Source organism: Cricetulus griseus (assembly GCF_003668045.3).
Source record: "Cricetulus griseus strain 17A/GY chromosome 1 unlocalized genomic scaffold, alternate assembly CriGri-PICRH-1.0 chr1_0, whole genome shotgun sequence".
Taxonomy (NCBI): domain Eukaryota; kingdom Metazoa; phylum Chordata; class Mammalia; order Rodentia; family Cricetidae; genus Cricetulus; species Cricetulus griseus.
The window spans coordinates 233,958,042-234,028,369 of NW_023276806.1; the positions used below are offsets into that span (position 1 = coordinate 233,958,042).

The window sequence follows — 70,328 nt, forward strand, 5'->3', positions numbered from 1 at the left end:
TATTTGTAGTAGCTGGTCAGAGGACAGACAACCTTAGGGAGTTGGTTCTCTCATTCCACCATGTGGGTCCCCTTGGGTCCTGGGGATCAACCTCAGGTCCTCAGGTACCTTTACCCACTGAGCCATCTTAGTGAACCTAACTTTTAAATGATTTGTGTGTGTGTACATGTCGGTGTTTTTGCAGGCATGTGTGTGCCATGAATGGAGGTCAGAGGCGAGCCACACACCGGCCACACTTTTACATCACAAGGCCAACAATCCTGTCATAGGTCTCTTTTCCTGTCTATCTACTTATTTGTAAATTGCAGTGCTGGGTGAGACCCGGGACCTTGTATAAGCCAGGCATGTGCTCTGCCACTGAGCCACTGTATTCTGTCCCTAATGTCCCTTTCAATTGAACAGAGCAGGCTCTGATGGAACAACAGAGCAAGGTCACTGGCTTGGAGATTAAAAGGGGACTGATTGGAAGAGCCCACTCGCTGTCAGCTGGCCTTGGTCCACAGAGGCACCCGGGATGAGGAAAGCACAGAGACACTGAAGTGTCTGACTCTGTCAGCTCCAGGGTGGCTGTTATCAGAGATGATAAGGGTCAGGGAGACAGAGGCTTTGTGAGGCTTTGTGTGGAAGCCAAATTCTGCAAACAAGATTGCAGACTCTCCTGGAACTAGAGCTGAGGTGTGATCTAAGGAGGGGAGCATGTGGGCTGTCCTGGGTTGGGCTGCTCCCCGTGCCTCTTATATTCCTTGTATTCGAGGAGTTCAGGAAAGAAACTGAAACTGAAATGGCCAGGTGGCTGCTCACACCTTTAATCCCAGCAGAGGCAGGTGAATCTTTGTGAGTTTGAGGCCAGCCTGGTCTACAGAGCGAGTTCCAGGACAGCCTCCAAAGATACCAAGAAAACCAACCACAAAAAAGTCATTAGTTCACCAGGTTAGACTGGGGTGGAATCATTGTAAAAACAAACAAACGCAGGTGGATCTCTGTGAGTTCGAGGCCAGCCTGGTCTCCAGAACGAGTGCCAGGATAGGCTCCAAAGCTACACAGAAACCTTGTCTCGAAAAACCAACCAACCAACCAACCAACCAACCAACAAACAAACAACAAAAACCATTGAAAAGGGCCCTCTAAGCCGGGCGTTGGTGGCGCACGCCTTTAATCCCAGCACTTGGGAGGCAGAGGCAAGCGAACTCTGTGAGTTCGAGGCCAGCCTGGTCTCCAGAGCGAGTGCCAGGATAGGCTCCAAAGCTACACAGAGAAACCCTGTCTCGAAAGAAAACAAAACAAACAAACAAAAACAAAACAAAACAAAAAAAAGAGCCCTCTATGATTAAGGGGGAAGGTTTTTATTGGAGAGAAAAGAGAGAGAACCCCCAGAGGCTGGGGTAGTCTTCTGTGGCTATCTCTCAGGGAGCAGGGAGAAGGGAAGGGAGAGAAGACAGGCAATTGCTGGGACTGTGGGGCAAAGACAGCAAAAGGATGGGGAGTCCTGACAGTTACAGGGGTTATGCTGTGGCAGGAAGGGCGCGGAAAGTAGAGTGGTACTGTTGGAAGCTTGAGTTACTAGGAACTAGAATCTCTCCCTCTGGAGACTGAGGGCTGTAGGCGTGGATAAGAAAGTCATGGCTTTAAACTGGCAAACAGGAGCCACTTTGCATGGTTTCTCAGCAGGTAATTCAATTTTGGACCAAATCTGTGTGTCTGAGCTTTTGGAGGGAGATGACAACCTTGGTGAACCTGACACACCTGTGGTGTGCTGTTAAGGGTTATGCAGACTCTCCTGGAAATAGAGCTGAGGTGTGATCTAAGGAGGGGAACACGTGGGCTTCCGGGATTGGAACTCGGGTCTTCACACCTGCAACACTCATGATTTACTTACTCACCCAGCCTTCTGCTAATCCCACACCCAAACCTTATCTCCCACACTTTTTCTTTTGAGACTGGATCTCTTGTGGTCCAAGGCTAGCTTTGAACTCCTGATCCTCCCGCCTCCGCCTCCCACATTCTGGGATTGCAGGCATGTGCCACCATGTCCAGCTACGGTGGTCTGCTTGTGACATGTGGCGTTCACTCCTGTGCCCACTCTAGGGAGGCGTCATAATTGCTTCCTCACTGTGGACTGAGGGCAGCTGGTGTAGGAACAGCTGTAATTGTTTCTCTAGGGTGTCTCTGGAGTCTGCATAAGGATTTCCCGAGGGCCCAGGCAGCGTCCTGGGGAATGCACTGTTTGCCCACAGTGGTTGTAACCATTCCCATACCTGCCAGGAGTTTCCTGTGCGTCAATGCTTGTTTTCCAGACTCATCTAGATGAGCGGTGCTTCCTCCCCACCCTGGCTGGAGAAGGATCCACTCCATGACAGTTTGCACTCACTAGCTGTTGAGTGATGGGTGCCATGGTGGCAGTCAGTACTCAGTGGTACTTTACAGTCAGTTCTGAAGCAAGCAACTTTGGGCAGCCCAGCAAAGACCGCTGCGGACAGCAGGCTGTTTGAAGTGGGGGCCCAGGTACCTCTGGGATATGGAAATGGAAAGGGAAGTCAGTTTGTGTCCCCTTGTGGTGGTTTGAAAGAAAATGATCCCTAAAGGAAGCGGCTCTAGGGGGCGGGCTTTGAGGTCTCTTATATGCTCAAGCCATGCACAGTGAGACAGACCACTTCCTGTTGCCTGCCTATCAAATATCAGAATCTCTGTTCCATTTCCAGCACCATGTCTGCCTGCATGCCACCATGTCATACCATGGTGACAATGGACTAAATCTCTCTCTCTCTCTCTTTCTCTCTCTCTCTCTCTCTCTCTCTCTCTCTCTCTCTCTCTCTCTTTCCGAGACAGGGTTTCTCTGTGTAGTTTTGGTGCTTATCCTGGCACTCACTCTGGAGACCAGGCTGGTCTCGAACTCACAGAGATCCGCCTGCCTCTGTCTCCTGAGTGCTGGGATTAAAGGCGTGCGCCACCAACGCCTGGCTGGACTAAATCTCTTACACTATAAGCTGCCCTAATTAAATGTTTTTTCCTTTATAAGAGTTTCCGTGGTGGGGGCTGGAGAGATGGCTCAGAGCTTAAGAGCGCTGGCTGCTCTTCCAGAGTTCAATTCCCAGCAACCACATGGTGGCTCACAGCCATCTGTAATGAGATCTGGTGTCCTCTTCTGGCCTGCAGGGATACATGCCGGCAGAACAGAAAACTGAATACATAATAAATAAATCTTTAAAAAAAAAAAAAAGAGTTGCTGTGGTCATGGTGTCTCTTCACAGCAATAGACACCCTGACGAAGACCTATCCATTTCCTGTCATGTCCCCTGGTACGGCTTCTTCCTCTTTGAAAAAAATAACTGATACTTGATTCTCTGGCAGTAGACAAGATAAATTTTTTTCTCCACTGCTTTGCTTTTCCTGAGAGCGGTTCTCACTGCCAGAAAGGTTACAGCATCATCCCTCTTTTATACCTCAAAGAGGGTGAGCAACTTGGTCAAAGTCACACAGCTTGTAAGAGGCAGGGCTGGGACTTGAAGTCTGATTCTAGAGCCCTGTGCACCATTTCCCTCCCTCTCTCCACCAGTTTTGATTATTTGTCCTTTTTCCACCTTAATGAGTTCTCTCCGTCAGTCCTAATGTCCTGAATCCTGTTGGGTTCTTCCCAGGGCCCTTCCTCCCTCACACCCTGGCTGCCCATTCAGGTCCTGCTTCTGGATGCTTTTGGGGAAGGGGCATGTGGCAGTCCCCTCTGTGCCCGGCACACAGTAGGGCAGCAGGTGTTCACCTGGGTGAGCTGGGCATGCTCTTTCCTACACCTTTTCATTTCTTCTTGAGGGGACTCAGATGTATTTGGCTGGCAGTGTTTACCTGTCGCGTGTGTGGCCCAGGTCTCCCTCAGCACCATGTCTCGGACAGAGACCCAGTGCAGCCAATGGTGCAGTCCTCTAATCCCAGCACTGGGGAGGCAGAGGCCAGAGGGTCCGAAATTCAAGGTCAACCTTTGCTACATAGCAAGTTTGAGGCCAGCCTGGAGTGGATGAAGCCTTGTTTCAGGAAAACCAAATGAAACACCTCTTTATGGTGCCCTCAGATGCCAGGGATGCAGAGAGCTCACTCCCACTGCCAAGATGAGCGGCTGAGGCTTGTGATGCCCTGGTTTGCCTTTGGTTGTATTTTTGGCCTTTATAGGCCTCCTATGCCATGGAAGAAACCCAGGACCTCTGACTCCATGCTGGTCTAAACCCCTGTGACCACACTGCCTCCCAGTGGCAGCCTAAAGGCAGCTAGGCGAGGGAGGGTAATTCCACACACAGATACGCCAAGGGTTGTTTGTTTGCTTGCAAAGACCAGAAAGCTGAGAAGACAGAGGCTAGGGTCTGGAGGGATCACCCCTGCAGTTGTCTGAGCTCATCTGTTTCTCAGAAGCCAGCAGGCAGAAGCCACCACCCCTGGCTTCACGAGGTGCCTGTGGCCTTCTGTGGCTCAGGCTCTCCTGGCAGGACTATCTAGTTGAATGCTTCAGAGATGGCAGGAGGTCCTCTCTCATAAAAAGCCAGCTGTCCCTTGCCAGCTCAGTGCCTTGGGTGGCAGCTTTGAGGCCTGTGGGAAAGGAAGACGATCCCAACACTCCAGCCTTATAACGATCAAGTCTACTCTTCACGACAATGGCTCTCTGCCCTTGTGATCTTTTTCTTTTATTTGCATTTTTATTATGTGTGTGGTGTTTTGTCTGTGGGGACATCTGTGCACCACATGTGTGCCTGCTGCTCACAGAAGCCAGAAGAGGGCGGCAGATCCCTTGGAGCGGGAGTTCAGATGATTGTGAGCTGCCGAGTTTGCGCTGGGAGCCAAACCCAACTTCTCTGCAAGATCAAGAGACCCCCAAGCCATCTCTTCAGTGCCCTGACCCCATGGTGTTGTTCTTATAAGACTCTCCCCAAATGTAAACTGGAACTATGGTGTTGAAGATGTCTCCAGCTGAGCCATCTTAGAGGCACAGGGCGTTTGCCGTTAGAATACCGTGTGTGGTATTGCATATTGAACCTAGGGCCTTTCAGATTTTGAGAGGCAGGTATATTTGTTTTAAAACCAAAAATTGGGGTGGGGGTGGGGGAGGGGTGGGAGTGGGGGTGGAGAGACGGTTCATTGGTTAAGAATAGTTCATGTGCTAGTCTTTCAGAGGACGGATGTTCAGTTCCCAGCATCCTTGTGGTGGCTCACAACCACCATAACTCCAGTGCTAGGGATCTGATGCCTTTTTCCCACCGCCACAGCCAGCAGACACACATATAGTGCACAAACTACACTCAGGTGAGATGCTCACACACATAAAAATTTCAAAATCTAAAATAAAAAATTGTTTAAAATTATGTAAAAAATTTTTTTTGAGATAGGGTTTCATTATGTAGCCTTGACTATCCTGGACCATGCTCTATAGATGAGGTTATCCTGGAACTCACAGAACTCTGATTGCCTCTGCCTTCTGAGTGCTGGGATTAGAGGTGTGTTCTGTTATACCCAGCTTTAAATTACCGGCTTTTTGAGAGCCATCGAGATGGCTCAGAGGGTAAACACATTTTCCATCAAGCCTGAGAACCTGAGTTCAATCCTGGAACCCACATGGTGGAAGGGAAGGACCAGCGCCTTCAGGTTGTCCTCAGACCTTCGAAGGCAAGGTGGCATGTGTGTCCCCACCCTACACAAAATGAATAAGTAAATAAACGTAGCTTTTGTTTTGTTTTTCATGACAGGGTTTCCCTTGTCACAGTCCAGGCTGTCTTGGAACCTGCTTGTAGATCAGGCTGGCCTCAAACTCCTAGAGATCTGTTTGCTTCTGTCTCCTGATGCTGGCACTAAAGGCGTTGCACCACCATGTCCAGTTAAAAAAAAACTTTCCCCCCCCAAGACAGGGTTTCTCTGTGCAGTCCTGTCTTGGAACTTGCTCTGTAGACCAAGCTGGCCTCGAACTCAGAGATTCACCTGCCTCTGCCTCCAAAGTGATGGGATTAACAGGCCTGTGCCACTACCACCCAGCTAAAAATATTTTATTTTTAATTCACTTTTATTTTATGAGTATGGCTGTTTTGCCGGCATGTATGGCTTGTAAGATGTGCATGCAGTACCCCTAGAGGCCAGAAGAGGCCACCAGATCCCTTGAAACTGGAGTTGCAGCCGGTTTAAGTGCCCATGTTGGTGCTGGAACTCAAACCCAGGTCCTCTGCGAGAGAAGCCAGTGATTTTTTTTTTTAAACTGCTGAGCTGTCTTTCTAGCCCCCAGATATTAAAATGAACAAGTCTTCCTTCATCCAGTTTTCTCAGCTGTGCCCCAGTTTCTTGGTTTGCCAAAGGTACCCTGCCTCTCCCTACCCTCAAGCTGAGAACCAGGCATTGTCTACCTGTGAATCACTTCGCTCATCCAACCGGTCCCACGCCCAGGGCTCTCTGTGGCAATAGCTTTGCTGACTAGTTGTCACTCAGCCTGGCCACCCTGTCTGCCTGGATCACCAGCCTTGACCTCACCTCCCTTCCGCAGCTCGCCAGCTGCAGGGCCCTCCAAGCCCTGCTGTGCGCGCCCCAGGTCACGTGCTTCCTGGTGCACACGGAGGTCAGGTCACGTGTTTCTCGTCCACACGAGGTCACGTGTTTCGCTTCTGCCCTTGGCTCTCTCTTCCTCAGACTCCAGGCTACATCTGCCTTGGACTTTATTGCCTTCTCATAATGACAGGAATGCCACCTGCCAGGCACTCACAGCCATTATCTGTGGCCTTTATAACTCCCTTCAGCCGGGCAATCACTGCTTGTTTTGCAAACAGGGAAAATAGCAAATGCTTTGTGTGGATCACACTGTGTAAATAGCAGAGCTGAGAGTCAACTGGTCGGTGTGATTCCAAGACCCCCTCCTGTGCCTCTGAGCCCATCAGGCCTCCCTTCCCAAGGAAGCCATAGCTGTCCCCTGCCCTGCATCCTCCCCGTCTCCCCACACCATCTCCAGCTTCTCTGACTCCGGCTCACACTGCTCCCCTCCCTCTTAGCTCCCCCGGAGGCCATCTAGCCTTGCACAATTTAGTTGTTAATTACTGTGTCTTGGATGGGTCTCTGGTTATTTCACATTTGCCTGTCAGACTCCCAGGAAACCTGTTAGTGTCTGGTTTGGGGAAGTTGGGGGGAGGGCAATTCTCCTTATCCCCTTTGCCAAAAGTCATTGACTCTGTCCCGTCACACCCCCACCCCAGCCTCTCTAGCTTGTTCCAGTGGTTGCATCCTCCAATGCATGTGAGCGCACACACCTAATCAAAGCTGCCCCCCAAATCTGACAATTGGATGTCTGAAGACATCTGTTTAAGATCAGACACCAGACCACTCCCTCCTTAGTGGACATTACCCTTCCTGTGTCATTCCAGCTTGGATGATGGAGCTCCTAGGACCAGGGAAGACCTGATGTCACCACCTCCAGAGAGGCTGGGGAGGAGGGAGATGGGGAGGAGGATGGGGAGGAGGGGGATGAGGAGGAGGAGGGGGGAGGAGGGAGATGAGGAGAAAGGAGGGAGATGAGGAGGAGGATGGGGAGGAGGGAGATGAGGAGGATGGGGGAGGAGGGAGATGAGGAGGAGGCTGGGGGAGGAGGGAGATGAGGAGGATGGGGAGGAGGGAGATGAGGAGGAGGATGGGGAGGACGGAGATGAGGAGGATGGGGAGGAGGGAGATGAGGAGGAGGGGGGAGGAGGGAGATGAGGAGGAGGATGGGGAGGAGGGAGATGAGGAGGATGGGGGAGGAGGGAGATGAGGAGGAGGCTGGGGGAGGAGGGAGATGAGGAGGATGGGGAGGAGGGAGATGAGGAGGAGGATGGGGAGGATGGAGATGAGGAGGAGGGGAAGGAGGGAGATGAGGAGGAGGATGAGGGAGGAGGGAGAAGGGGAGTAGGGGAAGCTTTTGTTGCCTTAGTGATCTGCAGCGCCATTTTGGGGCTGTGAGGAAAATTGCCCCTTCCCAGGAGACAGGCTGGGTAGCCCTAGAGCTAATCCTGGCCCCCAAGCCCCTCTCACATCAATCATTAACCAAGAAAATGCCCCAAGGACTTGCTCACAGGCCAATCTGATGGAGGCTAACCCTCAGACACTGGGTGTCAAGTTGACAAAATACTAAGCAGCCATTTCCAGCCTCCTGCCCACCTCTCACACCATCTCTCTGTCCATGGTGGACCCCATGACCCCCCCCCAACCTGCTTATCTATGTGATCATCTTGGGATGACCCAGCTTTCTGCTCCCCTCCTTCCTGTTATTCTTTTGTTTAAGCTGCAGCTGCTGATATAAAGAAAGGAACAATGGATAAACAACCCACGTGGAGTTTATTTACCAGAAAAGGGGGGAGAGGGGGATGGGTAGTCAGCCAACCCAAGAGGAGCCAAAAGGAAGAGAGAGAGGGATGGGCGGCAGGACCTTTTAAAGGGGAGGTTGGTATGCACACTGGGGTTTTGCACCTCACAGGTTGCAATGCATGGCGGGTGAGTGCCCCGTTGTTAGGGGGCGGGGTCAGGGTCAGGGTCATCCAGGTGTATTGTTCTTACACTTCCTATACACTTAAGAGAGGACACACTGACTGGAGAGATGGCTCAGTGCTTGATGCTCTCCGGGAGGACCCGGATTCAGGTCCCAGCACCTACATGGCTGCTTTGTATTTCCTCAACTTGACACACGTGGGGAAGAGGGAGCCCAGCCCACTGTGCAGAGTCCCACCCCTGGGAGCTTGGTCATGGGTTACATAGGAAGCAAGCCAGTCAGCAGCTCTCCACGCTGTCTGTTTCAGTCAGACGCGATGACTTTCCTTCACAATGCTCCATAAGCTGGAAACTGAAATACGCCCCCCGCCCCTCGCCAGCCGCAGTTGCTTTAGGTCATGGTGTTATCACAGCAATAGAAAGCAAACTAGGGCAAACCCCCAGAGCCAAACTTCTCCTCTGCTACAGTTTTGCCCAGAGCCAATCCTAACGTAAGTATAAACAGAGAGGCGCTTATGTAAGAATATTTCCAGTCTGGGGAGGGGGGTGGGGCACAGGTGGAAGTTACTCCTCCCCTTTGAAAGTCGGGGTTTAGGGGGACACAGGGGCCCCCGGGGGGTTTGGCTTGTAACTCTGTCTCGGCAGCAGCCTGTCAGTGAGAGAGGCACAGGGCGAGGCCCTGGCAGAGATTTTGCAACTGGATGCTGAGGGCTGAGAGGCACCGCCTCCGCCTCCGTAGGGAGCAGGGAAGGCACCCCTCCTGTTGCACTCAGGATGGGTGGAGAGAGCTGAGGAACCTGTGCCCGACATGAGTTAATTAGGCGTTGAAGCCAGCATGGGGTCTGTAGGACCAGGACCCTGTTCATAACTCTGAGGGCCCTGTACCTTTTACTCAGGCCCGGAGTCCCTTATCAGTCTTTCAGGGTGCCTCATAGCCAAGCTAAACAGGCCCAGGCAGTGGCCAGGCGAACCACCCGTGGGTGCCTGGCTGGGCCAGTGGAGTCGCCTCATTCCAGGTTCTCGGCTGGCAGGGAAGGAGACACTGAGCCAAGGCAGACCAGTGCGGGTGCCTCCCCCTCTGGGAGGCCAGAGGACCCGAAGATGGAAGAGCAGGTGTTCAAGGGGGACCCAGACACCCCTCATTCCATCTCCTTCTCTGGGAGCGGGTTCCTTTCCTACTACCAGGCTGGGGTCGTGGATGCTCTGCGAGACCTGGCCCCGAGGATGCTGGACACAGCCCATCGCTTTGCAGGGACTTCAGCTGGCGCAGTGATCGCAGCCTTGGTCACCTGTGGGATTGAAATGGGTAAGTCTGGGGCCTCTGACGGGGGCTGCTGGAGGGACTCCTCTGAACAGAACTTTCCGACCTTGGAATGGCTTTGGGAGACAAAGCCAGGTCTATCAGATAGGACATGAGATGTTCAGTAGATTGTGGTCGGCCTCGAGGCATACCAGAGAACCCAGTGGTGAGCAGAGACCTTCCAGGGTGCCCTCACCTGTGAGCTGCCCTGTGCCCCAAGCCAGAACACACTCACACACTCACACTCACACTCACACTCTCAAACAGACTCACACACACATACACGTACTCACACGCGCACACACTCTCACACACACATTCCTCCTTCTCCTCCCTCAGTCCTGCCATGGGTGAGGCTTGTTTTAAAACGCAAACACCCAGGGGAGGGCAGTTCTTCTCATCTTCCTAGTGTGGAGGGATTCCCACCAGAAAGATGAAAGTCCTGAGGTTTGAAGAGCGGCTGGAGAAGCCAGGGACAGAAGCCGGACGCAGTTTCACCTCTGCCCTGCTTTTGTCAGGGGCTTCAGTGCTATGCTGCTATGAGCAACAGGGTCACCAGTGTAGCGCACTGGCTGGACCGCCCCTGTCTGCTCAGTGCCAGGCTGAGATGCAGGCCCTTGTGGAGCTGAACTTCTAGGACATTTTACAAAGGAAAGATAGGGATGTCTCTCCTGTCGTGATGGGAAGGGACAGGGGTCTGTGAACAAAGCAGCCGGCTGGGGGTGAAAGGAAAAAAGGGGACTGTGTTCAAAAGATGTTCAGGGAGGCCATGCTGAGGAGGTGGCGTCCAAGTGGGGGTTGCCTAAAGTAAAGTGACATGAGAGAAAAAACCTTTCTGGGCGTCGGGGTGATGGATCTGAGGTGAACCCAGTGAGGGGAGGTCAGAGGCAGCGGTTGAGCGGTCAGGTGACCTGAGACTTCAGTGGCCAGCTCCACTTGGTGCTCACATGTGTGAGTCCTAGCCCTGGCGCTCCATTCTGTAGGAAAATAGCCAGTTGCTGAGCATCCTACGCCTCTGTTTCCTCCATCAACGTAATCACCGTGATGCCCTGACCTGGGGTTGTCAAGGGAGCAACTGTGCTGACAGGAGTGAACTGCTTGGTGATTGGGGCCTGGAAATGCTGGAAACTGCCAGCTATCTAGCCTGGGGATTTCAATCATCCCCAGCTGCTGGGCAGCTTGGGTTGGAGATAGAAACCAGGTAGGGGATGAGTGTAAGGGTGAGAGACTGGGTTTAGAATGTGCTGGAAGGTAGAGCTGATGAGACCAGCTGGTGTCAGCATTAGACTTCTGGGGAGGCAGCACCCAGTGCCCTGCTGCCTGGGCCTCTGCCCAGGAGGGGAGGGGAGGGGCTCTGAGGGCATAGCTCACTAAGCCCCGTGTGTACAAGGCGCTTCTTTCTTTCTAAGAGTTTGTAAGAAACAGTGGGAAAATAGAGTTAAAAGTCTTACCCATCTGCAGCCAGTCCCCATCCACTCTCTTCCTCCCCAAGCCGGGGCAAAGAGAAGAGCAAAGATCTTAGGCACGGGGCCCCCTGTGGGTATACTCTCAATGCCTTCCCACCTAGGGAGGAGGATGTCAGACCTTCAGAAAGGGGCCTGGGGTCAGAGTTGGGTTCTCCAAGCGTTGCAGACTCCCTGCCCTGGAGACAGTGCTCCCTGGGAGGAGGCGGCCCCGTTTGTTTTTTTAACTGGTCTCCATACCCCCCTCCCTTTGGTTTATTTTAGACCGGGTATTACGTAGCACAGGCTGGCCTTGGACTCTGTGCAGCCGAGGATGACCCTAACTTCTGCTGATCCCTGCCTTCTCCCCCAGGGGTTACAGGCATGCATTACCATGCCCATTTTGTAGTGCTGGGAATTGAACCCAGGGTTTTGCACATGCTAGGCAAGCACTCTATTCAGTGAGCCACAAGCCAGCCTCAGTCCCTGCTGCCTTTATAGCATGTTCTCGAAAGATATCATCCCAGTGAGTTTATGGCGAGACTATAGAATCAATTCAGTTTATTCAGTTGGGGAAATAAGAAGTCTGCTTAGCCAGCCTGAGGCCACCGGGAATGGAAGGAGGTAGTGAAGAAGCCTCTGTGAGGGATCAAGGCAGGGTGTAAGCGGGGGTCAGGCGTGCCCACCAATCCAGCTCAGCTCTGTGATTTCCTGATAAGCAGAATGTCCTTTGTACCAGACTCCATTCTGAGTGTTAACATATTAACTCATCCAGACCTCACAACCCCTGCTGAGGTGAAAACTATTATCTCTCAAGACACAAAGGAGGAAACTGAGTCACAGGACACTTAGACAGCTTGCCTGAAGTAATACAAACAGTGCTTGGGAAGGTGCAACCTGAACCTAGTCTGGCCAGAGTGGGCACTTTAATGCTTTAAACCATGTCACTGCTGAGTAGAGTGGACTCCCCTGGACGCTGCTCCCATGGTGGCATGCTGTTCCTGCAGACGCTGCTCCTGTGGTGGCATGCTGTTCCTGCAGACGCTGCTCCTGTGGTGGCATGCTGTTCCCGCAGACGCTGCTCCCGTGGTGGAATGCTGTTCCCGCAGACGCTGCTCCCGTGGATGTGTGCCAGTGTGTGCTGCTCCTGTGGGTGCTGTCTCTGTGACTGAGGGTTAACAATGAGGGGAGGAGAGCTTTTACACAGACCTCCTGATGCTGTGAGAGGATGGTCTAGAAAATATCCTGGGCCTGGGCATAATGGCACCCAGCTTTAATCCTAGCACATGGGAGGCAGAGGCAGGCAGATCTATGTAGAGTTCTAGGACCAGCTTGGCCAATGTAGAGAGACCATGTATTAAAACAAAACGAGCAAAGCACCAAAAACAAAATTTTGTAAAGAAAGAAGAGCATTTTATGTGCAGAAGGACAAGTGAGTGATTAGGGTGCTGACCCGTTATCGGAAGCTCAGTGGGGGCCTGGACCCCAGTCCCCATGTGCCATGGACGCCAGACCCCATGTGCCATGGATGCCAGACCCCTGCTCATTGCTTTGCTGACGGACTCCCCAAGTCCTGCGGTTGTCAGCAGTGCCGCAGTGAGCAGGCTGGCTGTGTCTGGCATGCCCATAATGCCTGCAAGCCCTTCTAGGCTCAAGATGAGCCTGTCATGGGCTCTTACGTGCCGTGCTAGAGGATTCGCTTGAGTGACTGTATAGTCTAATCCCTAGAAACATACAGGAGAGAGAGACAGAGAGAGAGAGAGAGAGAGAGAGAGAGAGAGAGAGAGAGAGAGAGAGAGTCTGTCTGTCTGTCTGTCTGCTCCCACATGTGGAGGCCAGAGAACAGCCTTGGGTGCTACACTCAGAAACATTGTCTTCCTCCACTGAGTTAGTCTCTCAGTGGCCTGGAACTCACCAATTAGCCTAGACTGCCTGGCCAAGGAGTACCAGGAATCCTCCTGCCTCTGCCTCTCCAGTCATGAATTTCAAGCATACACACACACACACACACACACACACACACACACACGCGCTCACACATGTGCCAACATGGCCTGCATTTTCAAGACATCTTTTAAAGTGATGTATTTATTTTTATTTTTATGTGTGTGAGAGTTTGGCCTGCATGTATGTCTGTGCTCCATGTGCCTGTCTGTTGCCCATGGAGTTGCTTCCCTCCTCCTCCTCCTCCTCCTCCTCCTCCTCCTCCTCCTCCTCCTCCTCCCTCCTTCTTCTCCTCCTCCTCCTCCTCTCCTCCCTCCTCCTCCTCTCCTCCTCTCCTCCTCCTCTTCCTCCTCCTCCTCCTCCTCCTCCTCCTCCTCCTCCTCCTCCCTTCCTCTCCCCTCCTCCTCCTTTTTCCTTCAAACTGTGCCTCAGTTATTCTCAACCTCTTTCCTCAATCCAACATGAAAAGAGGAGATTTCATCTAAAACTATACCTTCCCTTGATAAATACAACCCATCTCTGTGCTCATTATGCCCTGCAATAAAGACACCCAGTGTCATTTATCAGCTTTATTGATTTAAGAGCTTTGTTTTGACTTTGTCTCACCCTGTAGACCAGGCTAGCCTGGAGCTCATGGTGATTCTCCTGCCTCAGCCTCCTGTACTAGATTTATTTCTAAGGTTCCTATGGTTTTTACTGCTGGGAGGGGATTCCCTTTCCCACGGCATTTCCCGGTGACTCAGCAGTGACATCGGAGGGTCTGAGTGTTTTCCCTGCTGCTCTTGATCTCAGGGATTTGGCAGGCATCCTTAGTAGCTATAAAAGTGCATTTATTATCTCGTATTTTATGTGTGATCACTCTGTGTATACAACTGGAGACCTGTCGCTTTTTGAAATTACTTTTTTTGTTTGTTTGTTTTCTGAGACAGGGTTTCTCTGTGTAGCCCTGGCTGTTCTGGAACTCACTCTTTAAACTAAGCTGGGTTCAAACTCACAGAGATCCGCCTGCCTCTGCCTCCCAAGTGCTGGGATTAAAGGCGTGCGCCACCACCATCTAGCTTGAAATTACTTTTATTACATTTATTTATTGTGCGTAGCATATATGTGCCTGCCTAAATGAGTGTGTGTCCATGTGCACGTGCCCAAGTGCCAGGCTGGGCATGTGGTCAGAGGACAGCTCTCAGGGGTCGGTTCTCTCCTATGTCATGTAGGTCCTATGCCATGTCCTTAATAGCTTGGGCCTTGGAGCCCTAACTAGGGGCATCAAGGGAATGAAGAAATGACAGACATTCAAAGACAGAAGAGGCTAGGGTGGTGGTGGCTGGCTTTCTGATGCAGAAACAGCAGCACCTTGGAAGCTCAGAGTGTTTGTTATATAAAGTTGAACATGGAGCCAGGGTAATTGCATACAGATAAACCAGGAGGCAGGGTAATTGCATACAGATGAACCAGGAGGCGGGTTATTACATACAGATAAACCAGGAGACAGGTTATTACATACAGATAGATAAATCAGGAGGCAGGGTTATTACATACAGATAAACTAGGAGACAGGTTATTACATACAGATAGATAAACCAGGAGGTGGGTTATTACATACAGATAAACCAGGAGGCATGTTGTTATATACAGAGGGGCAGAGAGGCAAGTTAGGTTAATTGTGTCTCTGCAAGGAGGCAGTCTTCAGGCTGGAAATGCCAGGGGGAGAAGGCCATGGTGGACATTTTTTGCACACACTAGTGACATCCACAAACAGACTAGAGAAGGCTTTGCATCTCCTGTGAGGCTGAGGCATTGGGTCCTTGACATGGCGGTTCCCAGGCCAACAGCACACATTTAGTGCTCTATTCCCTTAGTGCTTCCTCTGCTCCCCACAGTCTTGGGGATCAAACTTGGGCCATCAGGCTTGGCAGCAAGCGCCCTTACCTGCTGAGCCAGCCCATTGGTGCCCTGCCTTTTTTTTTTTTTTTTTTTTTTTTAAAGCAAATTCTTAAGCCCAGCCACACTTCTCTCCTCATAGTTGCTTCCATCCAGGGCTTCTCTGACCAGACACCGCTTCATGACAGGGAAAGTGGGGTTGCAGAGGTCCACCCTATGATGGGGGTTTGCCTCACCCTGTATGAAGAGATCGCAAAAGCACTTAACACCCTGCCTGGTTGTCATCGGAGATGACATCACCATTCACGATTCAGTTTATTTGAGGAGAGGCAGTCTCCATGACAACCAGTGGGGTTCCAGATTTTCTGATGTGGCCAGAAGTGGGGCATATTCTCACAGAGCCGAATTCCCTGTATTTTGAAAATAGTTTCTTTATAGTGTATTTTAAATTTCATTTATTCATCCCTTTATGTGTGTGTGTGTGTGTGTGTGTGTGTGTGTGTGTGTGTGTGTGCATGCGTGGGTGTGTGGCGTGTGGGTGTGTGGCGGGAGGTAGGGGGTTGGAGGTGCACCATGGCATCCTGTGGAGGTCAGAGGACAGCCACGTGGGTTCCAGGGATCAAACTCAGGTCTTCAGGCTTAGCCCCAAGCACCTTCACTCATGGAATCCCATCTCGCCAACCCCCCAAAAATTTATTTTTAAAAGTTTATTTGTATTTTATGTACATTGGTGTTTTGCCTGCGTGAGTGTGTCTGCGTGAGGGTGTTGGATCCCCTGGAACAGGAGTTCCACACAATAGTGAGCCACCATGTGGGTGCTGGGAATTGAACCTGGGTCCTCTGGAAGAGCAGGCATTGCTCTCTCCAGCCCCCACTCTCCCTGCAAATAATTTCTTTTTCTTATCAAAGTATAAAGATTTAGTGGTCTGGCAGCCCCAGCCCCTCCAGCTGCTACAACAGAGAGAAATCTCCACCCGAAAGGCCGTGGCCAGCCTCCCTCCTACTGTCTGAGCTTCTTTTCTGTCTTTCTCACTCTCCAGTCTGGCCTCCATGTAGCCAAGGCTAGCCTTGAACTCATGTTCCTCCTGTCTGCACCTCCAAGTTCTGAGACCACAGTTTCACCACGCCTGGCTTTCCTCTTTGTAGTTCTAACATGAAAGGAAATGGCACCTGGGTCCTAGAAAGACAGTGAGGCCAGCTCTTCCAGTCAGGACTGCCTGAGGGAGCAGCCGGTGCTTCCGAGGTGAGTGGGAGCAGGCCAGCAGAGACAGGCTGGGCAGGACAGAGTGACAAAGTGGAGGAACCTGTGTGTCCAGAAGATGGGTGTCACAGGCCACCTGACATCACAGCTTCACTTCACAGGGGCCTTTCAGGCGGGAACAGTCAAGCTGAGGAAAGTCGGCTGAGGGGGAGGCCCAAGCAGGGGCCACCCAGCTGGTGTCCCCCGAGTTACTGAGCACGTGGACTGAGGTGACCTATGACTGACATGGGTCAAAACCACAGTAAGAAAGATGAGATGGGCTGGAGAGGTGACTCAGGCGGTAAGGTGTGCCCTGATGACCAGAGTTCTACCTCCAGAAGGACGCGGTAGAAGGAGAGACCCCGAGGAGGAGTCCAGTGACCCTCCCCCGCCAACTTTGTAAAAGGAAGAAAGGCGTGTTGGTGTTCTGACCCAGTTTCTGCAAAGAAAAAGTAAGAGAAAAGCTTGGCATGGTGTGGCACACCTATAGTCCCAGGATTGGAGGCAGGAGCATCGGGAGCTCAAGGGTAGCCTCTGCTCCCTAGTGCATTTGAAGCCAGCCTGGCTTTGGGGGACTGTTGTGGGGTGTTCACCAGAGAAGACTGCTCGGACATGGGTTTAGGCCAATAACAGAAGCTAGCTGGGGACTACACTGGGTGTTTGGGATCCCAGTGTAGCCCTGGGCCTTTCTCAGGGTCAGCTTCTAAGCACAAAAACCATGTCCTGGGTTGAAATACTTCAGTTAACAAGAACAGTTAGCCAGAAAGCAGAAGCTAAAAAGCAAGGCTAGTGCATTTAAAGATTTTTCCCAGAACTCTGGACTTTGATGGATTAGGCTTTTGTTTTAGTTTTGGCCGATGGTTGCTCTAAGTATGGAGTTTGACAGCATGAATGATACTAATATCATGAAGTCAGTTGTGCTAAGGTCTGGTACCCTGTTACATCAGTCTCAAAAAAAAAAAAAAAATCCCTGCAGTAGCACAGGCTGTATTCACACCTCTCTCTCTCTCTCTCTCTCTCTCTCTCTCTCTCTCTCTCTCTCTCTCTCTCTCTCTCTCTCTCTCTCTCTCTCTCTCATCTGTGAGCCACAATACAGAAGGCTGTTCAGGGCTAAGGCACTTTTCTTTAGCCCAGACTCAGGCCACCCCGCTTTGAGAAGCTGCCTGTGTGGCCCAAAGCCTCCAGCAGGTTTTTTGTTTGTTTGTTTGTTTGTTTGTTTGTTTTTTCTCCTTTTACCTTCCCCACACCAATAACAAACAAAGCCTTCAGCTTTATTGACATGTAGTTTACTTACTGTGCAGCTCACTGCACTGAACATTTGTTTGGTTAATCAGTTATTCGACAAGCCCCACAGTCAATGTCAGAACATTTAATTACCCCCCAAAGGAAGCTTCTCCTCAATCCCTCTGTTCCCCCAAGACCCCAGAGATCGCTGTTACCACTTTCATGTCTTCAAATGAGCACATTTAACATAATATGATTGTTCACATTTAACATGAAAGGAGACATGCAAATGTATGTACTAATTTACATCCAGCGTCTTTCCCTCAGCATGGTGTGACATGACCAGTTGTGTGTGTGTGTGTGTGTGTGTGTGTGTGTGTGTGTGTGTGTGTGTGTGTGTGTGTGTGTGTGTGTGTGTGTGTGTGTGTGTGTGTGTGTGTGGTGTGTGTGTGTGTGTGTGTGTGTGTGTGGTGTGTGTGTGGTGTGTGTGTGTGTGTGTGTGTGTGTGTGTGTGTGTGTGTGTGTGTGTGTGTGTGTGTGTGTGTGTGTGTGTGTGTGTGTGTGTGTGTGTGTGTGTGTGTGTGTGTGTGTGTGTCTGTGGTGTGTGTGTGGTGTGTGTGTGTGGTGTGTGTGTGTGTTTTAATGGTTGCATAGTATTCTACTGAGTAGATATAGCTAGCATTTCTACTTAGCCATTCACTTGATGACGGCCATATGGATTGTTTTTACTTTGACTATGGTGAAGAGCACATCTGTGAACATTCCTGTCCATTTAAAGAAGAGTTTTAACATGGAAGATTGAGCTCCTTATATAGGATGATGTTACAAACCCCCAAATCCTCGCTATTTAATTGCAGCAATGGCCAAGGGCATGGCCTCAGCCCTCACATTGCTTTGTTACTGTTGAAGGCTTTTAGGGCTGGAGATGCGGCTCAGGCAGTAGACTGCTTACCCCACAGGCAGGAGGTGAGTTCGATCCCCAGCACAGCATGACCAGGCACTCAGTTCTTGCTGCCCCTGGCCTGCTCTCAGATAGGTGACAGCAGAGCCGAGAATCCCCATGGAATGCTGATCAGGGTCACAGCAGTTTGCCAGCCCCGAGAACAGGAGCTGCAGAAGTCCCTGCAGTTGGGGGACTCACTCCAGGGCTCGCTTTCATGTGGCTTTTCTACGTGGAGTTTAGCAAGAAGGGAAAAGGCTTCAGGCCAAAGCTGGTGTAACCCCAAGATCCACTCACTCTCCATCCCGCTCCACTCTGGTCCCAGATGTCATCTTTCTGTGAGAGAGTGGAAGAGACTCAGCCTCCCTGTTGGCATGGTGCCCTCTTGGAGTCAGAGCTCTTGAGCCATCTGGAAACCCAGGAGGATGTTGGGAGAACTGTACTGATTGGAGGTGGCACAAGAGGCCTGCTCTACAGCTCGGGTTCTAAGTCCCCGAAGGTCTGTGTGGCATTCTCAATAAACCCCAAGCCCGTTCCCAAGAGTCCAAAAGCACCATCAAGGTACACGCAGGTGTCATCTCCTGCCATGGCCATGTCCACACTGCATCTAGTCAGAAGAGGAGCCAGGCACACCCCTTCACTCTGGAGTGGGACTTGGGGGTGACACATATCTCCTTAGCCTTCATCTATGGGTCAGAACTTAGTCACATAGCCTTGCCTGCTAGCAAAGGAGGCTGGGAAATGTGGGCTTGCTTTCAGGAGACCCCACATGTAGTCAAGGAATGGAAATCCACAGCTGAGGGACAGGAGATGATGGGAGCAGTCTCTGGCAATGATGGTTTCTGGGTGTCATAAAATGACAGGGTGTTTGTCTAGAGTGCAGAGGGCCAACCCCAGCACCACCAAAATGAAAAAGAATAGGGAAACTGTCCCCTGCCTGAGACCAAGTCTGGGGCCAAAGAGCCAACAGTCATCAGGCTGTGTTGGCTGGGGAGGGACATCTGTGGTGTCCTGGGCTTTCGGAGGCCTGGGTAGTGCCTGCACTGAGCCCCACGCCTAGGCTGACCTGCTCTGCTCTCTGGAGATATGTTCTCCTGAGGTACAAACGCCGTCTTTCCCAGCTCCTCCTCTCCTCCCCTCTGCGATCTGCACACTGCCCTCACCCCTGCTCTGGCGCTACCCTAAGTCATTCCGTTCTGTCTCACACCAGCATAAGCTTTATATGGTGCACACTTTTTTGAGATTTATTTCATTTACTATGTATAGTATTCTGTCTGCGTGTTTGCCTGCAGACCAGAAGATGACACTAGATCTCATTATAGATGGTTGTGAGCCATCGTGTGGTTGCTGGGACTTGAACTCGGGACCTCTGAAAGAGTAGTCAATGTTCTTAATCTCTGAGCCGTCTCTCCAGCCCCCCAGTATAAGCTTTTTAAACAAAATTCTACTAAGCATGATTTTTAAGAATTGTGTGGTGTGTGTGTGTGTGTGTGTGTGTGTGTGTGTGTGTGTGTGTGTGTCAGAGGACAACATGTAGGCATCTCCTGCCACCATATGGGTCCTGGGTCCTGGACCTGCTAAACAGTCATGCTGCCCCAATGTAAGCTTTTAAACTCAGCTTTCTAGAAGAGGAAAGGGTCTGCACTGCGTGTTTTCACCACCCCGGAAGCGATGCTTTTGTCTTGCTTTGTCATAGTGCTGAACAGGTCAGAGCTTTTGCTTCTGCCTGAGCATGTCCACAGCAGAGCTGGAGGGTGTGTGTTCTCCTGTAAGGTCTAACCCTGCTCACATGCGGTGTGCGGATTGGAGCGTGTGTCCACCCCACACATCACCCACTCATCCATCTCCCCACCAACCGCTTAGCCACCTGTCCGTCCATCCGGCCATCCAATCAACTGCAACCTTCTCCCAGGCTGCAGTTCCTACCTGTAAAAACAGGCGATGGGGGCTGGGCTGGTGTTTGCGTATGAGGGCCTGCCTGTCAGTGCATACGTGTGCAGGGGCACATGCATCTGTGTGTGTGTGTGTGTGTGTGTGTGTGTGTGTGTGTGTGTGTGTCATACGTGTTCAGGGGCACATGCATCTGTGTGTGTGTGTGTCATATGTGTGCAGGGGCACATGCATCTGTGTATGTGTGTGTGTCATACGTGTGCAGGGGCACATGCATCTGGGGGGGGGCGGTGTTCAGAAGTCAACCTCAGATGTCTTTCCTCAAGAGCCATCCACCTGGTTTTTAAGTCTCTCACACAGAGAACTGGGGCTTTCCCGTGAGGGCTAACCAGCCGGCTAGTGAGCCTCAGGGACCTGGCTGAGCCCGCCCTGGCAGGCACTGGGCTTACATGTGTGCCCATCAGTACACTCAGCTTTTGGGCGGTTCTGGGGCCCAAACTGGGCGTCCCGTTGCTTCCTGCCATGCATGTCACCCCCTGATCCGTTCTCCCTGAAACTAGTATTTTTGACCCAGGATCTTAGAATCCTGCACACATTTCCAGGAATTTTGAGGGGTTTCCTGCCTAAGATGGCGCCAGGCAGTCTCACAGGCTTCAAGATCGATTGTCTTCAACCCTTGCCAGCCGCATGTTTAGTTGTTTCATATACTAAATTTCCACTTTAGATTTGCCTGGCATGAAGCTGCCTCTCTCTGGAAATTGGCCGAACCAGAGGGTCGCCCCCCCACCCCTGGCTCCCATCGGCATCAGTGTGGCTTTAAAGCAAGATGCCTTTTCAGTGTGTGTTGCATCAACCAGGGTCACCGCCCCTAGGGTCTAGCTGTCAGTATGAAGAGAAACAGACTAGAGATGGGAAGCCCTGTTTGGGTGAACTGCTTTCATTAAGACAATAACAGCAGTTATTATTAGAATGTGGTTAGGTATCGAGATAGACTCATGGGGAAACACAGCTGGGATTTCTGCCTGCAGTTTGGAGCCAGCCAGGAGTCTCAGGTTTGCAGGGATTCAGAGCCTTGCCGGGGCTTCACTGGGAATCTGCTCACCCATGCCTCCCCAGAGACCACCTCACCTCATCTTCCCCTGAGCAGTCATCTCAATAGAAGGGAGAGCTGGCTGGCCAACCGTGATTGGCTAGGATGGAGGCAGTTGCTAGGTTACCAGTCCACTGAGACTGGGTGCATGAGTATTTGTGTGCAAACCCATCCTCCACCCTGTATCCATCCCACACAGCAGGCCTAATTCTTGCACATCCCGGAACAGGATCCAGCCACTTAAAGGGCCTGCCTCCAGTGCCCCCGCCCCTCTGTGTGGGGGAATGAAGACAGGCCTAACCTTTAACTCTTTGGGTTGTCTTGAATAGCTACTTGTCTCCTTGGGCCTCAGTGTCCCTTCTTGATTTCTGGAGTTCACTAATTTGTTCATTATCCATTCAGTTAATAGTGTCTGTCTGGATTCCAGACACTGTATGGAATACTAAGGATTGATAAGACCTGTTCTCTCTTGGGAAGGTGATAAATATTTCCCACTTAATCAAATAACATACACATGCATCAAATTATCTCTTTTCTTCCCCATCAGTGATTTTTCTAGCCCCTGATTTTTTTTCAAACTGAGCCTCTAGCTCTCCCCCATAAAAAAAAACATGTTGCCAGATTGGCCCTGAACCTCGGCACACTGTGGGCACACCCCATGTTTTTACTGTGTCCATGTATTTTTTTATTTTATTTTAAATGTACTTGTTTTCACCTGTACGGGTGTTTTGTCTGCATGTGTGTCTGTGCACCACACGTGTGAAGCGCCCATGGAGGCCAGAAGGGGGAATCAGATCCCCTGGAACTGCAGTTCCAGGCAGTGTGAGCCACCTTGTGGGTGCTGGGAATTGAACCTGGGTCCTCTGGAAGAGCAGCCAGTGCTCTTAAGCACTGAGTCACCTCTCCAGCCCCTACTCTGTTACATCTATTAAGGATCTTGGGAAGGAGTACTGCCGTGTTCAGTGGAATCCTGGTCCCTGGCCATGTGCAATTCCTGGCAAATCCAATATTGAGTGCATACTGGATGCAGGGAGCTTCCAAATTATCTCATAACTCAATAAAGTAGTGTGTGTGTGTGTGTGTGTGTGTGTGTGTGTGTGTGTGTGTGAGACAATAAGTTCCAAGATAGCAGAACTACACTGAAAAACTCTGTCTTGAAACACCAAAACCAAAACCAAAACCAAAAAATAAATAAATAAATAAATAAAATTAAGGCTCCGAACCTAGCAGTGGTGGTGGTGTTTAATCCATTCTCTCCCTCTCCCTCTCCCTCTCCTTCCCCCTCCCCCTCCCCCTCCCTACCTCCCCCTCCCTGTCCCCCTCTCGCTTCTCTCACTGTCTGGGACAGTGTCTCACCATGTGAGTACAGCTGGAGAACAGCCCTCCTGCTTCTACCTCTTGAGCTCTGGGGTGACAGGCATGAGCCATCACATCTGCGGGTGCTCGATTCTCCACCACAGGAGACTTGTTCAACAGGGTTAATTTCCCTCTGTCTTCCCATCACCAAAAGGATAGAGAGAGTGAGAGAGGAGGGGCAGACAGTCTGTCCCGAGGACGGACTCTGAGCAGCAAGGAAGAATTTTGAACCAAACGTCAGGCTGAGAGAAACCAGACAGCCGCCCCCTCTGTCCCTGGCTGTGTGTCTGAGCGGCACACAGCTGATTCCCAGACGGAACCGTTTTCAGATGTAAAGACCTGGGAAATGTCAATACTATTTTCATTCTCTCCGCTGCTGTTCATCCCTGAGACACCCCTCCCTATTGGGTGGGTGGGCGTGGACTCAGAATGAATCTGTTCTAGTTCTGAAGCCACAGTTTAAAAAGCACTTTATGCTTGAGACATGCAGACCTTTGGCCTCGCATTCCCGCTTCTAGGAATTTGTCCTAAAGAGAAGAATCCAGGGCTTGGGCAGAGAACTTGGCGTGGGTTGTTCCTCCTGTTATATTTTAATCCATGTTTTAGGGGTGTTTACATGCATGTCTATGCACCATGTGCAAGCAATACCCACAGAGGTCAGCAGAGGGCGTTGGGTGCCCTGGAGTTACAGATGGTTGTGAGTCACTATGTGGGTGCTGGGAATTGAACCTGGGTCCTCTGGAAGAGCAGCCAGTGCTCTTAACCTCTGAGCCATCTCTCCAGTCCTGTAGCAGGCTATTCTCTAAAATTGTGTGTGTGTGTTGTGTGTGTTGTGTGTTGTGTGTTGTGTGAGTGTGGTGTGTGTGTGTGTGTGGTGTGTTTGTGTGTGTTTGAGTGAGAATCTGGTCCCCCATAGGCCCAGAAGTTTGAATACTTGGTCCCAGGTTGTTTGAACTGCTTGGGTAAGTTCAGGAGGTGTAACGGAGCCTTGCTGGAGGACCTGTATCATGGGGATAAGCTGTGAGGTTTCAAAAGCCTGAGCTCTGTCTCTGCTCTCTGCTCTGGCCCAGCCGCCATTCCTGCTGCTTGCTGCCACGTTTCCCTGTCATTGACAGACTGTCACCCCTCCACCCTGAGTCCAAGCAAAGCCTTCCTTTCATGTGTTGATTTCTCACAGCGCAGAAACGTAGCTAATACAGTGTATTAGTGTGTACACGCAGCCTCGGGCGGACGCCTTGTAGCAGTCAGTTCTCTCCTTCTACCTTGTGGATCATGAGAATAGAACTCAGGTTGCCAGGCTTGGTGGCAAGTGACTTTACATAACCATTGAGCCATCTCATGGACCCTTAAAGGCTTTCTTTTTTTTCTTTCATTTTTTTTTTTGCTTTGTTTTTGTTTTTCTGTTATTCAAGGTAAGGTTTCTCTGTATATCTCTAATCAGGCTAGCCTCGAACTCTGTGATCCATCTGCCTCTGCCTCCCAAGTGCTGGAATAAAAGGCGTGTGCCTCCACCAGCACCTGGTTACAGGCTATTTTTTTTTTAAGATTTTATTTATTTATTATGAATACAATCTATACAATCTTCTGCCTGCATGGCAGCAGAGGGCACCGGATCTCATTCAAGGTGGTTGTGACACCATGTGGTTGCTGGGAATTGAACTCAGGACCTTTGGAAGAACAGTCAGTGCTCTTAACCGCTGAGCCATCTCTCCAGCCCCCACAGGCTATTTTTTAAATTATAAATTAGTATTTAGACAGGCATGGTGACTCGGGTCTATAATTCTAGCACTGAAGAGATGGAGGCAGGAGAATCTAGAGTTCAAGACCATCATCGTGACTTCATAGTGAGTTCAAGGCCAGCCTGGGTTACATGAGACTCAGTCAAAAAAAAAAATAAAGAAAGAAAAGAAAAGAAAAGAAAAGAAATATGGGCTAACAATAGGGTTCAGTAGGTAAAGGTCTTGCTACAGAGTCTGGCAATCTGAGTTTAATTCCTGGAACTCACATAGTGAAAGGAGAAACTGACTCCAGGAAGTTATCCTTTGACCTCCACAAGCATTCTGTGGCACGTGTGTGCGCGCATACACACAATAAAAACAGGATTGTGGGGGGGTGGTTCTCTGGGTAAAATAAGCTTGCTGTGCAGGCTTGAGGAACCAGCCCTGGGGTGGAGGATCCTGGGGCTGTAAGGCCAGGGGGTGAGGTGCAGACCCTGAGCTCCAGGTTCCGTGAGATCATGGCCTCCACGTGCACATGCTAAGGGAGGGGCATCTGCACCCCCTATACACACACACTCACCCCCATACAAGTAAACAGTAAACAAGTAGGTGATCATTGGCAAGGCACATGCATCCATTAGGCTTACAAAGAAAGCTACCACTCCCCGTGAGGGCGAAAACAAAATAGATGCTCTAAGGAAATGGGCCCAACATCAATTTCTAGGCAGGGTGATTCTGAGACTTTCTTTTTCTTTCTGTTTCTCTGCATTTCTGTCTTGGTTTGGTTTGTCTGAGGCAGAGTTGTGCGGCCCAGGCTATCCTCAAACTCCTGATTCTCCTGCTCCCACCTTCTGAGTGCCAGGACAGCAATGGACTTGTGGCTACGTGCCGTCCCTTATCTGACTTGTTTAGTGTGTGTCCCCACATGAGCAAGTGTGTTTCCCGTGACAGGGCACATTTCCTTGTATCATCCCCAGGCACCTCCAGCTACTCCAGCTGCCCCAGCTACTCCAGCTACTCTAGCTATTCTCTAGACCTGTAGAACAAGCTGAGGCAGGGATGAAGGGGAGGTTAATGAGGTCAATGACCGCCCTTCAGCCTGTGAAGAGTTTAAAAACAGGACTGGAGAGATGACCAAGCAGTTAAGAAGAGCACTGGCTGCTCTTCCCGTTGCCCTCGGTTCGATTCCCAGTGCCCCCTTGGTGACTCACAACTACCTGTAACTCCAGGTCCAGGGGATCTATCGCCACTCTGACCTCTGAGTCAGAGGTCAGATTCTGCATGCATACATGACAAACAGTTCATCTGAGGATGGTGCATGCTGGGAAGTTAGGTGAAGGGGGGGTGGGGAGTTCAAGGTCATTATTGGCTGCATAGTGAAGTGAGTTTGAGGCCGGCCTGGGCTACGTGAAACCAATTCCCCAAAGCACATGTCTCCATTCTAAACTGTCTTCCGAGCGAGACATCAGTTCAGGGGCCTGAACTTGGTAACCACTTGCCAGGACCACCCTGCCAGCTCACCACCAGCCGCCTAGAGGGAAGATGCTGTTTGCTCATGTCTATGCATGCTAAGGTTGAAATCGGTAAAATTGCCAGGCTTCCCAGGAAGGAGCACGAGAGATTTGTGTTCACAGCGAAGTATGGGGTCCCTACTACTTAATGCAGATGTGGTCTGGGTATTAGGGATGGTTTGGAGTCGGGGAAAAGAAAAAACAACATTAATCTAACATTTCCTGCCTGTGTGACTTCAGGCAAGACACTTCCCCTGCCTCAGTTTCCGTATCTGTACAATGGTAATCCAGCACTAGTAACATGGTCTCCAGGATTAGGCCAGTAACATACTCTATGGACTATAAAATATGACAGGAATAAACTATCCTTTTGTTTTGTCTCCCAATTGTTGTGTGTGACTTTGGGTAAATCAGTTACCTTCTCTGTGTGTCTGCTATGGGTCGATCGCAAGGCACTCAGAATGCCAGACTCTCCGATCTGGAAAGCCTCGGCCCTTCCAGCCCACGCACACTGATCTTGTAGACAGAGGCACTTATGTAACCTCCACTGGCTGTCTTCCACGGCAGAGAGCTCATGACCACACAAGTCCCTGCTACATATTCATGATACTGACTGGAAACAAAATTTTCCATATGAGACATTTGTTTAAGGACTGGTGGCGTGGCTCGGAGGTCAAGTACAGGCTTGGCTTGTGCAAAGCCCTGAGTTTAATCCCTGGCACCAACAAAAAAGAATATTTGTGGGACGGGAGAGTTGACTCCTTGGTTAAGAGCACTTGCTGCTCTTGCAGAGGACATAAGTTCAGTTCCCAGCAGTCATGTCAGAAGGCTCCCAACTCCAGGGGATCCTAATGCCCTCTTCCAGTTTCTGTGGGCACACACACACACACACACACACGTGTGCACATGCATACATATGAATAAAAACCTGGTCATCAGAGAGGGACTATGGCTGAGTTGGCAGAGCTCGAGCCCAACATGCATGAAACCCTGGGTTCTCTCCCCAGCACAGCATAAACCAGCATGGTGGCACGGGCTGTAATCCCGGCACTATTGAGGGGACAGTAGAATCAAGAGTTTGAGGTCGTCCTCTGCTACTCAGTGAGGGTGAGGCCTGCCAAGCGTATGTGGCCTCTAAAGCATAGGAATCTCACGTGGGACTCTTGGAACACAGCCTGGTAGCAGACCCCAGACGTGGGCACAGGAGGCTGGGGAAACTGTTTGCAGGGAGAAACTGAAAGTTTCTGTTGTGTGGCCACACAGAAGCAGGAGCCCAGGTCCCTAGCTGTGGGGACCTGGGCTTCCTCCTTCATGGCTCTGTCCTGTCCACAATGGCGGGACCATTCCTGAGTCCCCATGGGCTTCTGGATCCCAGATGTTGTCATTGTGAGCTGTGGGGTGAAGAGGTGACGTCACTGAGACCCCCGTTGTTAGTCCTGCACTGCTGGCTGACGGTGTGCCTCCCCTGTTTCCCTCCGCAGAGGAATATCTCAGAGTGCTGAATATGGGCCTGGCGGAAGTGAAGAAGTCCTTCCTGGGGCCTCTGTCCCCATCCTGCAAGATGGTTCAGATGATGAGACAGTTTTTGTACAACGTGCTGCCCGAGGACTCCTACAAGTTCGCCACCGGGAAGCTGCATGTAAGCCTCACCAGAGTCACGGACGGAGAGAACGTGGTGGTTTCCGAGTACACGTCCAAGGAAGAGCTCATTGAGGCAAGGCCCTGGCTGTGCCACCCCTGGGGCACCTGGGCAGCTCCGAGCAGCTCCCTCCCAGCCTCCCCCCTTCTTCCCTTCTCTGCTTTCCTGGCCCTTTGCTTCCATCATGCCAGCATCTCTGCCAGGAGCAGAGGTGACACAGAGAGGCCCACAGCCAGCCAGAGCCTGCCACCAGCCCAGTGACTTCCCCACCATGTCCTCTTCCCCTGTCTTCACCCTGCAGGTACCTCTGGGCTGGATCTGGGGCTTCAGAAACCTAGTGGTACTGCCCCCCCTCCCAGAGTCCAGAGACCTCCAGACCTGGGTTGAGACCCAGTTTTAGAAAGGATAATGAACAGTACCCAGGCTCCGCCTCTGTCCCCAGGAGCCTTGACAGAGATTGAATTACCATCTGGGGCTGTAGCTCAGCTGCTAGTGTCTGCCTAGCTCGAAGGAGGCCCTGCGTCCCACCCCATACGTAAGCAGAGGTGGTGAAGGTCATGCACTGCACAGCCAGGCTGGAGCTAGCCTGAGCTACAGGAGACCCTGTCTAGAAAGGTGGGAGCTGTTTTAAGAATGCCTGTTGTTGCAGAGGACCCAAATTTAGTCATCAAATTCACATTGGGTGGCTCATCACCGTCTGTAACTCCAGCTCCAGGGGATGCAAGGATTCTGACGCTCTTTTCCGGCCTCATGGACACTCATACACAGGGCACAGACACACACACACACACATGCATATACACATACGCATAAATAGAAATAAATATTTTGTTTTGTTTTGTTTTTAAGACAGGGTTTCTCTGTGTAGCCTTGGCTGTCCTGGAACTCTGTAGACCAGGCTGTCAAACTCACAGAGATCCACCTGCCTCTGACTCCCGAGTGCTGGGATTAAAGGTATGCGCCATCCCCGCATGAAATAAGTATTTTTAAAAAGTTTTAATGGGGCTGAAGAGATGGCTCAGCAGTTAAGAGCACTGGCTGTCCTTCCAGAGGACCTGGGTTCAATTCCCAGAATCACATGGTGGCCCCCGACCATCTGTAACTCCATTTCCAGGGGATCTGACACCCTCTTCTGACCTCTACAGGCACCAGGCATGCAAGTTGCACCCAAATATAAATGTTGGTGAAACATTCTTACACATAAAATAAATCTTTAAAAATAAAAAGCCAGGCTGCCTTAGTGCATGCCTTTAATCCCAGCACTCGGGAGGCAGAGGCAGGAGGAGCTCTGTGAGTTTGAGGCCAGCCTGGTCTACAGAGTGAGTTCCAGACAGCCAGGGATACACAGAGAAACCCTGCCTCAAAAGAAAATTAAAAAAAATACATAAATAAATGGTTGAATTTTCCCTCCACAGTTTCCCACTTAGAAAAGTTCACCCCCACTGTGACATGGCCGAGCTCTCAGATATAGATTTTAGTGACCAGTCGTGACCACTGAAAGGATCCTGGCTTCGCTCAGCTTTCCTTCATGAGACTTTCCATCTGCTATTCCACTCTCGTCTCTCCCCTGCCTGTGCCTAGCTCCAGCCTCCCCTTCCCTGCCTGTGCCTGGGTTTGGGGTGAGCAAGCAGCAGGCCCCTTGGATGACTAGTTCTCCACTCTTGGAGGGGCTGCAGTCTCCCTCTCAGCCTCTCCTAACCCCCACTCCTACCATGACATCACAGACCACCACACCCAAACCAGGCCACATCTGTGAGCTATTCCATCTCACTTCCAGCCCAGTGTCCCCTGCCTGACCAGACTCCCGTCCCTTCATCCCACCCTGCCTGGTCTCCTCTGGGGCCTCAGCAGCCATGGCCACCTCCTTCACCTCTGCTATGCACACTCCCAAGGATGGCGGCTCAGCCTCCTTTGAGGCCAGGGCCTGGTCCAGAACAGCCTCGGGTTCATGGAAGGCTGATGGTCAGCAGAGGACCCTGGATATGTCAAGGCCACCACCTCTTTAGGACATTGGGTCCGACTAACCCAGTAGACCACCAAGGACCCTACTGAGGATTGCATAGGAACTGAACATAGACTCTGTTTCCCAGACCAATGCCCTTACTTTAAGGAACCGGGGACTGGTAGGGGTCAGGGGTCAGGGGCACCTGTGCGTCTCTGCCACCCACTCCAGGGCCTGTGGCATCTCAGCGCTGTCTCTCCACAGGCCCTGTATTGCAGCTGCTTTGTTCCTGTCTACTGTGGCCTCATCCCCCCAACATATCGGGGTGAGGTAAGTGACTGAATGAGCTGAGACCCTGGGACATTTTCTACTCAGAATTCCTAATGTAGATGGACACCTGGGCTTTTAAGGGGAGCCTCCTCTACTTGGTTCAGGGGCCTCTCTAGACCCACCTGCCTTGTAGAGGACCTAGCAAGTCACGGTTCCAAGGCTTGCCAGGTTCTCCCAGAAGTCAGTGTGCAGAATATAGGCCCCAGAACACAGGGACCTGAGACCCTGATTGAGGAGAATCTCAGGGCCTTCTGGGCCAGTGGCCACAGGCTTCCATGTGCCCATGGTTAGCTCCGAGGTTCTAAGATAGTGGGGACACTGCTTCAGCAGTCTGGGCAGGCCATGACTCTGCACCTCTGGCTGGCCTCAGGGTGACCAGTGAGTGACCAGTTTCCTGGCTGCAGACTGAGTAGTGGGGATGCAGCCCCTGGTCTAGACATTATGTCAGCAAGTCTTTTTCGGGCTCCCGTGGGATACAGAGGCTCCTGGGGAAAGTGAGACTGTGAGTGGTTACTGTACTGGTCATCTCTTCCTCACAGGTGAGGAAAACAACAGGAGCCACACCCCCACCCCAAAAGAAAGGGGCGGGAGATAGGTGCACTGTGAGGCTGTGGGAGAGGCCTGGTCTCCTGAGTTCAGGAGGATAGACATCACACAGAGGCCAGCTCCACCAGGACAGCAGAGGGAGAAGAACCCAGGGTCAGAGCATTAGATTAGAATCCCCGAGGCCACTGCAGACACAGCAAGGGACCTTGCTCCACACCACCCACCATTTATCTTGGGGACCTCAGCCTTAAGGCTGGTCCTAAACAGTCTTGTGTCCCTGGTACCCACCCCGTGGCCCCAGTTGCTCCAAGTCCTCTCTGGCTGAGCTCCTGTCCTCTTCCCTGCAGAGGTACATCGACGGTGGCTTCACGAGCATGCAGCCCTGTGCCTTCTGGAAAGACTCCATCACCATCTCCACCTTCAGCAGCCAGCAAGATATCTGTCCTCGAGATTGCCCCGCCATCTTCCATGACTTCCGAATGTTTAACTTCTCCTTCCAGTTCTCCTTGGAGAATATCACCCGAATGACACACGCGCTGTTTCCCCCAGACCTGGTGGTGAGGGACAGGAGGGTCAGGGTGCGATCTACAGTAGAAGGAACCCTTGGTTTTGTGTCTCCCCACTCAAAGGGTCCAGGGTTTTGCCGTGTTTAAAGGGTTGCTAAAAACAAGCAAACAGGGCTCAGTTGGTAGAGTGCTTGCCTAGCATGCTGGAAGCCCTGGGTGTGATCCCAGTGCTGTGTAAACAGAGCCCAGTGGTGCCCATCTGTAATCCCAGTCCTGGGGAGGTGGAGGTAGGTGGATTAGGAGTTTAAAGTCACCCTTAGCTATATAGGGAGTTTGAGGCTAACCTGAGCTACATGCTACCCTGTCTCAAAACAAACAAAATCCTGTGGCAGTCTGTGGGTCAGCAAAGACCAAATGTTCCCAATTCAGTCCTCCTCAGAAAGAGCTTTATGGAGGGACCCCTCACGGACCCCTCCCAACATCCTCTGCAAAGATACCATCACTATCCCCATTTGACAGGTGGAGAAAGTAAGGCCGTGAGGGATTGCAACTACATAGCGCTGGGACTTGAACCCAGACCCCAAACTCTCTCCTTCCTATGACCCCCAATATGTGGCCTCTGGGTCCCCAGAAATGCCCTACCCCACCATTTCCTACAGTCAGAGGTGGGAAGTCCAGCCTAGGGCTTGCTGACAAGGCCTTGGGGAGCTGGTGTCAGCATGTAGAGCATGGCTATGGTGGGGCAGTGACTCTCTTGGTGGCTGCAGCCTCGTTCATTTTCCTTTGTCACTACCTAGATCCTGCAGGGTTACTACTATCGGGGATATGATGATGCGGTCTCATACCTGCGGAGGCTGAGTGAGTAGCGGGAACCCAAGGAAGGGGAGGGTGGAAGGGAGGGCAAGGGGTGGGGATGGAGGAGACCCAGAAGCCTGCACTGCCCAAGGTAAGCCACTGTGGCTGCCAGTTGACCTATGAGACAGTGTTTAGGATATTTCTAAAACACGTATCTGTGAAATTAAAAATAAAGCCAGGGTTGGAAATGCAGCTCAGTTGGTGGAGTGTTTGCCTGGCACACCCAAAGCCCTGGGTGCAATCCCCAGCACTGCATAAGACAGGGGAGGTTTGTGAGCTGATGCTGGCACCCAGGAGAAGGCTGGAGGATCAGAAGTTCAAGGTCATCCTTGGCTGTATAGCTTCTTCCAGGCCAGCCTGGGCTGCTCAGCACCCTGGGTCAAGTAGATGTGACTAGTTACATTTGAGTGACATACTGATCAGCCAATCAAAAAGAAGAACCACTGTCCTTCAATGGTCTGGACTCCTCTAGTCCTTATCGGATGAATAGAGTAAGTACAGAGACTAAACGCTCAAAGGCCATGGTGTGGCAAGCATCATTGGGGAAAGAGACTAAAGACCTGTCTGTACTCAGGGTTAACTCCTTAGGGTGCAGTTTCATATGGAGGGAGTCCAGGGCCAAGGGCGCTTACCTAACGCTGGCCCAGCCTTTCTCCGTGTGATCTTTGGACTAGCTGTATAATTTTTGTTTGTTTGTTTTTGTTTTGTTTTTTGGTTTTTCGAGACAGGGTTTCTCTGTGTAGCTTTGGAGCCTATCATGGCACTCACTCTGAAGACCAGGCTGGCCTCGAACTCACAGAGATCTGCCTGCCTTTGCCTCCCAAGTGCTGGGATTAAAGGCGTGTGCCACCAACGCCTGGCTGATTTTTTTTCTTTTAAATCACAGTCTCCACGGATCTCTGTGAGTTCGAGGCCAGCCTGGTCTACAGAGTGAGTGCCAGGATAGGCTCCAAAGCCACAGAGAAACCCTGCCTCAAAAAAAACCTAATAAAGGGGCTGGAGAGATGGTTCAGAGGTTTAGAGCACTGACTACTCTTCCAGGGGTCCTGAGTTCAATCCCAGCAACCACATGGTGGCTCACAACCATCTGTTATGAGACCTGGTGCCCTCTTCTGGTGTGCAGATATACATGGAAGCAGAATGTTGTATACATAAAAAATCTTTAAAAAAACAAAAAAGAAAAACCAAATAATAAATAAATAAATAATCCCAGTATCATGGAACACTTGGCTTCATGCCTTTGAGTTCCAAGTGTTCCTTATTCTGACAAGGCTATACATCTCTGTGACTTGCCTTGGGCCACACGCCTTTAATCCCAGCAGAGGCAGGTGGATCTCTGTGAGTTTGAGGCCAGCCTGGTCTACAGAGTGAGTTCCAGGACAGCCAGGGCTGCACAGATAAACCCTGTCTCAAAAAAAAAAGTCTTGGAAAAAGAAATATTTGGGGGTGAAACTAAGGGTTGAACGATATTTTCTATAATATATACTAGAATGTACTAGAAACACATTCTTCAGATTTGCTTCCTGCCTTCTACAGCGCCCTTATCCTCTTTCCTTACTTTGTCATCCAGGCATCCAGGGACTTGAGAAAACAGAATGATGGGAGGGAGGGAGGAAGAAGAGGGAGAGGGAGAGACAGACAGAGACAGAGAGACTTGCACCCCTGTTTCCCCCAGAGCCTGGAACCTTTGGCCACCAGCTGGGCGCCCTCCACTCTCTCCTGGGTGCTGGTGTTTTTCAGGGACTTGAGGTCGGGAAGATCCTACGATTTGATACTTAGATTTTGGAGGCGACTCCGTTTCCTCACACCCCTCTGCACCTATCTACCTGCGAAGGTGCCTGTCCCCTCTTGCAAAGGAAGCCTTGTGATGTGCGAATCCTCCGCCAGGTGGCGCCAGCGCACACGCACGAGTCCCTTCCTCACGCAAGGTCTCTTGGATTTTTCTACTGGTACCGGATATGACCAGGAGCTCCCGCGAAATTCCTGCTGGTACCCAGAGCCATACTATGAGGCCCCACCCGCCACTAGGAAGAACCCAGATTGTTCTCTGCTTTGTTGCGGGGGTGGGGAGAAGCAGTCGTCACAGGCAGAATGGTGCCACCTGGACCCCACCCCTTTCTCTCCTCCCTCCCTTGCCAAAGCTCTCATCCACCCAGATACTCCTGCAGCTCCCTGACAGGAAGAGGCAGGAGCTGGAGGATGCCAGCCCGCACCCAGCTGTGGCCAGCACGCCCCCCCCCCCACTGCCTCAGACAAGGTCTTCCTACACACGCACCATTGCTCACCCCCAAGGTTTTCTGGAGAGGCAGGGACTGGGGCTGTTAGTGCTGGCCTAGCAAGCATAAAAACCCAGGTTTAATTTTCAGTACTTCATAGCCCTGGCAGTGTGGCACATGAGGTAATCCCAGAACTGGGGAGATAGGAGCAGAGGGCTCAGAAGTTCAGGGTCATCCTTGGTATGTAATAAGTTTGAGGCTAGACCAGCCTGGGCTACATGACACCTTGTCCCCAAAAAGAAAAGTTTCCTGGAGCCCTTTTATGATTCCTGCCTTCCCTCACTTCCCGATGGCCAAACCCCCCTTAATCTGTTCTCTATCATTACGGTCTTCTTGCCTCAGCTCTCCAGTGCTGGGACAGCACCGTGTGCCACCACGGCTGGCCATGTATCGTGTCTATGTACATTTTGCACACACCCTTATAATAGGCTATGAGCGCAACAAATCTGATGTGTTGTGGTTTCTCCTAGACGCTGCGTACCTTGACTCTCCGAGCAAGAGAGTGATTTTCCCGAGGGTGGAAGTATACTGCCAGATTGAGGTTGCCCTTGGCCATGAGCCCCCAGCTCTGTGGGGCCACCATGAAGATTCCTCACGACCCCATGAACAGGAGGCCCCCAAAGAGGACAGAAAGGACAGCCCGTCCCCAGCTTCCCCACCAGTGCAGACACCTGAATCCAGGGGTAAGGGGGTTGTGGGGTCACCACCGGGCTCGTCATCTGAGCAGTCATCGGCATCACCATCGGCCATGTCCCAGCTGGGCCCAGTAGTGAGGCCCGAGCTGGCCACTGACCCCAGTGACATTTGCCCAATAAATCTTCAAACTGCAAACCCCGAGCAAGGAGTGAAGGACGGCAGTCAACTGGACCTGGGTGCTGACGACGACCCTGGCACAAATAGCTTGCCACCCGTGTTGCACACCTGGCTGTCCTCTACAGACACACACAGCTCAGAGGCTGGATCCTCAGTGCCCGTGTCATCCCCCGAATCCCTTCATCACTTGGGACACACTCAGGCAGCCACAGCAGCCAGGACAGACCCCGGACTTCTGCCCTCAAGCCCTTCCACACCACCTGCCCTGTCACCTGTGGAGGAGCTGGGCCCGGAGCAGCCCACAGGTATGACTTCCTGCTCTGGCCCTCAGGCTAGCAGTTCGCTATATGGAACTCAGAAATACCAGTTGGTTGGATTAAAGGCATGTACCACCACTGACTGGCTAAAATAAAATAAATCTTTGGAGGAGGGGGTGACTTTTGGAGTCTGGGTGTCTCTGTGTAGCTTTGTAGACCAGGCTGGCCTCAAACTCACAGACATCGGTCTGCCTTTGCCTCCCGAGTGCTGGGACTAAAGGTGTGCGGTGCCACAGCTGTCTGGCATCTTTGCTCTTATTTGTTATTTGTAAAATGGCCCAGTGCCCCCTGCCTGCCACCCTCGTCACACCTGTGTGCTCACTCTGGCTGCAGGGCCTCCAGCCTCTTCACAGCTGACAAGCTGGGCAGCACCGGACACCAGGAAGCCAGCCCCCCACAAGCCTCTGGTGTAAGTGTCTCCTCCCTCAGGGCATGTTCCTGCCTTTGCTCAGGGGAGGCCCCAGCTAAGAGATGTTTCAGCCCTTCTGGCTGCCTGGACACTACCCAGCTCGTCTAGTCCAGGGCAGCGGTTCACCCTTGGCGCCCTCTTCTTTCCCGAAGTGAGGCGCTATGTGGAACACGCCTGTTATGGGAGTGACGCTATCCCTCTGTGCCCTCCTGCACACACCGGGTGCACCCTGTTCTAGGGCAATGGGAGCCTGTGCACTCCTGGTCCGGGGTCTTATTTTGGGTGAAGCCACAGTTGGAAAGGCCCTAACAGGAACATCGTCCCAACCTGTGGTAGGCCCTGGTGGTGTGGTGAACTCTCAGATCTCTTTTGAAGTTGGCATGGTGGTGCACGGCTTTAACCCAGCACTGTGACCGTGAAGTGAATGTAAAGGGCTGAGCACAGGCGAGCCTGTATTCATTGCCTGCTGCTCTCCACCATGGGTGCCAGGAGACCAGCTGTTTCACCTTCAGGCCCTCTTCACTTCCTCTCAGTGATAGACGGTAACCTGGAATTGTAGCCAAATAAAACCTTCCTGCCTTAGGTTGCCTTTGTCAGGGTGTTTACCACACCAGCAGGAACCGCAGGAAGAGAGAATGCCTCAGTTGTCTGGGTTGTGTAACCCACACTCTCCATTATCTCTGCAGGCACCACAGGCCTGGAGATCTGTAGTTTTTTTTTTTTTTTTTTTTTTTTTTGTTTTTTGAGACAGGGTTTCTCTGTGGCTTTGGAGGCTGTCCTGGAACTAGCTCTTGTAGACCAGGCTGGCCTCAAACTCACAGAGATCCGCCTGCCTCTGCTTCCTGAGTGCTGGGATTAAAGGTGTGAGCCACCAACGCCCGGCGAGATCTGTAGTTCTTAAAGATCCCTGGGAACTACATTTCCCAGGCTCCCTTGCTGATTGGGTAACAGTTGGATTGACCAGTGAAAGGCACCCACCTGCCCTTTCATCTTTCTTTTGGAAAAGCAGGGTTGAAACCTTGTGTTCTTTTATTCTGTCATTGGATAAAAGACAGTGGGCTGGCAGCCCGGCCTCAGCATTCTGAGTTCTGAGACTATAGGTGTGTGCTGTCTTGCTCTTGGGCACTCTTCCTTAGACATTTCCGTTTTGTTTCACATCGAGTTTATGTACATGTAACCCCCATTACGTATGATTTTAACTATAGTTGGGGGAGGAGGGTGTGGCTGCAGAGATGGTTCAGTGGTTAAGGGTAAAACTGTTCTTACAGAGAACCTGATCCAAGTTCAGTGCCAGCACCCACACTGAGCAGCTCACAGCAGCCTGGAGCTGCAACTCCAGGGGATCTCATGTCCTCTTTTGTCTCCATGAATGCATACTTCCATACAGACACACATACATTAAAAAAAAAAAAAAAACCTTTAAAAACCTTTGACAGTATCACTCTGTGTGACTTTAACCTCTTTGCATCTACGTTTAGTAGGTATAAGGTTGGCCTGGTATGGCCCAGATAAATATTTAACAATAATCAGAAATGTTTGCTGGGGAACTCCAACCTTAGCCAGTACCACTGGGTGTCCTGGGCTGGGGCAGGATGCTGATGGTGGCAGACACTGTTCAGGCCATAACCAACCACCTCCTTGGTTCTTTGCCCAGGGACTGTCCTGCTGTGGATTCAAACAGGGCAAACAAGATGTTCAAGAAGAAACAGAAGACAAATGCGACCAGAGAGTGCTTCCAGAGAAACCTTCGGTCCAAGAAGCCAGCTAGCAAACTGCAGTAAGTGTCTGCCACTCATGGTTAATGGATGGAAAGTCCTGCTCTTCTGGGCAAGCTCAGAGCTTATGGTTAAGACATCTGGGCTCTCTGAGTCTCCATTTTCTGACCTGCAAGAGAGGGGTGTGTGTGGTAGAATATTATTTTCAGATGTGTGACTTTTGTTTATGCTGCATCTATTTAACTCTGTGAAGCTGTGATTCTTTGCCTGTCTAAAACACCTGATGGTTTAATAAAGAGCTGAAAGGCCAATAGCCAGGCAGGACGAAGGACAGGCGGGGCTGGCAGGCAGAGGTATTAATAGAAGGAGAAACAAGGAAGAAAAGTGCCAGAGAACAAGGAGAGGAGGACATCGGGAGTCAGCCACCCAGCCATTTCCCAGAGAGGGCAAGCGGCTACCCCGGGGTCCACAGCAGGTGAAAGTGGGGCTTGGAGCGCTAACTGCTCCTGTTTCCCCTCACATGTGTCCTTGGCTTCTGGAATCCAGGCCCGCTCCTTGCCCGCTCGACTTCCCTGTACTCTCCACTTCTAAGACAGTTTGGGTCACCTACAAGCCTCATCCCAACGGGACCCAAGAATACAGCTGCCCTGAGGTATGGAACCCCTGTGGGTGTCCCCAGCGGTGACCCTGCCTCTCCTGGCCCAGATGGCATCCAGTCTGAGCATGTGCTCTAGCTTCATTTCGTTCTTCCCTCCCTTCCCGGCACATCCATAGTCAGCTCCAGTCTATTGCGTAATCAGAGGATGTCTGGGAGCCAGGTGTGGTGCACACGTTTAATCGCAGCACTCGGGAGGCAGAAGCAGGTTGGGTCTCTGTGAGTTCAAGGCCAGCCTGGTCTACAGAGTGAGAACCTGTCTCAAAAACAAACAAACAAAAAAGAGGAGAGAAAAAGAGACTCAGAGAGAGACAGGCCAGGGCAGGGGTGGGTGGAGCGGGAGCTGGGATACTGGGGGAGGTGGTGGCGCACACCTCTAATCCCAGCACTCAGGAAGCAGAGGCAGGTGGGTTCCTGTGGCTCCAAGGGCAGCCTGGTCTGCATGTCAAGTTGCAAGACAGCCAGGGCTACACAGCAAGATCCTGTCTCAAGGGGCTGGAGAGATGGCTCAGAGGTTAAGAGCTCTTCCAGAGGTCCTGAGTTCAATTCCCAGCAACTACATGGTGGCTCACAACCATCTGTAATAAGAACTGGTGCCCTCTTCTGGCCTGCAGGCACACATGCACGCAGAACACTGTATACATAAATAAATAAATAAATACATAAATTAAATAAAGATCCTGTCTCAAAACAAAACAAATAAAAAGAAGAGAGTTGAAGATAAGTGCACAGATAACCTCCAGATTGTACCCGTATGTCTGTGACCTACCTGCATCTGTACAGGCATAGTACACTAACCACACAGCTGAACCGAGCAGCCTGGAGACCACCCCCACCTCTCTGAAAACCAAGTATCAACTAACCTTTTATAGACTGAATAGTATTTCAAACACCTTTTTAAATCACTTCCTCCTGGGGAATCCCCTTTGCAGAGCAGCTAAGGGGTCTGGGATAATAAAGTGAACCCCTAAACTGGCCTTTGGGACAATCCTAGATCCCTGGTTTTGGTCAAGTGCAACAGAGGGAACGCTGGAAAGAGGTCTCGGTGGAACTAACTTCAGGATGTCCCTAAGTGGGGGCACTCAAAATGACAACTCTTTGTCCTTTCTTAGGGAGTGGGTGTACAGAACTCCTAGGCTGAAGCAGGAGAGACCCCAGTGACCTCCAGGGTCCAGCCTCCCACCCAAGGCTGCCAGTCGGGACCAGGGGATGCCCTCGGCCATCCAGCAGTGCAGAAGGTCTGCTTCCCCAGTGTGTGTTTCCTTGTCTGAAGAGTCTTCTGCCCACCAAAGTCTCCTTTTATAATCACTGGAACCCCTTGAAGCTGTTTCCTGGGATCTCCAAAGGGGAGGACCTGACCAGCCTTCTGGGCCTCAGGGCTTTTTCAGTTCCCTCATCCCTGGAGTTCTATGGCTCAGCCATGCAGACCAGCAGCCGTGGGCTTTCCCAGTCTTGGGGGTAGTAGTGGAAGATGTCAAGGACCAAATGTCCCTTCTCCCAGCCCCAGTGAGGGCAAAGTGTCGTTCATGCTGCTATGACAGTAATTCAAAAGGAAGATGTCTTCAGCCTCGGGGATACTTTGGGGGACATGTAAAATTAAACATCTGCTCTCAAGCTGTCATGGGACAGCAGCCCCCAAATGGCTTAAGCGCACAAGTTCTTCCTGAGGGGTAGAGATGAGTTGAGAAAGGGGAAGCTGCCTTCTTGAGGGCACCAGCCAAGCTTCTGTTGTGTCTGGATCTCATCATTCCCACCAGGCAAGAATGAGACCACTGCCACAACTGAACTGAACTTGAAGCAAGCTTTATTAAAAACAGGCCACACTGATGGACACTGGCAAGGTCCATATCTGGGATTCCCAGAGAATGGCCATGAATTACCTTAGACCAGGGCTGATAGAGGCAAAACCCACAAGGTTATGTGCTTCCCACCTTCATCCAATCAGGGCAAGCATGTATCATGACATACTTCCTGCCTAAGTACCTCTCACCTATGTGTGACCAAGCATGTCCTGTGCAGTTTGGGCAACCAAGCTTGTTTACAGAAGTGAAAACACATGGCTTGTTATCTTACATGAACAACAGCACCCAGCATTTCAGGAAGTCATCTGTCCTTGGGCAAGTGGGACTTACAGGTTAGAGGTATTTTTGTTTTATAGACCAATTAAGCATGGTAATTTAAACTTAAAACATAACTTTAGCCCTCACACTTTGAGTTTCCAGCAGAATTGATGCAGACCGTGAGAACACTGGAATGAAAGAAAAATAAAAAGGAAGATAGAATCCTAGCTGTGGTAGAGAAGAGCGTTTATAGTAGATACACAGAGAACAGCCAGAGGCATCTGGAAGAGTCCAGAATGAACATGACCTCAATCCAAGCCATGAGAGGATGTGAGGGAGGGGAGAGGGGGCAGCCAGGAGCCAAGAGGCTAGGAGGCAAGGAGGCCAAAAGGTAAAAGGGTAAAAAGACCAGGCAGCCCAAATGGCTGGATTATAAAGGGAAGGGCAGCCCAGCCCCTGGGCTGGAGCGTTCAGGGTAGGGGGTGGGGTGTGCCAGCCAGGAGGACCCTGCAGGGACTGAGGGGTGCTAGGAGATCCCGGTGGCCAGGTCTGCTTTGTTAGTGGACATCTCAGCCCTTTGTCTTGGTTTGAGACCTAACAAGCACTACCTCTGGTTGAGCGGTCCAGAGGCCCCCAGGCTCAGTTGATATGAAGCACGGATGCACCAGACTGGGCAGGTTGGGGGTCCATGCTTGCCTGCACCCCACACTTGCCCTTCTCAGAGTCTCTTGGTCTCTGCAAACACTGTAGGTTTGCTGAAGTCTGCTGTGAAGAAAGACTGTCCTGCAGCTTGCAGCAAGGTGGAGTCTCTCTGGCTAGGATTTGGAGGACATGGGTCTCGCTATAAGCCTCAACACTCCCAGCCTGTCCAGCAGATGTGCCCAAGGTTCCCTAGAAAAGAAACCACCCCAGCAAGGAGGCCCAGGCTGCCCTCAGGCTCCAGCAGCATTTGCTTAACAAATACTCAAATGCAAAACCTAGAGCCAAGGCTGATACTCAATACAAGCTTGACTTGGCCACTGAGGACCGGGATAAATGTAAGCACAGAAAGGGGGCCCCTGAGGCAAGGAGACCTTGGAGGAGCCTAAACTTAATAGTGGTTTCTGGGAACAAAATGGACTTTTGACAGGCCAGAGAGGGAGGTGGTGACTCCAATCTAAAGGAGCAGGGGCTCAAGAGAATTGCTAATTGTGTCTGTATGGGTATATAAACTGGAAACCTTGTGGAATCTGAGAGAAGTTTTGAAGAGAGAACTTTGGGGAAACAACTTTTTTTTGAATAAAGGACCATGAAATCCTTTCAGGCAGCCCTACCCACTTGCTGTCTTGCCTCTGGCCTGAACCCTGAGAGAACACTGAGGCTGGAACTTGGGGGTTCTCCTTTAAATTCAAATTTGCTAGGCAGCCTGTATTTTCACTTGCTAATTCCGGTGACTTTAATTAGTTCCTTTTAATCCTTCTTTCATTTGTTTTCTTTTTTGTTGTTTGCTTTGTTTTTTGGTTTTTGAGACAGGGTTTCTCTGTGTAGCTTTGGATCCTGTCCTGGAACTCACTCTGTAAACCAGGCTGGCCTCCAACTCACAGAGATCCTCCTGCCTCTGCCTCCCGAGTGCTGGGGTTAAAGGTGTGCGCCAGCACACTTGGCCATTCCTTCCTTTATCAGCCTACTCAGGGGCTGAATTTTGTTTGTAGACCAGGCCTTACATAGCCCAAGCTGAGCTCAGACTGGGTAGTGTTGGGTCTCAAAGAACCAACACCCCCCACCCCCCACCCCATAGCTAACTGAGGTGCCTGTTTAGCATATCAAAGTGGAGGCTTCCCTTAGGCCCTACTCACATTACTTGTTACAGAATCATCCTGGCAGCCATCCCATGGTGTCCCGACCTGCAGGACATCAACCTGGGCCAAGAGAATTGGGGATAGGGAATGGGGACAAGAGACGCAGAAAGAACGACCACAGGACAGGATTCTGATCAAGTGGCAGACTTAGTTTTTCTCAGGCTAGCTTATATAGTCGGCAGAGCAGGATATGGGGAGGGGTAGAATGGGTTGTTTGCGCACCAGGTGTTAGTATATTAGGCAGGATATTAGGAAGCCACAAAGAGGATGTTTGGCAGGGTAAAGAGTTCATGAGTAAGAGGTCCAGGAAGGGTTGCCTAGGTGACTGAGCCTGTGGGTGGAGGACTGGGTCAAGTTGTTTCTTTTCTTGAGCTGAGGTTCTAAGGAGCTGCTATGTAAAGGTTAACTATGTGGCCGGCCAAGCATGGCCTAGGATCTCATGCCAAGCCCTGAGATCTTTGGCTCCCAACACCATGGCCCCTCTCCAAGCCTTGAGCATCACTTTCCTGATTCCCCCACCCCAGCGTCTCTGATTCCTACATAACCCAGCCATTTTGGTTCCTCTTGGTCCATGCTGTGGCTCCACCCAAGCTTGACCCGAAGCCCCCTCTTCTCTTCCTCTCTCGACCCTGCCCCCAGTCTCATGCCTCACTTCAGTCTACTGGGCATGTTCACTCTGGACTCTCCGATGCCTCAGGCTGGTCTCTCCTTTACTCTGCAATAACCCTTCTTGTCAGCCATGTCCTCCTCGTGTTTTCATTCAGACACGTGGCAGAGAATAGCCTCCTTGCTCTACCTCTGCACAGTCATGTTCAGCTTTGCAGACTATTAAAAAAAGAGAAAGATGTCTGGCCCAGTCTCTCTGTGCCTGCCTGTCACCGTGGCATTGTAGCGACAGTCAGGAAGTCAATGTCTTGCTCCCAACATTGCAGATATGTAGCCCGGGGCTTCTGATCACCCCACCTGTGACCCCTTTGTTACTGTATCAGCTTGATGTCACCCCAAGATAGACCACCTGAGAAATACCCAGAGAGAACTCAGGACAGGGATAGTGAGGCTGTCCCCCCAATCAAGCAGGCTCTTGTTGTCCTGGATGGGACAGGGGGCAGCCATTTTGTTTCCACTGGATAGGGCAAGGGGGTTGTCCTCTAACTTCCCTGAAAAGACCCAGATCACACTCTGAGAAAGTCAACATCTTTATTGGCTCAAACAACACAGTACAAAAATGAGACTTGGAGGCCAGCCTTGGGAACTCATACCAAATACTCTACTTCCCAGAAGATAAGAAACTATGTCCAAGGTTTGGAGAGGTGACTCAACAAGATACAGTGCCCTCTTCTGACCTCTGTGGTCACTGCACTCATGTGCAGCAAAAACCCACACACACATAACTTAAAATAAAAACAAAATCTTTACATAAATAGAAGAAACTGTGTAGTTCAGTGTGGTGGCACACACCTGTAATCCCAGCTATTGTTAGGCAGTGCAGAATTACCAAAAGTTCAAGGCCAGCCTGGACTATGTATGAGATGAATAAAAGTAATAAAGAAAAATAAATTACGTACTTACTAAAGGTTCCTGACCCTCATTTCAAAACTTAGCTCTTGCATATCAGTGACATCTCTGAATACTGCCTAAAATAAATCTATAAAGGTCACTGAGTGCCAAGAAAAACACCTTGAAACAATAAAAAAAAAAAACAACTGGATGATTTTATTTAAACTTCCTGCAAGGGTGCCTCAGGCTTGAGGCCAGCCCCACCGGAGCCCAGGCCTCCCAACCCTCACTCTGTCTCCCAGCCCGACTTGCTGTGAACCTGACATGCCCACAAGATTCGGTCTGTCATCCAGGCTTTAATGCCCACAGCCACACCTTCCTGCTGACAGCCCAGGGAGTCAGTGGCCCTATCACCTGAGTGTGTCAAGCTGCCCACCTGTGTCACTGGCCAGCTGGGTGGCCTTTTGCACCCACATCTCATAGTTGTGCAAATAGACTTTGTCTACAAGAGGAGCCGTCTCAGGACACTCCACCTGCTGGGAGACTGATTCATGTCCACAACATGCAGGACAGGACAAAGACTGTGTGTCCTAGGTCATGGGAGCATCTCATCACAACATACAGAAAGACAGAATGAAGGCTGCATGCCCTAGGTCATGGGAGCATGTCATTACAACCCGTTTATGGTGGGGTGTGGTGGCACATGGTTGTGATGTCAGCACTGGAGAGGCAGAAACAGAAGGGTCCCTGAGGCTCTCAACATTACACAAACCTACTAGGCCAGTCCCAGGCCAGTGACAGATCCTATCTCAGGAAAACAAGGTAGATGGAACTGGAATCGGCCATCTGAGGTTGACCTCTGACCTAAAGCCACACCCTACATAACCCCAACAAAGACACACACAGGCTCACACACACCCCTAGCTAAGACTCATTGGAAGCTGGCTCTGGCTGGTGTCAGTTGGCCTGCTTCACGATGGTGCGATGCAGAGATGCAGAGTTGAGGCCTCTCCTCAGGTTCAGTGGTTAGAGCCTGCTCTCCTTACCCGAACCCAGTGCCCACCCCTAACATGGCCTCTGGGTCCGAGTTCCAGAAAGAAAAACATTCTCAGACAGTGCCAACTACACAGAGCATCGTTGTCCATTCTCCAGACGGGTTTGAGAAGCTTAGAACCGTGCCATCCTGCAGTGTCTTCGGGGCCTCTAGGTCAAAGCCGCTGACTCTGAACTAGTCCGAAAGAACTTGGGTATGAGATTTGGCCTTCAGTCTGGACTCTGGCCAGCCAGGCTCGTGATGTTCTGGGAGGGGGAGAAGCCACAGCAAGTCAGCAGGTCCCATTCTGCAAACAGCAAGGCCTCCCTGCCCCATGCACAGTTGTCCCCAGTCTTTCTACCTCAGCTGCAGTCTCCAAACTGCCTCTGTCACCTCCTGGTGGCCTCCAGGAACACCGGCTCCACCTGTCTCGGCTGCCAGTCCTTTGACATTTGACTACCACTTAATTCTGTCGTCGTGGTTTAAATTCTGACTGAGGGGCCAGAAAGATGGCTCAACAGGTAAAGGCATTTGCCACTAAGCCTGAACCCACGTGGTAGGAGAGAGTCAACTCCTACAAGCTGTCCTCTGACCTCCACACATGCGCTATGGCACTCACACAACAAATAGATGTCATTTTTAAAAGACAATTTTAAGGTCTGATGGAGCACATCAGAAAAGTCAGGAGATCACTTGTCCCCTGTGCCCCTCCCCTTCGGCTCTCACCTGCTGGGCCTTGCTGGACAGGAAGTGGGCATAACTGTGTCCCTTGTATTGCCCTCTGGACTGCATGAGGGTGCAGATGGCACAGCTGTGGTTGGCAGAAAACTTAAGTGAGCCAAAGGCACATGGTGGCGGTCTGTTGACAGGGCTCCTGTCTTCCTCTGAGAGGCGGGCCTTCTGTCTGTCTAAGGAGGCCACCAGCTTTCTGAGGGAGGCATCTGAGAACCCATTAAAAAACTTTTTGAAGCTGGGGTACTTCCGGATCTGAAACAAAAGTGGATGTTGTCAGTGCTGCAGGCAGGGTCCCTCCCACCCCAGCCTGCCCCTAGTATCCGTGGTGAGCACCCCTTCCCCTAGAATCCACGGTGAGCATCCTTCATTAAGCCCCTTCACCACCCACTCTTACTTCTACAAGTGTGGCTCAGCTACAAGGCAAAGCAAAAACTGAATGCACATACATGTAAGCTCTGCACAGAACATGTCACTCTGACCTCTGTTTGGCTATAGAAATGGAGAAGATCAGATCCCCTCTCCAAAATGGTTAGGGGTAGAAGTGAGATAGTTCATGCAGAACAATTAATGGCTTCTTTTTTTTTTTTAAATGTAGTGTTGTCTTTTTGTGATTTTTATTTCCTTTCAACAATTTTAGTATTGCTTTTGAAATATAGGCTTTTTGTTGTTGTTAAAGATTTATTTATTGTGTATACAACATTCTACCTTCATATATCCCTGCAGGCCAGAAGAGGGCACCAGATCTCATTACGGATGGTTGTGAGCCACCATGTGGTTGCTGGGAATTGAACTCAGGACCTCTGGAAGAACAGCCCGTGCTCTTAACCACAGCCATTTCTCCAGCCTCCAATTAATGGCTTCTTAGCCCTACTCTAAAGTCCTGCTGGTCAGTTCCCTTCTCTTCATATCTGAACATGGCAGCTGCGGGGTCTCCTGGGGTGGCCCCAAAGACTTGGGTCGCATGGGGTTTGAGATCCTGGCATAATGATGGGGAGTAAGGACCTGGGGACAAGGTGGTCCAGACAGTGGGGTGTGTGGATGCATCTTGGGGAGGGCTGTGGTCTTCATACTCTTACTCCTGGCAGCCATGGCAGAGGCTGTTCTCAGGAAGGTACAGTGCTGATTTTCCCCACGGCACGTGGTGCAGGAGCTCTGGGTGGACGGGTGGTCTTATGCAGATGTTCAGGGCTGGGGGTGGGAGGTGGAAAGCTGAGGCACCTTCACTCCCTCACTTAGGACCTGCCTGTCTCTCAAGGACAGGAGCCTGTGCGGGACAGATAAGCTACGAGCTTGAAAGGACTGGATCCGGCTATGCTGCTCACCAGCATGGCTGCAACAGCAAAGTGTCCTTGCAGCAGGATCTGAAGGGTTGGAGGGTTCAAGGTCTTGGGGTGCTGGGGATTTGGTTTGGGGAGCCATTGAACATTCTGGTGTTGTGTGTGTGTGTGTGTGTGTGTGTGTGTGTGTGTACACAAGTACACAAGTGTACATGTACACATAGAGGCCAGAGGTATTAGATGTCCTGCTTTAGAACTCTACCTTATTTATTCCCTTGAGACAGGGTCTCTCACTGACCCTGGAGGAAGGCTGGCCACCATTGAGCCCCAGGATCTTCCTGTCCTCCTCTCTCCCCACCCCACCCCCAATACAACCCTGGGCTTATGCCTGTTTTACATGTGTGCTGGGGATTTGAACTCAGGTTCTCAGGCTCTCTTACCTGCTGTGCCATCTCTCCAGCCTGCCTGCACCTATTATTTTAAACTGACATTCTTCTCACCTGCCTGTGTTAGCTTTCTCTGCATAGGCACTGTTTGGTCAATTGGGGGTTATCCCTACTTTGCAAAAGAGGGAACTGAGGCTCAGAGGGGTTAAGGGACATGTCCAACGTCACTCAGAAGGAGGGCTAGCTAGAACTCAGGTCTCAGAGGAGGGTGTGCGAACCCCTGTATCCAACTGGAGAGTTTGAGCGGTACTCACCTGCCTCCCTAGGTCGCTGTCCACCTCTTGGAGACCTTCTACCAACTTATGGATGATGGATTCCTCTGAGGGAAGAAGGGAAAGATGAGAAGCTGTCCTCAGTGGCACCCGGTGTCCCTGACACACTGCCACAGCAGCATAGCCATCCAAATAAAGACTGAGTGTTCTTTCCACCTGACACTAACCGAGGGCTCCTAATGTTAGGAATGGGGAGACTTGCACTCAGAGTGGCCAGCTACAACAGGAGGGTCCACTTGGCTGGGTTATCAGCCCCTTGGTACTGGTTTGGGTCAGGTCCACTAAAGTATGCAGGAAACTCACAGAGGTCATTACAAACTATTGGCAGCTCCAATAGGACTAAGGTGAACCATTTACAACAGTGAAATGGACTAATGCCCCCAAAGCCTCATCTGGACCCTAGCCCAGCAGCCCCAGTTTGAAGAGCACACCCATGGTCCCTGTCCCCACCATACGGTCTGGGGGGGGGCGGGGTTCAGCTGCCCTGTCCACCCCTAAAAGTATTCCCTACTAAGCCTGGGGCAGTGTATAGAAGAGGAGCTGGCAGAAGCTATCCCTTTGGGGCAGGGTGTACTGACTAGATTCCCAGGCTCCCTCTGGTAGAGGCTGCTCATCTGGGTCGTGGCTTCTGGCCTGGAAAGACCCTTCTGGGGACCCAGATGGTTCCCCTCTTGTAGCCTCCAGCTTCTGGAACTCCAGGTCTTCTGCATGGGGTGGTAGAAAAATAGAAAGTTTGGCCTCTGTCTCAGTCCGCGGGGAGGTCCCGGCCCCGCCCTACATCTGAGGGGATCTCAGTGTTCCCTCTCTGCCCTCTGCTTCCAAACAGTCTCTAGTTTAAAACATGCTCATGGCTCCCACCCAGCAAAACCAGCCTCCCTTTAAAGGTGCAAGGCTCAACCCGGTCAGTCTGAACTTCACCTTCCCCTGTTATGGAGAGGGGACCATAAGACAGACCTCCCATGTTAATTGAGGTAGGACTGTGCGCTGGTGGCATACACAGCAGGCACTGCCTAAGCTCCAGGGGATCACTGAGCGCCAGTGGTCCTCTGCCTTAGTGCACTCCCTTCCAATAGTCCAACAGATCTAGCAACGCCTTCGTTTTTAAGAAGAGAGAACTCTGAGCTTTTCGGTGGGTGTCCTGCTGAAAACTGACCCCTTCGCCTCCCGAAGCAGACAGCCACATCCATCAAGACTTGGTGTTACCACGGTAACACCAGGCCTGCTCACCTGGACCGCTGGAGATGGAAGCTCTGTGGCCACCGACACACATGGGCAGGAAGCCGTGCCTCTTGGGTGGCCGGGCCTCTGGGCTGGCAGCAGCCAGGGTCCCCGAAGCCTCTGGTCTCTTGGAATCCTTGGAGCCGTGTTTCCTGAGGGAAAAGGCGCGCCGGAGGTTGGACTTCTTCCTTTGAGATTTCACCTTGCAGGCGGGTGCGGGGCTTTCTCCAGCCTCCTCTGCCTCCTGGACTTGAACTTGCTATGGGGAAGAAGAGAGACACTGAGGTAGGGCCCTGACCTTGAGCAGGTCAAAGGTGACCCATGGCCTAGACAGTGTAACCCAGCAGGAGGGCCATGGCGTTGGGTGCTGGGGGATCTGGTCTGGGGGAGGCCAGTACTGACTTAGAATGAAGAGAAGGGGTGGGAGGGGTGCGGTCCCCGGAAGAGCAGGACAGTGGGGGAAGTGGCCCTCACCTGTTCCCCATTCTGTTCCTCTGAGCTTTGGAGTAGGGCCAGGATCTTCCGCCTGAATTCTCCTAGGGAAAAGACAGGGTTCCTCACAAGGCGCTGTGGCCAGCACTTGCTTCCTAAGGCCAGGTCTGAACCCCTAGCCCTTCTGCTGTTTCTCTTTTCGTGTACGTTCTGGAGTGCAAACTTCGGCCCTAGGGCTTCTGAGGCACTCATACTGCCTTCTATCTCCCCAGCTCCGCCCGCCCCCCAGATGTCTCCAGATGTATAGACCTGACAAATATTTTGAGTCCAGGCCTAGCTCTGCCAACAGTGAAATGATAACAATATTCATCTCCAGTGCTCCCACCCAGTCCTCAAGCCATCTCCAGTGCTCCCACCCAGTCCTCAAGCCGGCCGCCTAACAGTGATACAGCCCACAGTGGCTGACACACCTGCCTTCCCCCGCCCGCCCCCCCCACGCCCCATGCTTTATGGGCCTTGGTTTAGTTAAGACCTCCAGCAAGCACCACACTTGCAAAACGAGGAAACTGAGGCTAGCGGATAAAGTGTGTTCTGGGACCATGTTGTCTCTGTAGCCTGCAACTTCCCAAAGGGAGGTTGAAACAGGCCTCGGCTTCCCTCTCCCTGCCTCAGTTTCTCCTTCTTCAAATGGCAGAGTAAAGACAGGTTCTTTGAGGGGGTCTCTGAGTGGCCAGGTACTAACGGGATTCCCAGGCTTTGTCCCTCGGTGGCCTCTCCACTGGTCCCTGACATTCAGCTGGGGTGTGAAGCTCAGAGGAATTTGGGCATCCACCGTCCACAGATGGGACCTCCTGGGATCTGGGCTCCTCGGAGTCTGCGAAGCAGAAAGGGGCGGTAAGTGTGCCATGTCAGCCACACGCAGCTGCTGGCTCTGAGCCCAGGCAGCTTACCCTGCCCTCAGCCTCTGTTGGGTTCAGAGAGCTTCGGGACTGTGCCAGGTCTGGGGCTCTGTTGGGGGCCAGAGGAGGCCTTCTCCAGCCCCCAGAGCTGCTTTGCCTCTGCTTCTCTGCCCTTTCCCCTTCCCATGGGGTCCCGACCTAGCCACCAATTGGGTTGGTCCACTAGGGGACAGAAGATGTCTGGTTCCATAGCATGAATGAAGGCCCATGGCCTAAAACTGCATGAAAATCCATCCTCTTATGACCCCAAATCCTTCCTCTGTAAGCTAGAAACTCCCTTGGCCATGACGTTCCCTGAGGCCGGCTCCCGTCCACCCCGAGGCCCAGGAAGAACCAATGTAACTCTGGCTGTAGCTTTGATGAGCCAAGTGACTATGACCACATCACTTTGCCTCTGCACCCAGCTTCCTCACCCCTAAGACAAACCAAGATACAGAGAAATCTGAGACAGAGATGACATGGCAGAGAGAGTGAAACCGTGAGGGCTTGGGGCACCTAGCTGGTAAACTGTTTGCCTGGCAGGCACAAGGCCCTGGGTTCAATTCCTAGTACCACAGAACCCCGGGTGGTGGTGTACAAGCCAATAACTCTACCATTTGGAATGTTCAAGGACATTTTTGGCTACATAAGGGAGCTTGAGACCAGCCTGGGCTACTTGAGACACTGTCTCAAACGAACAAACAAAATAAAAAACAAACAACAGCAAAAAAAGAAACAACACACCAAAAGCCAAAATAACAGCAAAATAGGGGTGTGTGCGAAGAGTTCTCAGGGGTTAAGAGCACCGGGGCTCTTTGCAGAGGTTGAGGGCTTGATTCCCAGCACTCACAGAGTAGCTCACAAGCACCTGTAACTCCAGCTCCAGGGGATCTGATTCTCACCCCTGGGAGCCACACACACCAGACGTGTGCATGGTACCCAGACATACATGTAGGCAAAACATCCACACACATTAAGAGAGGGAAAAAAATGTAGCTGGGACCCAGGGCCCCTGTCTCCGGTTCTGTCGGGAGCCGGCAAGGACCCTGCACACAGAAGCATCATGGGCTCAGGTGTGCTGCCTGCACCCAAGTGAGGCGGTGCGGAGGTGACCAGCTTCCGACCCTTCTCCATCCCTAACCCCCTCCACACTGCTCAAGGCCTACTGCGGACATCAGAACAAAGCTGGCCAATCCCAGCCCTGGGAAGATTCCCGAGCTGGAGAGAAGCTGCAGTTGCTGTGGCAACTGCCAGAGCCTGCTCACCGCGGTTGCTGGAGGTGGAAGCTCGCTGGCCGCTAATACACAGGGGTAGGTAGCCGGGCCTCTTGGGCCGTGTTTCTGGACCAACGGCAGTGGCTGCACCCCCTCTCTTGGGTTCCTCCGAGGCAGGCTTCTTGAGGGACAAGGCTCTCTTCAGGCTGGCCTTCCTCTCCTGAGATTTCTTCCTGGGGGGCGGCAGTGGGTTTGGGGGCACGACTTCCGGCTGAGGGACTTGCTGTGGGGAGGAGAGAGAACACAGTCAGGTCCCTGAGCCCCAGACAGGCACAGCCCGGAGTGGGAGGGATCAGTTAGTGGGGCTAACTGGGGAGGAAGGACGGGCGGGACACGAACCCGGAGTGCAGCCGCCCTGCAGGTGTTCTCTGATGCCAGCGCCTCACCTCTTCCTCCAAATGGTCTCCGGCTTTCTTGAGTAATTCCACAATCTTCCAGATGACTTCATCCTCTGCAAGAGAACACGGGACCACCGCTCCTAAGAACACCGACAGTATTCGGATCTGCTCCTAATGTGGCCGGCCTGGCTGGTTCCCTCCGGATCCACAGCAGCTCCTTAGAAGGTGGCGAAGGGAAAAGCAACCCCCACCACCCATGCACTACCCACCGAGGGCTGTCTTGAGTGAGAACTGGCAGAGGAGTCACAGGGAAACATTTTTGGGTTTTGAGCCAAAGTATGACTTAAGTGTTCTAGAATTAACTTTTAAATTTTATTTATTAAGGACATGGGTGGAGGTCACAGGACACCCTTTGGAAGTCTGTGCTCTCCTTCTATTATGTGGGTCCCAGGAATCGAACTCAGGTCATCAGCCTTGGTGGAACAGCCCAAAGCATGACATTTTATGCAGGGATTTAAGGCCAGATGTCCAGGAATCCAGCCTGCCCTGCTAATTGGCCTTCCAAGATCTGTGAGCATCGGCGTTGAGGTTGGTGGTGGCTACATAAAGTATCTTTACCCTCTCTGGGTCTTTAGAGCTGCCCCTGTGAAGCATGAGTCAGAATCTCCACCCTGTCTCTCTCGGAGGCTGTCCAGACATCAAAAAGGACCGGGACTTAGAAACATTTCCCAAGGCTGACCACCAAGTCTGCCAGCCTATGCAATTCCCAGGGGATCTGCAGAAATGGCTTCCAGTTCCCTGACACAGCCTGCATCGAGACAACCATGAAATGAATACCTTACAAACTGGCCACAGAAATTCCTTTCTATCTCTTTCGTGGCCTGGCTTTTTAGAGAAGTGGATGAAGGGGGTATGTTAGGATTGGTTAGGAGCCGTGAAGGTGTCCTGAGCCTGTGTGAGGCTGGATATACTGCTGTTTAAGTCCATAAAGCTGAAATGTCTTCCTATGCCCTGGGTTCAGAGAGAAAATTCTTCAAAGCAGTCTGACAGCTACTGGCTGTGGCTACTGGATGGTTCTTTCCATTTTTCCATGTATCTGTTTTATTTATTTAAGCCCAAGGCCTCTTACACACTAAGCAAAGTCCCTGCCTAACTATACTACCAGTCCCTACTCGATAGATAGGTGGTAGGTACGAGAGACCAATAGATAAGATAGATTAGATAGGTAATTGAGTAGATGATTGATAGGTAGATGATTGATAGATGATACAGACAGACAGACAGATAAATGATAAGTGAGTGGGATCATGTAGCTTAAGTTGGCCTCCTACATTCATTATGAAACAGATGACCTTGAACTTTTTGTTGTGTTTTGTTTTGTTTGTGGAGACTGGGTTTCTCTGTGTATCCCTGGCTGTCCTGGAACTTGCTTTGTAGACCAGGCTGGCCTCAAATCTCCTGAGTGCTGGGATTAAAGGCATGCACCACTACTGCTCTGTAGGCTTGAACTTGTAACCTTCCTGCCTCCACCTCCCCAGTGCTAGGATTACAGGTGTGCAACGCCATACCCCATTTATGTGCTGCTGGGGATCTAATGCCAGGTGTGTGTGTGCCAGGCACGCACTCTGCCAGCTGAGCCACAGCCCGGCCCCTCTCACATTTATTTTTAAATACATTTGAAGAGATGGACAGCAAAGGTGTGTTCCCATTGACATGGAGGCAGGAGCGCTCGCCAGCAGCCTTTCTGGTACCCCTGCCCCCCTCCTGTTAGACTCTACTAAAAGTACAGTGCCAGAAGCAGCAGAATAGGCACCAAAGGTGTGTGAGAGAGTGTGTGTGTGTGTGTGTGTGTGTGTGTGTGTGTGTGTGTGTGAGTGTGTGAGTGAGTGTGTGTGTGTGTGTGTGTGAGAGAGAGAGTGTGTGTGTGTGTGTGTGTGTGTGTGAGTGTGTGTGTGTGTGAGTGTGTGTGTGTGTGTGTGTGTGTGTGTGTGTTGAGACTCACCCCGAGAGGTCTCAGTGGTCACCCTGCATTTGGTGCAGCCTCCTACCCATAAGGAAAGGAGGGCCCTAGCCATTTGGACTCACGGTCAGGCTTCTGGGGGTCCTCTTCCGATGGGGCACCTGCAACTCCAGCAGAGCTCTCTGAGGAGTCAGCATGGCCTTCCTCAACGGGCAAAGCCTGGGGAATTTCAGGATCTGGTCTCCCTGGAAGTCACATGAGAAGTAGCCTGGGTTAGTGACATTCCTCTGACCTTGTTAACCCACAGGTATCTTGGATTCCACAGAGTGACAGGCCAGGCAGCAACCGCCCCCAAGCCTCACCCCAAATCAGAAACTGGCCAGGATTTCCCGGTGAAAAGGGGGGTGTCTCAGGCCAGGCTCCCCTCCCACCAGCTCTCTCTGGAGCCCCCTTCTGTCAGAGTCAGTATGGCTACAGTGTGCCTTGGCACACAGCTGTGGCCTCTGTGAGTGGAGGGGACTTCACTTCACACCCCCAGCTACAGGGATGCCTGCTCTCTCCTTTTACCACGGAGGAATCAAAGACTCCAGAGGCAGCGATTGCAGAACCCATCACAGCAGATTTGTTCTTGACAGGGCAGGGTCTGGGCAGAGCACCTGGCAGGCACCATCGGCCAGTGTGTGTGTGTGTGTGTGTGGGGGGGGGGCTGCTTCCACTCCTCCCCAGATCTCTTTGCACTTATATCAGCTAGTATGTGCCCGTGCCAAACACTTGCTTTTGTGTGAGCTGTGTTGACCCATGAGACAGCATCTATTTTACCTATTTTTGTAGATGGGGCAGGGGGCACATTAAGGCCCAGAAACGGGGAGTCACCATCCCTAGGTCACACAGCATGTGGAATGGTGGCCCCCTCATGGGTTGATCTCAAGTGCTCGGCTGTCCAACCTCATAGAAATGTCCCCCACTGTCCACACCTCGTCTCAGTTGAGGACATACAGTAGACAAACTTAGGGCTCCCTGGTCCTTGGGGTGGGACAATGGGGTTACCCTAGTCTGCTCACCCCTGCAGATCAGCCCCAGGTCCGCTCCCTGGGACTGTGAGGCAGCCAAGCTGGGCAGTATGTCTTCTTGGCCTTCTGCCTCTGAGCTCTGGGGCCCTGTGGCCTCCTCAGCAGCAGGCTTCCTGTGACCATGCTTGTGGCTGGTCCTCTTCTCCTGGGATTTCTTCCTGAGGCCAGGCTCCTCCCCTGCCTCTGGGGACTTGCTGGTCTGCCCTTTCCCCTTTGACTTCCTGCTGGCCTTTTCTCTGGACTCCTCTAGACCAGTCCTTGGTAAAAAGATATTTAGCAACATACTGGCCCAGCTCTGCTGGGTTTGCTTCGGGGGCTTCTCTTTCTTAGTGTCTTCTGGGGGCCCATGCTCACAGGAGAGAAATTCGCTCCCCTCTCCCAGAGGGAGGGCTGTGACCACAGCTTCCTGGACCTCTGCAAAGTGAGATGGGTTCCCAGAACCTCTGGCCACATCACTGGATGTCCGGCGAAGCACCTTCTTGTGGGTGGGCCCGGAGGGGTACTTGGAGTTCAAGGACTCAGAGTTTTTCTTGGGAACCTGCCGGTCCAAGGACTGGGCTCTCTTATCTGCAGGAGGCTTCCTCAGGCCCCTTGGGGGCGCCACAGGGCTACAACCAAAACAAACAGCTCCCTCAGGAGATCTCAGCCAAAGACTGACCCATGCCCACCTGCACTCATGCGCCTATGACATCACCCTCTCCTGGTGATGCTTTCCAAGGCTTGTCTTGTTTAAAGTCCTGCACACCCCACAGGAAGGGAGTTGCTACCCCACCCTCACCCCCTGTTTTCCAGAGAAGGAAATGGTATCAGATTCTCCGGCTGGCTTGACACCACCAGAGTGGCCCAGAGGAACACAGCCCTGCTGTGGTCCCCTCTCTTACCAGAAGATTTTGGGTTTGTGACTCTAACACAACTAACTAGTCAGGAGGCCTTTTGCTTCTTTTGCCTTTTACCACCTGGATGTCCCTGGAATCCCACTTGGTGCTGAGGATACAATCATGAGCAAGATGTAACGTACATCTAAAACTGATTGGTGTGGTGATTAAACGGATAAAGCTGAGGCTCAGAAGGCATGCAGGCTTAAGATAAGGCCAATTTAGACCACCGGACTACCTGATTATATTAATTAGATCGAAGGAAGCTGAGGCAGAAATATTGATCAAACAGTCAGGGCTTCTGTTAGCCAGGACAACTGGTCGGCAGTCAATCAAAGGACTCGATTTTCAGCTCAAGCCCCTCTTCTTTCCCGAGGTGGCATGGCCCAGGGGTCCATCCCATAGCAAGTGGGAGCATCCCCACCCAGATGAAAGCAGCCATCTTTAGAAAGGGCCAGTTGCTATGGAAACAGTTTTCCCCAGTGGTGGAGATGAGTTCAGACTCTTCTCTCTGCCTCCACCACACCCACACAGTGCCACGATGTTTCCAGAGTTCCCCAGTGAAGGACAACTCCAGGGTCCCCAAGTCCTCCTTACCTCAAGCCCACTGACCTCTTTTTCCTTGACAGCCTCCTTTCCAAGGTGCCCTGGCCTTTGAGCCCATGACCACCTCCTGGCAACTCTTTCCAGGTAGCCTCAACCAACTCAAAGCATCTCTACTCTCCCCTGACCCCTCTGCCTGCTCCTTCTTTTTTGGAATGTTCTAGATACACTGTTCTAGCTAGATCGAGGTCAGGGACTGAGAGCACAGCTCACCAGAGTGGGTGAGCCTGTCACCCTAGAGAGAACATCTTTGTGGATAGTCTGTTTTCCTGAGAAGACAGTGGTCCACCTCCCCCATGTTACATAGCCACTGGTCTTTCTAAGTGTTCTCAGTGTGAAATTTTGCCCACCTAGGAGTCATCATGGAAGAATGACTCAACTTCCCCTTTTCTTTGTTTTGTGCCCATGTCTGGCCTGATCGTAGGGGAATCATACCCTGGCCCAGGCCAGGAGCCGGTAGCAACCCAGCCACATTGCATGGAAACCCAACCATTGGTGTAAACACATTTATTGCATAACTGAGAGTAGACTTCATTCAGAACAAAGTCCACTCTAGCCTGACATGCACAGATCTCAACGATAGAAAAATGATTCCACTGACTCATTTCACAGCCATAAAACCAGAGAAGTCACACCAAGCTGGCATGGTTTCCCCCAGCATGAGGCTGTGTGTGGCATATTTTTTAAGACTGAACTCTGACCTCAGCATTACACTGACCTGGCCTGTTACTCTCATGCCACAAAGCACCCCCTCAGTCACCCCTGTAGGCACTCACACATCACCTCACAAACACCATGGGAGGCCTTCAAGGGCTCATCTTGCACACTGTCAGCCTGCCCTAAATCAGAATGTCCGATACTGTCTCTGTTTCAAGTATAAGAGACTAAAATCTCACGGCTGAGATTGCTGCTGGCCTAATCTCTAAAATCCAAGGGATGCCTGGCCAGTGGCTTCCCTGTTGTTCCCACCCCTGGCCAGGCAGGCCCTGGGTGTTTATGGAACACATCAGTAATTGTACACAAACTTGCCGTGAGCCCTTTCACCCCTGTGATCTCATTGACTCTGACAGTGCCCCGTGAATCAGACTGTCTGACATAGGGACACATGGTCAAAGTCCCAGCGCTGGGAGCAGAGAGCTGGGCCTGAATACCCTTCTCCCTGTCATTACAAATCCTGTCTTCTCATTCCTACACCAAGCAACATCGTCTAAACATGCACACGTGCTCAATGGACGTATGCACCCCCAGACATGAGATTAGGAACCCAGAGTGGGCCTCACAGCCCCATGGCCAATGGCTATGCTGAGCTCATGCTGACTCTCATGGGCCCAGCCACCCACAGCTTCAGTCAGGCTCTGGAGCCTTCCAAGGGAAAGTCAGAAGCTAAATGCAAATCCATCGTTTCAGACCTCCCTTTCACAGCTCTTGCCTTCCACACGCTGGGCACTGATGGGCTCCTCGGAGACCCCTGAGCCACCACTGACATGCCTGGAACTGAGACATGGTGGCCTTGTTTTCCCAAGACACTGGGCCTGTCCTGTGCCACACCTGGTCTCACTTGTTAAGAGGTGACAGTTTGAGGTCGCCATTTTTAAGGGGGGTCTTTCTTGCATCTCTACAGTGCACAGGCCCCACAAAGTGCCAAGCCCACTGCCTGTAGTGTGGGAATCCTCCAGACCCATCCTGGCAGGTCCCCTTCCCGCACAGAGGCCAGGTCAGAAGGGATACCCACCTTGGGCTCAACCCAAGTCTGTGGTGGCCTTCCTTTACATAATTGAAAGAAAGCCACCAAACCCTTCACTATTCCAGCCTGCGGCCCCAATCACTCCAGATCTGTTGGTGGTTCATGGGTTTCTCACACCTGAGCACACTCCTTTGATGCCCCCAGCTGGTCCTTGTGCACTTAAGCATTGTGGGGGCCAGGGATAGATGCAGGTGAGCAGAAGTTCCTTCCTGCCAGGGCCTCGACCTCTGCAGTCCCAGAGGGATCAGCCTACAGTGCCTTTCTGAACACAGTGAGGTCTACGGTGACCCCCAAGCAGCCACATACCGCTGTGATAAGTCTCCAGACTGACCTGGGTCCTCTCCTTACATGTGTATGTATGTACTCATGTGTATATACATATGTATGTATGTGCTAGTGTGTGTGTGTGTGTGTGTGTGGTGTGCAGGGGTAAAATGTGTGTGTATGTGGGGTGTGAGGTATGTGTGGGGGGTGTGCACCACGACACACATGTAGAAGTAAGAAGAGTCATCCTTTCTTTCCTCCTTTATGTGGTCCCAGGGACTGAACTCAGCTTGTCAGGCTTGGAGGTCAGGCAGCAAGTGCCTGTACCTGCTGAGCCATCCTGCTGGCCCCTGTTCCATCTTTTTAAAAATAAGAAAGAAGATCCTAGGAGGGTCAGTGAGTTAGAAGCAGAGCCAAGCCTGGACTCGGGCTCCTTTCGGCACCCTGAAATACCCACCCATTGCCCCGGTTCACAAGGAGAGGATTCACCCTACCTCAGACCACTCAAGTCGCCGCTGTCCGGGGACATCCCTGGGCTGGGATTCCTGGAGCAGGGCATGGCCCCCCGGTAAGCAGAAGTCCTTTGAGGGTCAGGTCCAAAGCGAAGCTGCTGTTGAGGCTGGCGATATTCACAGGGGCTCAGAGTGTCTGGGCTATATATATCATTGTTTCCCAGGAGCTGAGCTCACAGGTAGCCAACCAGAGGGCAGGGCTGGCCCAAAGGCTCCACCTGTTGCTGCCCGCCCAGGCTGCTTCCTGCTCCTTTGGGCTGTGCCAGAGATAGGAAGCTTGGTTTAACTACCCAGGAGAGAGAGGGAAAACAAGGGCAGTTTCAGTTGACAACTTCCTTATTATACCTGAATCCCAGAACGAAACCAGCGCTCAGAAAACAGCTTCAGTCTGGTCAGTGCATGAAACTGAGAGAAAAGTCTAATGGGAAACCCTGTGTGTGTGTGGGGGGGGTGTCACCTCCACAGCCTCCCGTGGTCATGTCTGAAGATCACTGGAGATAGAAAAGCAGGCCGTTGAGGGGATACCTCATTGTTTCATTGGAGACAACCCTGATGGTGGAAGCCGTGTGTCCAGACACTTCTACGGAGAGTGAGGTCACCATGGATTTCTCAGTTTGTTCTTGTTTTTAATATTTATATTTAATTCTTTGACAGTTTCATACATAGACACAATGTATCTCGATCATATTCATATGCCCATGTCTCCCCTTCCAGTCCCCCCAGACCCCACCAACTTGTGCCCCTCCCGCTCCAAGTTCAATTAAGTGCGTCTTTTTGTTCAAGGACATTCTCCCAGCACCACCCCCAGAAAAATGACTCCTCCTACCCCGCAGCCATCGGTTAATTCCCAGTTCCTCAGTAGTGGTATGTTGCCATTTGGTTTGGATTATTTTGAGACAAAGTCCTGCCCGACCATAACTGGCCCTTTCCTGTCATTTTATCCTGCCTTAAAAATTAAAAACAAAACAAAACAAACAAATAAAAACAAAATATAAAAAACAAAACCAAAAAACACCTAGCTCTGGGGACTGGAGAGATGGCTCCAGACTAAGAGCACTGGCTGCTCTTGCAGAGGACTTGGGTTTAGTTCCCAGTACCCACATGGTGACTTATACACCATCCATAATTGCAATTCAAGGTATCTAATGCCCTCTTCTGAACTCACTGACACCACGTATATGCACACATACTTACATGTAAGCAAAACACTTATACACATAAAGTTTTTTATGTGCTTTAAACACACACTAGCCTTGGCTGTATTTAAGGTGCATGCCTTTATCCCAGCACTCAGAAGGCAGAGGCAGGCAGATGTTTGCATTCATGCCCAGCTTGGTCTACAGAGTGAGTTCCAGGCCAGCCAGGACTACATAGAGAAGCCCTATATCAAAACAACTGTAATACAAAAACCAGAAAATGGTTACAATGATAAACTTTCTGGTTCATGCTTTATTACATAAAAAAGGAAGTCAACAGAGAGACAAGGCCAGGATTTTCCTGCAGCTCAGCCATCCTACTGCAGACAGGCCAGCTCTTCAGTGCTGACAGAAGAGCTGCAGTGGGCCCCTATCAGAGTCCAGTGCTCCTCCTTTGAGACCAAGTCTTGGTCTACAGCCCTAGAGACAGAGATGGGGGTCTGAGGAGCAGGGCCAGCCACAGGGAGTATGTCTGGAACACAATGCAAAGTGAGTACAAAGAACGTTAGGGTGTGCACACCCACAATCCCAGCATGCCAGAGGTAGAGACAGAAGGACCAGGAGTTCAAGGTCAACCTCTGGTACATGGTAAATTCAAGACTGGCCCAAGTTACAAGAGAGTCTGTCTCAAAAATGAAAAGATTTTTCAATGAAGGCAGAGCTGAGCCTACACCAGGCTGAGGTCCTTCCCAGGGCAGGTCCTACACACTGCCCAAGCCAGCCTGCCAAAGGGGACTCTGTGAAGAGAGATGGCAGAGGTGGGGGGGGAGGAGAGATGGAGACTATTTTGTGAATTTTTTTTTTAATATATAGGAGACCATGTGTGACTCGGGGTAGAACACTTTGTAGTGTGTGTGAGGAGCTGGATTCCAGCCCCAGTACTGAAAAATAAAAAGATGTAACATGAAGAAAGTTGCATGGGGAACTAGAGAGATGGCTCAGGGGTTTACAACACTGGCTGCTCTTCCAGAAGACCCAGGTTCAATTCCCAGCACCTACATGGTGGTTCACAACCCTCTGTAACTCAGGTTCCAGGGGACCTGACACCCTCTTCTGACCTTCATGAATGTAAGGCATTCGTGTGGTGTACAGATATAGATGCAGGCAAATATTTACACATGTAAATCTAAAAATAAACCTAAAAGTGCACAAGTAATAATATAACTTGCTAACTTGTGTATAGAATAGAACAGTCCAAGTGGCATACTCCTACAATCCCATATTTAAGAGGTTAATACAGGGTCAAAAGTTCAAAACTCACCTGGGCTATAGTAGTGAGAACTTCTCTCAAAATCCAACAACAGGATCGGAGGTGGTGGTATGTGCCTTTAATTTCAGAGGTCCAGGTGTCTGTGAGTTCCAGGTCAGCTAGGGCTACCTGGTGAGAGCCTGTCTCAAACAAACAAACAAACAAACAAACAAACAAACAATAATAACAAACCCCACACCCAACAATGGAGAAAAGAAGTAGGAAGTGTATAAAACTGACGACAGGTCCGAGCCAAGATAGGGTAAAGTGGAAGGTTTTTACCGTAGGTGTGAGCAAGAGAACAGGCAGGGGCGTCTGAAGAGTCCCGGTAGACTGACGATGGCCCCAGAGTGGACAGTGTCGGCAGAGAGAGGGGACCGGGGAAGGAAGATAAAAGATGAAAAGCAGGGTTATAAGGAGCCTGAGTAGCCGGGCATTGGTGGTGCACGCCTTTAATCCCAGCACTCGGAGGCAGAGCCTGGTCTACAAGAGCGAGTTCCAGGACAGCCTCCAAAGCCACAGAGAAAGCCTGCCTCAAAAAACCAAAAAAAAAAAAAAAAAAAAAAAAGAGAGAGACTGAGTAGCGGGGGGGGGGGGAGACTGAGTAGCTGGGGGAGGAGAGCTCCTGAGGGGGGAGGGGTGGGGTCTAGAGTAGGGAAGGAGGTGGGAAGGGCCAGGATGTCAGAGTGGACTAACAAGTCCTTGTGATCCTGAGGAAGCCTGGGGTCCAGCCTGCACTTTGTATGCTAATAGGCACCACATAGGCACCACAGCCAGCCATTTGTCCCTGGGGCCTGTGACAGGGGAACTGACTCCTTTGGTAGAGGGGAAGGGCTCCACGGGTTCCTGAGGAGACCTGGCCGGAAGGAAGTGGAGAGGGAAGGGTGGAGGAAGGGAGGGAAGAAACTGGGGGAGGAGGGACAGAGGGACGGAGGAGGCAGTGTCCCAGAACCCCTCCCCTGCTCCTCCCCCCTCCCCCCTGCCCGCACAGCTACAGCAGTTAGGTGGCTTCTAAGCTTGATATAAACAGGAGTAGGGGGCTGGGTGGTTTCTTTTGGTCGGCTTTTCTCACTCTGTAAACTACAGCCCTGGCCTCTCACCCAGAGCCCTGCCACACCAGCCCCAGGGATTTAAACAGCACTGCCTGGAGCTGATGCTGCTGGGAGCAGAAACTGTATCAACTCAGAATACCAGGTATCCTTGAATGCTAATGCTGGACACCAACCCTGTGATACCTGGGTACCAGTGCCACAGGAAGGGCCTCATGCAACACACACAAGAATGTGTTATCAGCACAAAGTGTAATAGCCAAGAACTCCAAATCTTGAAATGATTGGAATATCCAGTCAGGAAAATGAATAAGTGACAGTGAGTTCACAAATAGAATGTCCTGTGGACATGTACCCTCTTGTGTGGCATGGCTGTGCGACCCTGGGCATGGGGCACCCAATAAACTTGGTCTTAAGTGAAATGAAGAGGTCTCTCTCGGGCGCAGTTCTGGGGAACAAAGCTAAGAAAATTTTCCCAACTGGTGCTGGGAGTGTGGGGAACTGCTGGCCAAAGTCTGCCCCATCCAGGCAGAGGAATTTGCATGGAGAAATAAAGCTGCCAATGGAATTTGCATATAGAAATGAGGCTGGGCCCCTCTATGACCTCAGAGCAGAGAGATAACTGGCAGCATGTCCTCCTCCCAGGGCCACATCCTTTTCCCAGAATCCTTAGATTCAAGGTCGAACTCTCACTGGGTTCTCTAAGCCACCTGCCCTCAGCATCCAATGTCCCCCTGTCCTCAGCAAGGGGACCTAAGGACAGAAACTGCAGACTCCTGCCCCAGGTGTCCTCAGAGTTAATGTCCCTTCTGCCCTGAAGAGCACTGCCTCCCAGTTCCCGGCCAGGCCCCCCCCCCAAGCCTTCCTCTCCCTTGCAAGGGGAACCCCTTCCCTGGGCTGTTGGTGGGCGTCTGGCCTTTGGCAAGCTGGGCAGAGCCACACTGCCACCCAGACATTCACATCCAGGGGATCCACTGGTACCAAGAAAAAGAGGCATTTGCCAAACGCTCAAGGTGTGTCAGTCAGGCCTGTGCCTCAAGCCTTTCCATCTGTGACTGTTTCATTTTGGATTTGGGTTTTTTGTCTTATTTTATGGAGACAGGGTTTCTCTGTGTAACAACCCTGGCTGTCCTGGAACTCACTCTGTAGACCAGGCTGGCCTAAAATTCACAAAGATTTGCCTACCTCTGCTCCCAAGTTCTGGTACTGAGGGCATGTACCACCATTGTTGCCCAGCTTTGAATTTTAAAAAAAAATTTATTTTAATTTTTGGAACAGTGTCTCTCTATGCAGCCATGGCTGGCCTGGAACTTGCTATATTGACCAGTCTGACTTTGAACTCACAGAGACCCTCCTGTCTCTGCTTCTAACTGCTGAGTGTAAGGAGTGTGACTCCTGGGGCTGGAGACATAGCTCAGTGGTTAAAAGCACTGACTATTCTTCCAGAGGACCCAGTACACACAAGGTAGCTCACAACTGTCCATAACTCCTGTTCCAGGGGATCTAACACCCTTTTACACACTTATAAGCAGGCAAAATACCAATGCACATAATGTACAAATCAATAATTAAAAAATAAAAAGAGACCAGGCATTGGTGGCACACGCCTTTAATCCCAGCACTCAGGAGGCAGGGGCAGGTGGATCTCTGTGAGTTCGAGGCCAGCCTGGTCTCCAGAGTGAGTTCCAGGACAGCCTCCAAAGCAATACAGAGAAACCCTGTTTCAAAAATCCAAATAAATAAATAAATAAATAAATAAATAAACAAACAAACAAAGGAGTGTGACCCCATGGATGATCATGACTGTTAGGGTTTCTGTGGTAGATCAGGGCCAAAGAAAATCACAGAAATCACACCATGTAAGAGATTTACTGTATGTGTGTGTGGGGGGAGCAGTGAAAGCCCATAAGAAAGATGGACAGACAGACACAGAGAGACAGAGGGAGAAAGAAAGAACGGGCCTTGATGGTGGGGACTTTTTAAAGGGGACGAGTGTTGCATTTGGTGAATGGAGATGGCATAGCTGTTGGTACTGAGTCCCTGAAGGCAGTAAGGCAGTGTGGGGTGCGGGGCGGGAGGCGGGGGGGGGGGGTGAGGTGGTGGTGGTGGGGTGGGGTGGGGGGAATACCCAGTTCCCAAAAGTGACTGCTTTCTCAACTCTTACAGTGTAGAACGTATGAAGCCCTCCTTGCCAGAGCACACATCAAGAAACTGAGGCACAAAAAGATAAAATGCTTCTAGGACACTTCTAGGCATGGCAGCACAAGTCTGTAATCCCGGCCCCAGGAAATGGAGGCAGGAAGATCAGAAGTTCAAGGCCAGCGTCAGCTATGGGAAGTTCAAGGCTAGCCTGGGCTACATGGGGCCTTGCTGCCTCCTTCTGCACTTGGTCAGTGGGTGAGATGGCTCAGTGGGCAAAGCTCCTGCCTCATGCAAGGAATGAAGGATAGGTTTAACTAGCACAAATCAAAAAGCCATGCTTACAAAAATGCTGTCTAAAGTAAATTCTGTATTTTTTTTTGTTGTTTGTTTGTAGTAACCCAGGTTGGCTTGGAACTTACTACACTCCTGTAAGGATGACCTTGTATTCCTGATCCTCCTGCCTCCACCTGTGGAAGGAGCATACACTGTGCTCAGTTTATGGGATGCTGGCCATGGAACCCAGGGCTCTGTGAGTGTTAAGCACTTCACCAATTCAGCTATAGCATCTGTCAAACCCACCCTGCCTCTGTGGAGCTGCCTTACCTCCACCGCAGGGCCTGGAAACCAAAGGAGCCCATTTGCAAATCCTTTGCAGCTGGGGTCTCAGGTGTGACTTGCCTGTATGTATGTCTTTGTGAGGATGGCAGATCCTTTGGAACTGGAGTTAGAGACAGCTGTGAGCTGCCGTGTGGGTGCTGAGAATTGAACGCTGGTCCTCTGGAAGAGCAGCCAGGGCTCTTAACCGCTGGGCCATCTCCCCAGCCCTGTCACTGTTTTCTAGGGAAGAGATAAGACCTGAGCAATTCCTGCTGGGACTGCATGGCTAAAGAGCAGCTCTTTATTCTCAGCCACGTGCCAGGGCACAGGCCCCAGGGACACCCCACTGTCTGCGTCACAGCTATGGTGAGCCACTCTGCCTCATTCTGAAACCTTCTCTTCAAGTTCATCCCATGACTTTGTGAGTCTGAGGGACTCACTTCCAGCAACTGACATCGCTGATTCCAGTCCACCACGGTAGCTTATCTCCCCCTGAGATAGGAGCCAGCTTGCCATGACTCAGCTTGTTGTGAATTTCCCCAGTAATATTTTAACCAGATGCCTCTCCTCTGCAAAGTACACAAAGAATAAACCTCGCGTCCCGGTGCCAGGGCAGCCATGTTGCATCTTGCAGAGCAGAAAGGGGGGCTCAGCAGTGGGGGACCTGCTGTCTCGAGGCTCACCTGTGTTGGGTTTTGGTTTGTTATTGATTGATTGATTGATTGAAACAAGGTCTCTCTTTTTTTTTCTTTCAAGACAGATTTCACTGTATTGTTTTGGAGGCTGTCCTGAAACTAGCTCTTATAGACCAGGCTGGCCCGAACTCACAGAGATCCGCTTGCCTCTGCCTCCCAAGTGCTAGGATTAAAGGCGTGCACCACCAACGCCTGAAACAAGGTCTCTAATAGCCCAGGTTGGCCTCAAACTCAGAGTTTAGCAGAGGATGACCTTGAACTTCTGACTGTTGGGTCTCAGATCTCAGGCTGTCCAAATGTCCGGAAACTCTAGGAGGGTTTCTGATGCTTAGTTAGATAAAAGCCAGAGTTCCTCTGGAACTTGAAAACTGTTTCCATCTGCAGAAGTCATTTCCCTTACCTCTGGCAGAAGGGACACATGGCTCTCCATCAATTGTACTGTGGCCACTTGTCAAATCCATGCTGCCTCTAGGCTCCCTCCTTCCCAATTCACTAGCACTCTTTATACATTTCAAAGCCCCTACCCTAGTCTGGGGGGTCCTTCTCTCCCCCCCAGCCCCTCACCCTCCTAATAACCCACCGCTCTCTACTAGTCCTGCACTATTCTCTCTGATCCCTCTCTCTGTCTCTGTCTCTGTCTCTGTCTCTGTCTTCTCTGTCTCTCTCTGTGTCTCTGTCTCTGTCTCTCTGAGCCCTCCCTCACTGTGATCCATTCTCTGTCTCCTACTGTCTCACTATTCTCTCCTGCCCCCCCCCATACCCCCACCATGTCCATTCTGCTGGCTGTGTTCAGTCTACTTCTCTCTGTTCTGGGCTCTTCCAGATGCCTTGGGCTGTTCTCTTGTATCCACAGTAAAAACCTTAACCACATCAGGCTGGCAGTTTCCTCACCCTGCTTCTGCCTCCCGAGTGCTGGGATGAGAGATCAGCAACTCTGCACCTGATTTATATAATGCCCTGCTTTGGATGGAACCCAGGGCTTCCTGCCTGCTAAGCAACCTTTCAACCAACCGAGGCACAGCACCCCCTGGCCTGAGTGGGGCATCTGGTGTGGTGGACTGCAGAGGGAGTCTCTGCTCCTTCCACCGTGGTAGCAATTGTCTGTTTGTGGTATGGGCCGACACAGACAAACACATACAAAAGAAAAATAATTAATTCCTGTGTCTATTGAGGTGGCCGGTGCTTTGTTTTTCTCTGGTACAATGGTACACAGATACCCATAAACTCTTACTGTTTTGAGTCAGAGTCTCAAACTGGCAGCAATCCTCCTGTAGCCTCATGAGTGCTGGGATTGCAGGTATAAGTCATCACACCCAACTCTCTTTTTTTTTTTTTTTTTTTTTTTTTTTTTCCCCCGAGACAGGGTTTCTCTGTAGCTTTGGAGGCTGTTCTGGAATTCACTCTGTAGACCAGGCTGGCCTCGAACTTACAGAGATCCACCTGCCTCTGCCTCCTGAGTGCTCTAGAAAAGGACCTGCTTTCAGGTCCAGCACCGTGTTGTGGCTCACAACTGAGTTCCATTCCAGTGGGTAGGATGTCCTAGCCTGGACACCATACATAACTTACAGACCCATGCAGGCAAAACAGTCCCGTGACAGTTTTCTTTCTCTAAAGGGGAGCACTGAAAACCACCACAACGTACTACAGTAAATGCTGAAATGAAGACTTGCCTATTTAAACAGCTAATATTTTTGCTGGAGGATCCTTGGTATAGAGCCATGCTAGAGGGATTGCAGGATATAATGAAATGGGGGAAATTGGCTGCTTGTTAACTGGAGAGAAGTTAACTCTCGTGAGTGCCTTTAGACCTCAAATTCCGAAAACAGGAATGTAGTGTCTCCTCCATACTGTACAGGACTGACTATTGTCTATGGACTAGTGTCTATGTGAAATGGACCCATGAAGGTCACCATTTAGTTGGAGAGTGGTTATGCTTGTTCTCCAGTACTTCAGACACTAGGAAAACCGTGGGCTTTCTTCACATCCAAAGCAGCTCATCAGTGCATACCCTCTGGGTGTCCCTCCCCAAATCATTAGGTCCTGATAAAGACCAAAGTTTGTCTCAGCACTTTAACAAGAGGTCCAGGAAGGGTTGGCTCGGTGGCTGAGGCTGTTGGTGGAGGACTGGGTCAAGTTGTTTCTTTTCTTGAGCTGAGGTTCTAAGAAGCTGCTATATAAAGGTTAATATACAACTATGTGACCAGACCAGAATGGCCTAGGATCTCATGCCAAGCCCTGAGATCTTTGGCTCCCAACAATTACCATTATTATTAAAACTGGTATGAAGGCCTGACAGTCATAGAACAGACTATGTAGACCAGGAAAGCTTCAGACTCGCAGAGATATTCTTGTCTCTGCCTACCAAGTCCTGGGATTGAGGGTGTGTATCGCTTTGCAAGGCATGAATCTCAATTTTGGATGTTGATCAAGATATAGAACCCACAGCTGTGTGTAAGAACAGGTTCAGGGAATATGATACCCTCTTCTGGTCTCCACCATCATCATCAAACTGGTAGTGCACAGAAATGCTTGTACAAAAGGTATTGACATAAAATAGAACTAATTTGCACAGTTACTTTTGCAGAGTTTTACTTCAATATGAACACGGTGTTAAATTACAAGTTTACAACATCACCAAAGGCTTTCAAAAGTTACACATCTTTGTTTCCAGTATGCATATATGGGGTTTATAAGTCAAGAATATGGTATAAATGCTATGTCACATGATTTACAAAGGTGTTTTCTGTCCAGGATAAACTCCCTGATATCTCCCAAGATTTGAAAGGTGGTTTAAGATATGCTACAGTCTGATTCATTTTCTGATGTGCTCTAAGAGCAGCTAACAAACATATTCATACATTCCTTACACCCATAATACCTCTCTCCTGTGTGAACTCTGTGTTCTTAGATGTGTCAGATAGGTAACAGATTTGTCAAATTCCAGATATTTTTAATGTTTCTATCAGAATGGTCCCTCAGATATGTACTACATTTTACTTGAAGAAAAATAATTTGTCTCATTTTGGACATATGTAATGGTACTCTTCAATATGGAGTCACGGAGGTTTTTTAGATTTAAACTCCAGATAAAAGACAAGTCATATTCTCTACATTTGTAAGGTTTCTAACCAGTATGGACTTTCTGATATTGTATAAGGTATATGCATGAAGCAAGATATTTGTCACACTCTTCAGATTTCAAAGATTTCTGTCCAGTATGAATTTTCTGATGTTCTCTAAGATTTGTGCATGTAGTAAAACATTTGTCACATTCCTGGATTTTTAAAAGATTCTCTCCTGTGAATTCTTTGCTGTGTAAGAGTTGACTTCGCAGTAAAGGATTTCTCACAATCCTTACACTTGCAAGGCTTTCCTCCTGTACGATTTCTCTGTACTGTAAGAGTTGTTTTCATAGTAAAGGATTTGTAAGTCTTTACATTTGTGTAAAAAAAAAAAAAAAAGGAAAAAAGTCTCTCATGTGTGTAGGGAGATACCATATCATTTCTCTAATTGTTGTGTTCTCAAAATACGCCCTTAATTTCCAGCCAATGTCTCCATTGGGGGAAAAGTGTTAATTTGTAGTCCAGCACTGACTGTCCTGAAGGGAGGCAAACATGTCCCTTCAATCTCAAGCTCAATGGGGCTGCGGCCTGCATTGTGCACAACTTAACCCTTAGTACACACAGTCCTTGATTTTGCAGAACAGGTCCAGTGGGAAGAAAACTACTTCCTCCTCTGCCCACCTTGGTGCAGCATCCCTTTCTTTTTGCCACCTAAAGCAGGAGGCCTGGAGTGTTTCTGGCCTCCAAAGCCGCCTTTCCTCTTCTCTCCCTGGCCCGGCGGTCCGCTTTTTCTCTTGCTCGAAGGTCCTTGCCGGGTCCCCTTTTTCTTGCCCTTTAGGCCCATTTTCCTCCTGTTGGCAATTTCGTCTTGGTCCTCCTCCCTCATCTGCTTGTTGGTGGCCCTCATCACGTCCAGCTGAGGCTTCTTGCTGTTCATGACTCGAAGTAGCTGCAGCCAAGAAAAAGAGCCGGGAAGCGCCCCACCGAAGCGGTGGAGCCCTTGGCTACGTGTGTGTGTGTGTGTGCGTGCGTGGCGCGGGCCAGCTCCTCCTTACTCTGGTGTCCCCGAGGGTGCAGGCCGGCTGAGCTGGGCATCTGGACCTTGTGCGCTCGCTCGGGCCAGGTTCCGCAGCCGGTTCAGCTCGTTCTTGGCCACGTGGTCCTTCTTGTCCTGAATCCGCTTGGCGAACTGCTCTTCCCTGGGGTGGGCGCCCCCAGGCACCTGGATCAGCCATTCCTTGGTGTCATCCCGGTGCGCTTGTAGCCCCAGCTGCGCCGCTCACGCGAGGTTGGTCTTCTTGGGCCTGATGCCCTTTAGGCGCAGGAACTGCTGCCAGCAGCTGGCTGATGAGCAGCTGCGTGTTGTCCCGCGCCAGGGTCCGCAGCTCGGCCTTGGCCAAGGGCCCAGCCTGGCGCAGCACCGTCGCGGGGGGAGGGGGGGAGGTCGCGGTCCGAAGCCAGCAGGTTGTCCAGGTCGAGCTCCAGCTCCAGCTCTTTGTGCACCGCGATGCCCTGCAGCTTCTCCGCTGCCTCCTGCTCCACCTTGGCCCGCAGCTCGCCCACGTTCGGGCCCTCCATGGCCCCCCGGTGTCCTGACTCTGGGGCAGCAGCAGAAAGCTGCTCCACTCGACAGTAGCACCCAGAAGCCGGCCGGCAACCACGTGCTGGAGTCAAAATCCGCAAGATATATGTTCACTTCCGGGTTATGCAGAACCGATTCTCAAGTGGAAGGCTCGAGCCAAAATCACTTTCTTGGGGGGGAGGGAGTTAAAGGTCACCAGGTTTTTTATTGCAGTTGAAGCCAACTCAGACTTGGATGGTCCCAGCCTCGAGAGGGGACATGGGAGCACTCATCACAGAAGCCCTGTCCAGAAGCTTGCAGTGATGCTTGGTGTCATTGTCTTTGAAGGATGTGGCACACTGACTGGTTGCAGCTCAGGATCTGCGAGT

At 51.1% G+C, this 70,328-nt stretch overlaps 2 protein-coding genes and 1 pseudogene across 2 annotated transcripts; 1 reads left to right on the forward strand and 2 right to left on the reverse strand.

Moving 5' to 3' along the window:
• The first annotated feature begins 9,567 nt into the window (after positions 1-9,567).
• Positions 9,568-38,032, forward strand: Pnpla1 (patatin like phospholipase domain containing 1). Its single transcript, XM_027389064.2, is given in 9 exon segments — positions 9,568-9,772; positions 27,481-27,713; positions 29,845-29,910; positions 30,804-31,013; positions 31,760-31,820; positions 34,564-35,211; positions 35,557-35,638; positions 37,287-37,409; positions 37,894-38,032. Coding segments are annotated over 9 exon segments (1,767 nt in total).
• Positions 38,033-43,083: 5,051 nt separating this feature from the next.
• On the reverse strand, positions 43,084-58,435 carry Bnip5 (BCL2 interacting protein 5). The gene is made up of 12 exons (XM_027389061.2): positions 58,371-58,435; positions 54,382-54,998; positions 53,446-53,565; positions 51,409-51,473; positions 51,014-51,245; positions 49,553-49,684; positions 48,853-48,914; positions 48,388-48,637; positions 47,739-47,864; positions 47,143-47,207; positions 45,157-45,417; positions 43,084-44,696 (listed from the first exon to the last, which is right to left on the reverse strand). The coding sequence occupies exons 1-12, from the start codon at positions 58,433-58,435 to the stop codon at positions 44,661-44,663; spliced, it is 2,031 nt and encodes a 676-aa protein (XP_027244862.1). The 3' UTR covers positions 43,084-44,660.
• Positions 58,436-69,039: 10,604 nt separating this feature from the next.
• Positions 69,040-69,956, reverse strand: LOC100762654 (annotated as a pseudogene).
• Between the last annotated feature and the right edge of the window lie 372 nt (positions 69,957-70,328).

Excerpts from the sequence above, each read along its gene's own strand:
- Bnip5 (XM_027389061.2), bottom strand. The coding sequence starts at position 58,435 with ATGCCCTGCTCCAGGAATCCCAGCCCAGGGATGTCCCCGGACAGCGGC. Across the intron at positions 53,566-54,381 it reads CCTGGGGCTGATCTGCAGGG|GGAGACCAGATCCTGAAATT; the intron begins GTGAGCAGACTA and ends TGTGACTTCCAG. Across the intron at positions 48,638-48,852 it reads AGGAACAGAATGGGGAACAG|CAAGTTCAAGTCCAGGAGGC; the intron begins GTGAGGGCCACT and ends TCTTCCCCATAG.